Raw genomic sequence first — 63,188 nt, forward strand, 5'->3', positions numbered from 1 at the left:
TTATCTTTTGAGAAATAAATACAATTAAAATGAAAGTAGTGCTGAAAATGAATAAAAATAAGATAAAAAGAAAAAAAAGAAAAAAATATGATATTATTTTAAAGAAAGATATTTAAGTCAATATACTATTTAAAATAAATTAAATAAGCATTTTAACTCATAATACAGACTAAAGACACTATATTGAACATTTTTAGCAATTCAAATACTTAATTAAAAAAAAAATAGTTTAGACAACAAAATAGAAAAAATAAAAAAGTTAAAATCTAAATTTGTACTTTTTTTATTTAATAATCTATATTATTTAGAGCGTGTCAGGTAGGACCCTTGCGGGTGGTAAAGTACTCTGCATATGTAAAACTCGAACTCAAAATCTTAATTAAAGTACGGACATTTCCATTTTTTGGAAAAAAAAAAAGAAAAACTTTCTTCTCCTTTCTTGCATTGCAGTGCACATACTGCTTGCACATCTATGTATATCTCTACTACTACTTTATGTGTGTGAATTCCTTGTTGAACTAATATGATTTATTATTCTTGAACAATCAATAATACCTCTTTCCTTTTAACCTTTTGTCATCTATATACTATAATCCGCCATACAAACGTGTCGCTTCTTCAGCAGTTATTGGTCTTTGTCCTCTTATCCCCTTCTTATCAAGTTCAGGAAAAATTTGTGTTTTTATTACCTTCGCCCTATTAGATTCAGGAAAAATAACAGGCCGCTCTATTCCTTGAGAGGAAACTTGCTTTAGCTTTTTCTTGCTTATTTAACCATCAACATGGCTCTCATCATGCATGCTCTTGAAGTGAATGTTCAAATTTGGATCTTCGCACATATGGAGCAATTGACCCGATTTTATAATTTCATCGCAAATATCACAAGTTTGCTTGGATCATCCATAGGAGAAGAGATAGATGTGAGGAGGAAACTAAGTTGGTCATTTTTCATTATACTAGTTCCTTGTAATATGCAATTGACATGAACATCGTAACTGTAACCACTGCATTCAGAGCATTTATTGCTATAATCAATAGGAAGTGCAATTGTCCTAGGTTTTGAACTTCCTTTGCTGGTTCCATTTTGTAGCGACAATACACCTCTTTCTCTTTGAAAACTATGTGGTTGTTTCAAAACAAATTTCAATACTAACATGTTTTAAGTAACTTTAGCCAAATTAATTATTTATATTGAAAGTTTAACATAATTTTTAATATAATACGAAGCCTTTGGTGAATGTTTTAAAATTCCTTGAATAAAATATTCATTGACAAAAAAAAAAAAAAAACAAAACTAATGCAACTTAGAAGAATTCTATTAATCAAAAGCAAATCTATATACTATTGAATTGGAATTACTGACTTTAAAATTCTTTTGTCCAAACAATGCAATACTGAAACAGAGATTCCTAATCTTAATAGCCAAAGCAAAGGGTAAGCATCTTGGACTCTCGTTAGATCCAAGGCAAATCTTGTTTTCTTTATTCTTGAACAAAAATTATGTAAACAAAAATAAAATGCACCAAATTTACTCTTTTCTTTTTATTATTTTTAAATCAAATAAGGAAGATTCAAGCCTTCCATCTGCGCCCATCATCATCGTGGAAACACAGAGAAATAAAGAATATGTAGTACCATGAATTTAGAAGGTCTTGCTGGTTAAAAACTGATTTACTGTCAATCCAACCATCAATGTTTTTCCTGGATAGTCATATAAGAGAATCAAACACCCGACTGGCTTCAAGTTTGCCATACACCATTAGATACTGAAGACACATGAAACAGTCTCTATGTAAGCAATAAATTTGTCCGCAAAAGATCACATCATGGATATCAGCCATAGAGGCAAACTGAGTGATGAGCTTCAGAGCTTCCTCATAAGAAGAAAGAGCCGCTGATCAAGCTCAAAGTGAGACACATGAGAAGGATCCCCTCTTAGCAGCATCAGCAGCCCACCATATGAAACTAACATCTCCCTGAAACCAAAAATATAAAGCAATCAAAATGTCACTTAAGTCTCATCTCAAGAAATATGTTTGTTAAATAAAAGAATGGTTTCATATAACCATCTTATGCACTGGTGGGATATTGATTTCTATTATAAGCTTGATGAGCCAAATGAGAGGATAAATATGTGACAGTCAAGATCTCAGAAGTGACTGCTTTTGCAAGAATGCGAAAGCAAGATTTCCAGAGTTTGGATACGCACGCTTTAACTGCTTTTCCTGAACCTTCCTCTGAGATCTTGTATAACTTCCCATTCATAATGTATTCATATTTGTCTGCAAGGGTTTTCCTTGCTCCCTGCATCAAGGGTAAAATTCATTAGCTATGAAATATAAATGCTCCAACAGCTTGAAAGTTCACTTGACAGGAACATCCAGAACTTTGAACCAAAAGCCCATAGTTGGAGGCAAAGCTATGGTGTGATAGTGTTGTGTTATTTACAATTATCTCTATCTTTGTTATCATCTCTACACTGCGTGTGCGCACGTGTGTATGCATATGCTTCAAAAACAAAACACAAAAGAATGTTCTATGCTACCAGATAATATCTAAGTTAAAAGACTAACATGCAGTTGTCCAGTTGTCACTTCTGAATGTGTGTTAATCCTCACCGGCATCAACTAAGTCCTTTCTTACGACCTAATACATGTTCAGGTGCCTGTAACCTAGCTGCACATATGGCATTGCAAAATGGACATATAGTCCTTGTACCTTCAAGTCTTTCCTTCCGAATTTGCACATGTAGAATCACATAATTCTAACAAATGAAACTGCTGAACATATGAATTAACACACCATAAAACATTATGCATAGGACACACAAACTTAGAAGGTACAACACTTTGTATCACACGCACAAACATAAAAACCACTGAAGAGTGGATGCACTCGGCCAATGTTAGACTAACCAGTCAAGAGAAAGAGTAAACAATCTCTCACGAACTAGTAATCTACTAATTTTTGACAAAGTTTAGTGTAGAACTAGGTGCATGAAAAGGAGAGAAGCATGCAGACCATTCATTGAGGTGAAAACTTGAACAAAATAACATAAAATGTATGGTCTGGTAGTAGAAAACAATGGTTAACAAGATGCATCTATAATTGATGAACCAAAATATGCATTCCAAAATATTATCAATGATGCGGTTAAACACAACAGAGGAACATGATTTACCTGTGTATAATAGCCAGTGTCAGGAGTTCCATCCAAATTTAGGGTGTGAGCCAATGCCATGGTGAATTTATCACCAACTGCCATAGGGTATATTTCTGTGTTCACATCTAGGTGCATGAACATATCACAGTTCTGGCTGTGTGCTTCAATGCGGGACACTAGATGAAAACATAAACAATGAATAATTAGCAAACATTTAATTTGCAATGTCTGCATAAAGCAATTAAGGATAGTTCAGAAAAAACAAGTTAAGAACTACTATACATGCATACAGATTTAAAGGATGAGTATTAAACAGGTGTAACAGTTCCCCCCTTTTTCGTCTAACCATTAAGGAAATGTGCAATAACCATGGTAAACTATTTTGCCAAGTAATGACAATAATAAATAATATGTAGTCTTATACTATGAAGGTCAGATACTCAACATAGTAATATACCATACCATAAGGATAAACAAACTTATCTACAAGATTCATATATCCATTAAAAAAAAATTATACACAAATTTCCTACTGTTAAAAAGTTCAACTCTACCAATATCCCATAGAACTTAGGATTTCATGATCTTCAATTAAGGTCGCAATTAATAAAAAGATTGTAACATTTTCTGCAAAGAACTTGCAAATTAAATCCAGTTAAAAGAATCATTAGAAATGAAAACTAAACTATTAAACATAGTAGAGAGCCACCTAAGATTAACATAATTAGCCTAAGGATTCAATTTTACTTAGAGGTCTGCCATCCTGCTTTTTCATTAGTTTCTCATTGGCTGCAATAATGTGATGGACCAAGCTCTTTTTATTCTCTGATTATTGTAGATCGAAAAGTTGATATGCACGTGTTAATTTATTATTAATCAAAAGTTAAACTGGCACAATAACCTTAGCCCATTAGTTTTCATTTTGAGCAAGGAAAACAAGTAGTACACTTAAGTTGGGCATGCTACAGAAAATTTCCCGGGTGATGAATCGTAGAAACAGCAAGAAAAGGTTTGACTGACAAAACAAAAGGACAAATGATCTAGTGTAAGCCCGGGAAAGTTTGAGGAAGAGATGCTCCCTTTACTAGGAAAGTCTACAATGCAAGAGCTTAATTGAATTAAACTGTATTTAGTCAATTCTCACGTTCAGAAAGCATATCATTGCTAGAATTCAATTCTTTCAACTTAGGAAATAGAAGGTAGTTTAAAAGAAATGAAATCATGCCAAAACTGACATGATTCTGCACGAATTTAATTGTGTAGGCAATGCCTAAAAAAAGGGGGATATACAAAGAAAAATTAAGAAAAGCATACCTTTATCAAACTTTTTACCATCTGGATCAAGTTTATCAACCACAAAAATATCCTCGAAGAGAACTATATTCGACATTGTCACTGCAAAGATTGCATTAAGAAGCAGCAAATAAACACCCCCATGTATGAAAAGAGAAAAATCAATAAGGGCTAAACTGAACTAGTTAATTGAATTACTACAAAACAAAAGACACCAATGGAAATACATGAATCCGCTACAAACAGACATCATATTTCAAAGAATAAAAAAACAGTATACTTTCACAATGCTCAAACACAAATGACTAACGGGCAATTCAAGTAGACTAAAACCCAGATGGTAAAATTCCATTATAGGCACTGGGTTTTCTGTTTTCTGTTTCATAAACCAGTATAGCTCAAACCTTCACTCAACTGACCACCACTATACGGTAAACATCTACTCCTGAGGAAGGAGTGGAAAGTAATTAAAATAAAATAAAATAGGGGGAAATATATGTTTCCGTTCTTCAAGATTCCTCCCTTTTCTCAGAAAACAAACATGGGAGTAAATAAAAATAAAGTTCATCAAAGAACATGCAAACAGATAACATATATAGACACCCACAAGCAAATGGAAAGATTGAAGCCTCAACTGCAAACCAAATATTCTAACCTCGAGTGTTTATTTTTTTCTCTTTCCAAGTTGGGAGAGAGAGGAACTTACAGGAAGCTGAAGGAGGAAGACGAGAGAGAGAGATTCGGGTCTAGATTTTTATGTCTATATAGTACAAAACCCCAACTCCAACCAGCGCACTTTAAGAATAATAAAATAAAGACAACAGATATAAATGAGCCCCTAAATTCTCAGATAAAATGAAATGAAATCCTAAAATTTCAAAATACTTCAACTGCACCTCTAAATCATCGGATATCTCCATCTGTTTCACCGCTTTCTAATATTTTAACTAAAAATGATGTGTTGATTTTAAGGAATTAGGGGAGCACATTTTAAGGAAGTTTGAACAGAGAAAGAAAAAAAAAACCCTAAAGAATATATGTAGGATGACTAACCTCCGAGTGCAAAGAAGAAGAGTGTAGAATTGGAAATTAATGAATCAGTCTTAGATTTAAATTTAAATTAGATTAACAATAGAAAGCTGCAAGGTTGAAGAAGACGGAAAGGTTATATCATTTGTGCTTTTTTTCTTAGGTAAATAACAAATAATCCTATGTTTTTGCACTAATATCCTGTTTTTTTCATTATTTTGCTATTGTGTCCTTCTATTTTCAATTTGTTATATATACTAGATACTCCCTCTTGCAAAAAGAAAAATCAACAAATCGATAGATTAATCTAAACAAATTAAAAGTTTTATTTGGTTTTTAAACTTTTGATGCAATCAAATTTATCTAAATTAAATTTTTAAATAAATTAGAATAAAATATTTAACTAATATACTTTGAAAATTATTTAATACCATATCAAAGTCACCTTAGTTTTTTGATCGAATTAGGATTGGAATAGACTTGTTTGTAATTTTTTGTCAACTTATTCTTTATATTTTAAAAAATAATTAAAAAGTAAATAATTTTTATCTTAAAATTTTATTTAAGTTTAAGTAAATTTTGTACAAACTAATCTTAAGTATTATGACCAAAATTTAGAAAAGAAATAGTTTTTAAGGCTTAAGAGCCCTAAAATATGAAAGAGGCATTTTCTCCGGGATAGATATGGGTAATATTCCTTTTAAGTTTGGATTAGTTTGTATAAATAATTTTTAAATTTTAATAAAATTTCAAATGAAAATATTTATATATTTTTTAAATAATTGAAATAAGTTAAGCCAAAAATTTAAAGTAAATGTATTTTAATATGGTAAAGAAAATATATATGGTGACTTTGGTATTTTATTAAAAAAAATTCAAAGTATATCAAATATATTTTGTACCAATTTAATAAAAAATAATGTTTTAGATAATTTTGATTGTATAGAAAGTTTAGGGACCAAACAATACTCTTAGTTCTTTAAATTAGTCCATTAGTCAGTTGATCTCTTACAAAAATAGACGATTTAGTACAACGAATTGCAAATTGAGGGATAGAAATTAGAATAGAATAATATTAAAAAGAAAATAGGTACTAGTATATGCCAAAATATAAGATGGTGTTTGTTATTTATTCTCTTTATTTAATTAAAAAATATATTTAATTTAAATGTATGTCTATTATATACTGAACAAATAAATAATTGATGCATTTTTATTAATTTTAATTAATCATCTAATGTTAAAGTATTACATATATATTACTTTTTTATTTTATTATTATATATGCACTTAATATGGTAATAATGACCTTTTCTTCTAATAATATTTAGTTTTCACTTCTATTAAGTTTATATAGTTTTTGCTACATAGTTTTAAGTTATTTATTTATTTATTTATTTTGTAGTTATTTGATATATGTATGTTATTTTAATAAAAATATTTAAATGGATTGGTGGTAAAAACAACCAATGTCCATGGGATGAGCTTACCCTTTTTATTTGATAAGAAAAATAACTATTAAATATCGACTTGAGTAGTTTATACTTTGATCTAGATATATAATTGGATTTAAGTAATAAATATTCAAATCATACATTAAATGTTAAAATTAAATATTTTATAAATGGCGTAAATCTATTCCATTATAATAAATAGATACTCATAAAAGTTTATTCTAGTATCGTCCTAATCTGTATCATTTCTTATATTATTAATAAAAGAAAATTTTAGATAAATTCAGTTTATCACCTCATCTATAAATAAAATTAATTATAATATAATAATATAATATTATTTATTAGTTGTTACATCTAGATTGATTAATTTTAATCATAGCTAGTAAATGATAATAAATAAATCAACTAATACTAATAAATATTGTCACATATTATAATATAATTAATTTTATCTACAAATAATGGAATAAATTAAACCTACTTAAAAAAATCTTCTACTATACAATAAAATAATTACAGACTTTTTTTATATTTATTTCATTATACATTTTCATCTTTCATGTATGATTTCACCCATCTAATTTATATAGTTCATATATATTTTATTATTTAATATATATATAGAAAGAGTTCATAAATAATTTATTGTTGATATATATATTGAAAATTATAAATTATAATTATATATAAATATTATAATTATTTTGTATTCAATAATTATATATCTTATGGTATCTAAGAAATTTATGTTATGAAATAAAAAAATATTTTTATATGAACCCGTATAAAATAAACTATTATATAATGTTGTACTATTTATAAAATAGTATGTTACATTATTTTCTCACATCTATTATAAAAGTAAAATTATTAGTTTTTCTCTTTGTAAATTAATATAAATATGATTGCAATTGAATAAATTTAAAATTATCATTTTTTTCAATTAACTTTATATATTAAAGGCAAAAAATTGGCGCAACTGAGCGGAGCCTAACAAGATCTGTTTTGAAAATGAAGGGCCAGCCTCAAAACGGCGCCAAAGAAGAAGAAAACGACCCCTCTGAGTCCTAGGAACCTGTTTAGCGGGAGTCTGTAAGCATCCATCTCGTACACTTGGGTTCTTGCAAAACTCACCGTCTCCTCTTCCAATAGTTGGTAAACATAATACCAATTCTTTAACTGCAGTTGCAATTTCAAGGTATCAGCTGTGTTAGGAGAGCTCAAGCGGCGTCGTTACTATAACAGGTCCAACTATGTGTATAGCTTTTGGCCTTTAGTTTCTCTGTATGCTTAATCTAACCTGTAATTGATAATCTCTTGCTTATGGATTTTGTCCTCAGGAACCCAAAACAACGTGAAGCAATTTCGGTTCTTTTCACCGTTTGCTGTTCGTTTCCTGTTGTTTCTGTCCATTGCCACAGAAATTAGTGATGTTAGGTCAAGGAAGTTTAGCATTTAACAACAGGAACATGTTAGTTTAAGGACTTCACTGCTCTACTTCGGATGGTTGAAAATAATCTTATTGATATAACATTACAAATGCTAATCATCTTTAAGCACCCATCACAAATGTAAATTTTCAAATTTACCACCCTTTAACCCTTACCACATAAAACTATTATATACCACATCACAAAACTTTGCAAAGAGAGAAGAAGTACAAATTAAGATTTTTTATTTTATCTTTTTTGGCACCAAGTCTTCATTGTACTAGTATATCTTGTAAGCACAACTGGTGTGCAAGGGCATATTTGCATACTTTTTGTGTTTCTATGTGGACTCAGGGTGGTATCTAATAGACAAACAACATATATATATATATATATATTTCCCCTGAAACCTAGGTACTCAAAATATTGTAATTTCTCCTAGTTGCCACTCGAGCATTAGCTTTTGCTTCTCCAATTGATTGCTGTTGCATTATTTGCTCTTACTTTCCTATTAAGGAAATTACATGTGGGCTTCCTCCATTAGAGGACAAAGACAAGTCACCCAATTTACATTCGGAAATTTAATATTTTGATAGTGGCACACTAACGAAAGAAAAGACTGAGTTCTTCTTATGCTTTGACTGGTTATAAACAAAGCAAGGACAAGTGAAACTCACTGTTTGAAACTTCTTGAAGTAGCTTTATCTTATAATGATAGTTCACACTTGCACAGCTAGAAACGAGGGCTGTTTTTTAATTTTGATATTATTTGTGTTAGGTCGCATATGGGACTATTTGACTATCTCTGGTCCATTAACAATCTATCCAGGTGCCCTCTTTCAGAGTATCTAACTGGAGATATGCAGATGTACTTTGTAAAAGCAATATGTTTGAGTAACCTTGCAGGTTAGTGACTGATGTGTATACTGACTGCTGTCTCATGAGTATAGATTCTATCAAGGAGCCCTTTTTTCAGAGTGTCTAACGGGAGATATGCAGATGCAAATCATGAATGCAATATGTTTGAGTAGCCCTTTCAGGTTAGTGACTCTGATTTGACCATTAACTGCTTTTTCGTCAGTACTAGAATCTGTCTTATTGCAAATTTCAACAGAGAAAGCATGAAGATAGACTTCTCGTGTAGCTTCTATAATGGCTTCCATTGATATAAAGGATTCATCTTGCATCTGCTGTAAGAACTGGTGCATGCACTTCTCACTTAAATGCAGAATAAGCATTTACATCAGAGAAATTTGAACTTTTGTCGCATCAATAGGCCTTAACCTTTGTTCATGCTTGACACCTTAATTAGATATCAAAAGACTCATGTTACCTTCCCCTCCAAACCTGCTGTTTCTCCAAAAATAATGCTGATGCATTTTATCACAAGTATTAGTCAGTGAAGCCAATGGATTTAGAATTTTCTTTGGAGGTTATTGCTACTGTAATTCACCAATGATATCTTTGTGCAATTATAATCTGGAATTATGTCCCCTCCTCTGGTCTTCATCTGACCCTGGACATGGTACTGCTTAAGTGCTCATCTCTCTCTCTCCCTCTCCCTTTCTCTTCTGTTTGTTTATCATTCAAATGTTGTCCTCTCTGCTGCAACATAGTAAAAAGTTTTATTTTTTTTACCAGAATAATATATGGATCATGCATATTTTAATATTAATACATGCCAGCCAGTAAATGTCGACAGGAAATATTTGAAGATTTAATTAGTCCTGTTGATTTAAATTCTTTGCCTTCTTTTCCCTTCAAAATTAGGAATTATTTGGTTGATCACTTTAAGTTTATGGGGAAGTATTGCTTAAGTCAATAAAAGGAATGGATATGACTTGAGCAGGTCATGAATTTAGGCAGAATGGTGATTTTCTTTTCCCTTCTTAAACTGATAATAATTCATGTAAATTGGATAGTGGAAAGAAGCAAGTCTGATTTGACACGTGTCTTTCTCACCTCTATATGCAGATTGTTTTAGGTGATTAAAGTGAGTGGATGGCATTCAAATTCTCTGGAATCACTTGTTTCAACTCTAGGTCCTTCTCAAATGGCAATACTTTTGTAGTATACCATTCTTACAATTGCTGAAATTTATGATATCACGTGTAATAAAAATGCTATAAACACTCTTTAGCAGATGAATGTGATTTTCAAATGAAGTTTGTAACACCACCCCTTTGTTTCATTGGCATGTGAGAGAGGATAATCAGACGTTCAATTTTGCACTGTTGATTATTAATTTATCCTACAAAACACCACAAAATTCTACTATACAATATATACTTGAATTTTTAGTTTGTGAACACTATTTGTTAGCAGAAATTTCTTCTCTGTCAAAGCATATTCTGTGTCGGTTTATGTTTTCAGGATGTGTCCCTGTTCAATGAACATCAGTACTAATTAACCTTATGACATAGTTCTTTAGTGCATAAAACCTTAATATTGCAGTATTAAATGTAGCAATTGATGTCAAGGTCTTACTGTCTCATAATGCAATCATGAGTTTGTTACTGAATTGTGGATATAACTACTTAATGTTCCCCACTTCTTTGGTCTTGAAGGTTGTATAAGATAGATACGTTTTGAAGCCTATCACTGTATTCTACTTGCTTTTGTTGCCTCTCTTGTATAATTACTCTTTTATGATATGTATATTTTATTCCTCATCAGCTCTTTTTTTTTATTTACCATTATTTTCACAGAAGTGCTTTTTCTTCTTCTTTGTCCAATTCTCAGCTAGTTGATCCTACCTACGTTCCTACTTTTGATTTTGTTTGTTTGCTTCTTGATTCCTAGTATCGTTTGGTTGATACTAAGATTTTCTCTTTTCCTGGTGAAACTCATTTTATTGTTCAATGGGGTGAACGTCTTGAGGTAACGGTAGACAAAGGGTGATGAATGGGGTAGAGAAAGGCTACAACAGTATAGGGCAAGAATATGTTTCTTATTTGGATCAGTGACAACAAAATTGGAGGACAATACAGCTTTCTCTTCTCTCATTCTTGATATATGTAGATATGTGTATATAAGAAACTTGACAGGTTGTTTGTTACTTCTTATTCCCTTTCTACCCTCTTATTGGCATCCAACCTTTAAAAGAGAAGTACCTGTGTACTCTTTCCTAATTATTCTCTCTTCTTCATTTTCTTCACTCTAATTTAACATAGCCTGTATTATGCTTTAACGATAAAACAACCTCCTTCATTTGAAACAGAAAAGTGCAGAACAGATTTACTTTCATATGGTTGTCACAGGTATCTTGTACCAGGGTGTTCATACAATATGTCCAAATTGATTTAGACTTTTGTTTCTTTTAGGCCCATATCAAAATGTTTTCTTTATGATCTATTACTTTGTTTATTACTTTCTCGCATTCCAGTGCACATATTGTTTGCGCATCTATGTATATCTCTATTAGTATTATTTTAGTATTTTCTTTTACTTAATTTTGTTTTTCCTTACACTTCCAAATTCTTCTCTTTCTCTTTTCATTTCAGCATCACATGCCTCCTGATCTTAATTTTGGCTGATAAGGTAAGCATAAATTTAAAGATTGGAGAAGAAAATGCGCAAATGATCTTATGGCTAACTACTGAAGACATAAATAGACCAAAAGGAATGTATTTGCTTAAACTGTATGATTGATGATAGCAAGTGGCATTAAGCTAATTAAACATCTAGTATATCAAGAGATTTTATAGCTTTCCAGTCCCTTTAAATCACCAACTACCATGTATACAGTGAAAATAGTTCTTATGCATCATTAATTGTTTATATGGCTCTTCAGTTTATGTTTAGTATCATTCATTTTTGACTCATGTGCATCAATATAATTGTGAAGAACTGTGGTCATTTGGATAAATCCTTCGTCTATACGCCGACATTAAATAATGATTTCTGTCTTTGTGGAATGAACTGTTGCTTGGATTTTGACAACTCAAGCTTTTGATATACTAATGAAAGTAATTGTGTCATCATGTCAGTGGCCTACACAGAAATTGTTGTTGCACTTGCGTCATGTTCAAGTTTTTTGGTGCTTTTATTCAATGTGGTCGTCTTAGAGAGGGCTCTTATATGAATATAGGCTCCGTCATCAAATGTAAACATGACCAAATGTTGCAATCAACTTGGGCTTCCGAGTTTATTGCGTCAATCAACACTTGAGCCGAAAGAAATGGTTCAGTGCATTTGTTCTTCGTGTTATTGATATATTTTCCTACTTGAAAATGTTTTCTTCAGTTACACGTTTAGTGTCATAGTGGGTTCTCTTTAGTGGGGCTATATGTTATTGATAACTACCTCTTGATGATTGCTATTGCTTTTTTTTTTTCCCTAAAACATCCCCTTCAAATACACTGTTTTGATGGTTAGTTTATTTTCAAAATGGTTAATGACACCTTATTAGGTTAGAATTGTTTCTTCAGTTCATAGTGGGAGCAATACATTGTTTGAGAAGTACCTTATTGTGATGCAGGCATGTGTTTATTTTGCAAAAATCAACTTCAAGTGCACCTTTTTGATGGATAGTTCGAAGCTCAAATATTTGTTGGAACTGTCAGATAAGATAAGTTCTCTGTTCATAGAAACATAAAGTTAAATTCTTTGATCCCTGAAGCATACATCAAAATGCTTTTGGTTTTTGTTAGAGGAATTAAAGGTGCTGTATTACATCATGGTTAGTATAAAAATTCATTTGAAGGAATGTATATATGCCAACAGTTTGACATTTGCATCCCTTTTTTTACCTAATACCCACAAGTTCAAAAAGTGTGTTGTACTCAAAGAAGCATTTTCCATTCTATTTCTTATTTTCCACAACTAAATTTCCTTTTCAAAGAACTATATTTTATGCTTGTGAAAAAGTCAAGATAATGGTGAGAGATATTCATGATTTCTGTAAGATAGGAAATGAAAATAATGGAAATTAAAATATACACTAGAAGGAACATTAGTAATGGGATGTTTGTAATACTTATTTTGGGCAGGTAGGTGTACTCTTCTTGTGTTAAGCTAAAGAAACTAAGGGAAACCTTTTCAGATGGTTCTGAAGCTAGCTTTCAGCAGTTATACAGTTGAGAAGTTTAGTTAACTTGTGGCCCCAGAAACCATAATTCTCAAATTAGGTGACTAGGTTTCATATCATTCCATATCAAACAAGAGGAATATCTAATGATTTCGTCCAAACCTCGAGTAGAAAGGACTGTTTTTGGAGGGATCGTTAATAGCTATGCTAAATAACTTATCCTTTGTGTTTGCTGCTATAGGTAGGTGGAATACCATAGTGCATACTTTCCACCAATTAGATGTTAGCAAAAAAATTCTCACCATTATCTACGCCAATTAGTTTAAGTTGAACTCCCTTGCTTGGAATGATTACTAAAATTACCGGTCTTGTTCAGACGATGAAATGGGGAGAAGATTTAAATAGAAATAGAAGTTTTACCATTTTAGTTATTGGTATGTTGAGAAAACTTGTATTATTGGTATTCTATGGTAGTTATCTTTTTGGTTAAGAGACTGATGCAAGAAGAAATGCTAGATCCATAAGTTTTCGTTAACATGTAAGAGCGCAAAAGAACTCGTAATTCCCTCATATCAGCACTAACTCTTGGTGACTCTGAGAACCTCTGATGGCTGCAGGAGTAGGTAAAACAGGTGAACAGTCGAGAAACAGATTCTTGCAAGAACCGGTACGTATTTTATCTATATATATATAAAACAAATTGGTGGTGCCATGAATGTAGACAAGAAGAAGAAGACTCCACCAGTTTGCTGCTACAGTACTGAAGAGATAATTTATTTGAGGCAAAGATTGCCACTGTGAATATTGGAACTTAAGTTTGTGAAGGTCCAGAATATAGAAATGGTTGTTCAGAGTTGAAGAAAACGGCAGAGGTAGCAGCAATGACAGTTACCAATCAGTTGGGAAATGGTTTTGGTTAGAGACATATGGTGGGTGTAAGATGGGAGATGGCTTTCCTCACTGTTTTAATAAGCAATTTCTCCTACTTGGAGAATGGTAGGCCAACGGTCAAAAGAGGACACACCATCTCTGCTTATATTTATATTATTACAGAATACCAAAAAAAAAACAACTTCTTTAAGGATGAGGCTCCAATATTTATATTTCATTAGGGATGATAATATTTTAAAAATATATACTTATTTAATTTAAATAATCAATTAATTAATAAAAATGTAGTTTAATTAACTGAAATCAATAATAAAGTTGAAAAAAATATATAAACTTAAATTTATTAAGTGACATTTCTCTATGTGAATATAATTATTATAAAATATGTAATTCGATTCATTTTTTAAATAATTATATTATTATATTATGGAGAATGTCTTTTTAGTTCCATCATATCCATTAACAGAAAGACTCCCTTTACATTTAAATTAACTCTAGAGAGTATGATATAATTGTATACATGCAATTATTCTGAATTTAGTGTTCCTATTAGCTTTAAGATCCTCTTGTGGCATCATTTTATCTGCAATTTCTTTCTTTTCAAATTTATAGCTCCCAAGTTTAATTGTTTATTGAATAATTTTGATAAATCATACTTTTAAATACATTTTTCTATGCTTTTGCAAATAAAAATCTATGTTTTTTTTAATATGTATGAAATTTAAATTTTTTAATGAATATGTATCTTTCTAATCAATAAATATTAATTATAGATAAATTTTTTGTTATTATTTTAAATATAAGTGTCTATTATATTGCAGTAATGAAACTAAAAATGAATAGTTATAGAATATAAGATTTATCATTAAAAAATTTAGAAAATAATTACTAAATTCAAATGTAGCATCTAAAAGTCTTGAATGAAATAGATTATTCTTGTTTTTAGACTGTTTAAATTTTGAATATGAATTTTCATTTTTTATTTAAAATTTAAAAACCTAAGAATATATAGAAACTACTTTTGTCAATAAATAAAAATTGTATGTCTGTTTATATTCAGAAATAATTTCTTCCAATAGCTAATTTTTATGATTAGGAACGTTTTCATGCTGTAATAATTATTTAAAATGGAATGGGTATTGATCTCTTTGCTTTAGAATTAGGCAGAGATTAGGAAGATTATCTATCAATCCCAATTTATATTTTCCTCTGGTGTTTTTTTTTTTTTTTTTTAATTTAAATAGAAATTAGCAAACCTAATACCTAAGCTTAATAAAAAAAAGTTTATTTTATTTAAAACAAGTGCACTTTTACTTAATTTCTCTTCTATAATCTTATACGACAGAGGAGAATCCTCCATTATAAAATTACAAAATTGATATTTAAATATTTATAAAATTTTTATTTAATCAAGTGTCTAAATCGACTAATTTATATATAATATGGTGTCTCTAATGAGGAATGATTTCAATATCATTTTATTAGTTATATCTTTCCTCTTTTTTCTCTCTTTCTCTAAAAGAGTTTTAATCTTCTTTCTATTTTTTATTAAGAAAAAATTTATACAATAAAAAAGATATTGGATTTATCTTTAGAAAAATTTAGTATCTCGCTTTTCTTGTTTATTATTTTAATATGAAAAAGATATATTTCATTCTTATTTTTTTTAGATGAATAAAAAAAAATAGTATTTAATCCTTTTCAATTTTTATTTGATGAATAATAGAATTCAATTTTGTTATTTTTTATTTTCTGGAAAATAAATAAAACTTTGAAAACATGTTGCTGAGAAAGAAAAAGAAAGAATAAGAAAAAGGAAAGAGAATGTAGAATTATTTATAAAAAGAGTATTTGAGATAATTTATTATTCAAAATAGGCCAATGGGATAGAAATATTATATTAGATTTTTTAGTCAAATCAGTCACTTATTTTACTAGCTAGATTAAAATTAATACTCACAAATGTATTAGTATAGTTGTAAAATACCTCGAAGTCGATAAAAAATTTATGACAAATTTATTATAAAAGTTAATATTTAAATAAATAATGTAAGAATATAAATCTAAAACACTCTAATCCAGCTTTTTACAAAAATAATTTACAAATAAAATAATCAAATAATAATAATAAATATAAAATATAATTTTTTTTAAAAAAATTATATAATAAAAATGGTATTTAGTCTCGTTAACTATTTTTGATTACTCTTGTTAATAAAATACGAATAAAATAATAAATAAAATAGGCGATGTTTGTTTTTTCTTGTACTTAAACTAATAAAATAATTAAATTTTTTAATTAACATAGGTTAAAACACATATGATGTTTTGATATAGTAAAGTAAATGATATTTCATAATAATCATGAAATTCATTTAATATAATGGTCAAATAATAACTATAACTAAAATTAATAAAGACATGTTTGCAAGAAATTTAATTATCAAATAAAAAGGCTTAACAAGGTTCATAAAAAATACAAAAATTAAACTAAATATTTATAAAAATCTAGCCTAAAATCTCTAATTCCATGATTATGGTGATTAGATAATTAAGCATTGAGAAAATAATGAAAAACAAAAATTTCTTCAAAATTCAGAATAATTTCAAGGCATGAAGATCTTCAATTCAAAAGAGCTTCTTGATCTTAAAAAAGAAAAGCTTAAGAACAATAATGAATAATTTCCTAAAATCTGTGTATAAAAATCCACAAGAAAAACTGTGGAAAATAAAAAGAGAATAATGAATAAATTTAAATTTTTTTGACATGTGTGCTTAATTTTTAATATATAAAATTTTTATTTTGATATTTATTTATTTTGATATATTAGATTCAAGCTTACATGTAATTTAATGCTTTATCTATTAATTTATTAATTTTTATAAATTACATTTCTAATTAAACACTACTCTAATTCTAAAAAATAGTATATTAATTATATTTTAATATTATATTTACCAATTAATAATTATCTAATTAGATAATGATGCTAATTCTATTATAAGAAATAATATATTAATTATATTTTAATATTATATTAATTAATAAAGTAGTCTCACAATTAAATAATAATTTTAATTTTAGAAAATAACATTTTAAATAATATTTTTAATATCATATTTAATAATAAATTAATTTTTATTTATATAATAAATCTCTAATTCTAAAAAATAATAATATAAATTATATTAACTTATTGATTTATATAATATTAAAATTAATAAATAAATAATTTTACATTACTACATTAATAAAATTTTAAAATTTTAAAAAAACTAAACATATTTAAAAATAGTTAGTTTGCTATTATTTTTTAAAATCTTATAAATTAATATTAAATGTTAAAAATCTTATTAAATTGTATCTATCAATTTAATTTTATAATTAAAATAATTATAATAGTCCTACAACATAAATGAATAGTTTCATATAATTTGATTCAATCACAGGTCATGCAACCCACCGCAATTTGCAACCCCAAAACTCATTTCTAATGACTTTGCATTAAGGAAAGGTATTTAAAGCCTAATTAATGAGATACAAAATAAATTCGCCTCCAAGTTATATTAATATTGTTAAGATTTCAGTTTTACAAGTTAGAATCAAATATAATTAAATCCAAAGCTAAATGTGATTTGGATGAATATTATTTGATTATATATTTCAAGAGTTAATTAATCCAATTGATTTAAGATTAATTCTTGCTTACACTAAGCGTATATAATTATGAAAAAGACACACATATATAAATATTTTATATTTTAATATATATGATTTATATATTAAAAATTATTTAAAATTAATAAATATATATTAATTATTAATTGATTTAGTGTATGAATAGAGAAACAGATAATCAAACTCAAACTGGTAATTTATAGATTGTTGAGGATAAGAAATGACTGGGAAAAGAATATTATTTTTTGGATGAATATTTTATATTTTAATCTAAGACCATTTTATTGTGTCACTTTCATGTTGTATGAACATGAGAGGCGAGTACATACACCAGTTTGCCAACATTAAAATTACATTAACATCCAAATTAATTAATTAATTATAATCAATTTTCATATCTATAACTCATGCATTAATTGAGTATTATCAATTCTAATGGTTTGATGGATTACATATATACACACACATGTCATATATGAAACATTATAATGCAAATTTCCATTAATTATCCAACATTTTTCTTTTGTTTCATTTCTTGTTATTGCACTGAAGGCAACAAAATTAGTAGCTGCTGCCCACTGCATGTGTGTGTATATATATACGTACAAATTTGACCCAGCTAGCATTCATGTTGGGACAATTCAATAATACCCACAAACAACTTCTTACTTCTTTTGTAACGTCTAAACCAGAACACATATTTAACACCTGAATTTTGGTCATTTAATCATTCTAATATCTTAATTTTTAATTTAATCTATCAAACATTTAAATTCTATTTTTGTAATCTCGTAAAGACCTTTAATTTTCAATTTAATCTAATATACATCTGAACTTTATTTTCTAATAATATTTAAACACTTATGAGTATTACACATTGACGTATTAACTGAAATCATATTTCAAAAAATGTTTAAATATTATAAAAGAAAAACTAAAGTGTCTATTAAGTCATATTAAAAATTAAAATATTAAAATATTAAATAGACAAAATTCAAATACCTAAACTTGCATTTAAACTTTTTAAAATTTTTGTCGTCGTCACTTTTTAGTAATTATTGAATTTCACTAGAATTTGAATTCATAAGTTCAACTTTATAATTATCAAGACAACTGCAATACTAAACCCAAATTCATGGGTAACACTTTCAAACAATGTTCCACATTTTTCTTTAGCAGCACAGTCGGACCATCTGACGTGTTATATAATTATTGTATTAAATATCCATCTCATGTTAATTCACATCATTTCAAAATAATTTCTACATGAAAAAAATAAAATAATATATGAGTGAAAGAGATTGAACCTTAGCATAATTTAATTGATTTTCTGTAAAACGGATTCCAACCCCACGTCTAATAATGTCACTCCTACAATTTGACTCGATACTCTTGCATAGTATCAAACTTATAGATGGTCTAATGGCTAGATATTTGGCTAATACCCACTAATTCAATTTAATACAACACTTCTAAAACCCCCTTTTTTTTAATAAGAAAAACTAAAAGTATGGAATTAATTTAATTAATCAAGAACATGTTATTTTTAAATTTTTACGGGCGGTAAATCACTAATTTAGATATATAGTACTATAATAGATTGATGTAGAGGATTAAAGGGAGGGGGTTGCTGAGTTTGGTCGCCAAGTTTTAATAACAAAGTAGGCATGAAAGTACAAGAGATTGATATACCATCCGAAACAATTTGGAGTTCAGATTAGCTTTCTTTAGTTTGATAAAAATGTGTTTCTATTTGTAACAGCATGATCATGTCTAAACAAAACAAACTTTGAGAAGAAGACCACATGTTTGACTCAATAGAATCACTTCAAATTAAAATGATGGATGGATGGATGGATGGCTGATCAGTCTCCACGTGCACTTCTTCTTTCTTTTCCTGTAATAATTTTAATTCCTTTCTTACAACTAACTGTTAGTTAGGTCCGAAAGGTGATCAAAACCTAAAACCTCGACCCAGAAATTTAAAAATAAAAATAATAATTTTTTTTACCTTAGTCTTTGCAAGTTTACCAAACTCTTCTCCAATACTGTATTTTTGACATATTTGTCATTTCCAAATTACTGAATGTAACATACTTTGAAACTATAATTGTTACAATCCAACCCTTTATACATAACTAACTAATTATATTTGGATAAAATGTTGTCTTTACTAATCAGCTTTTCAGTTTATTAGTTAATGCCACCGGATCATATGATTAACATATGAATCTTTCATAAGGAAATCTAATATAAAGATTTATAAAATGAGAATGACTTGGATAATTTTACTTATATTTTACATTTAAATAATAAAGATAACATAAATCTTAAGTTTTATAACTATTCTATACGTATTATTCATTCAGTCATTTATTTATGTGATATACTGAAAGTGGTTAAATAAAATGTAAAATAAAATAATAAGTTAATTTATAATTTAATGATCAAATATATGAGTTTCTTTCGAGCTGAAAATCCTCAAACTAAATCAGAAATGCTGGAAAGTTTCATATTTTTGTCAAATTTACACGAGTGAAAACCATTTTATTTTATTTTGTATATGATATCATATTTAGTTTAAATAAATAAAAAGAGAGAGAATGGGAAGGTGGGTTATAAGTAGAGGTTGTAGGTTAGAAACTTGGGAAGAAGACGTTGAAAGCAGAACGGAATTCACCCCACCAAGCAACCTCTCTGTCTCTCTCTCTCTCTCTGTGCGTCTTTATTTTCTTTCATTAATTATCAAATTACATATGTAATATACTAGAGAGAGAGAGAGAGAGAGAGAGAGAGAGAGAGAGAGATTACTTATAAGGGTTTGTTAGCCTTGACGTTTGCATCAATCCCTCATCCTTTCCTCTCTACTCTCTAACGGAAAACACCTCTCCATCTTCTCTTCTTCTTCTTCTTCTTCTTCTTCTTCTTCACCGGATATTATTATTATTTTCTTTTCTCTTTGCCCACCACACACTCTTCTTTGTACCTACTTGAGCAAGAACCCCTCTCCTAGTTCCTTATATATTCCTTTCTATATCTACCTATTCAGAGCTTTTCTACCTAGTTTTTATTTCTTCTTCCTCTACGTCTTCTTCTTCTTTAATTTATTCCCAAGGACAGAAGAAGAAAGCAATAGTCTTCTTGAGCTATAGCTAGCTAGGGTTTTCCGTACTTCTTTTTATTCGTTGGATATTATTGGATTCTTTCTGTCTTTCTTTGTATAATAACAAGATCAAGATATGTGTACCAGAGGCCATTGGAGACCAGCTGAAGATGAAAAGCTTAAAGAATTGGTCGAACGTTACGGTCCTCATAACTGGAACGCCATAGCTGAAAAGCTTCAAGGAAGATCAGGTGATTTATTTTTTTGACCTAACTTTTTTTTTCTAAAGAAAAAGAGAATATTTTATCAAAATACTTAATTTAATTTCCAAGAACTAGCAAAGATGGCAGCTACATGAATTAACCAGCTGTAACTAGAAGTATTAGAATCAAAACATAATGGAAAACCCAAAAAGAAAAAGAAATAATAATAATAATAATAATAGGTAATAGTAATTTCCTGATTTATTTCCCGTGAATTTTCATTTCTCTAGCCATTTGTTAATCATCATGAACATCAATATACAAAGGGTTGGGTTTAAGGAATATATGTAGTTATTCATGTGAAAAAGAAATGTAAAAGATGTATAGCTTATAGTATACAAAAAGAAACAAATTTAAGGGAAGTTATATTTATGACTGTGACTAATAACAAACATAAAAAACAAAAATGTTATGAATCAGGGAAGAGCTGTCGGTTGAGATGGTTTAATCAGCTGGATCCAAGAATCAATCGGACACCTTTTACAGAAGAGGAAGAAGAAAGACTTCTTGCTTCTCATCGAATCCATGGCAATAGATGGGCAGTTATTGCAAGGCTTTTTCCTGGGCGAACAGACAATGCTGTCAAGAATCACTGGCATGTTATTATGGCAAGAAAATGCAGAGAAAGATCACGACTTCAAGCTAAAAGAGCTGCTCAATGTTTAGTAAACGAGCAGAAACAGTACTCTTCCTCCTCATCGAAGCATGATCCTGTCTTGATGAACTGTGATGCTATCAATCTTTCTTCCTTCGTCGATAGATACTGCGAAAGATACTATAATCAGTATCCTTTCCCTCACAACTATCGACCCTTTTGCCAAGGCAGTGAGAATCCAAGTCAATATGCAGGTATACATTCAGTTTCTTTGATGATATTCTCCAATTTAAGTGCATGTTTAGTCGAATAATGTAATGATACATAACTGAAGGACTCAACTTTGTTCACTGTTATATTGAGTTTCTATTTCATTATATGCTGTACTGAACCATTCTTTTCTTTGTTTTTCTTTTTTCTTACAGCCAACATATATTATAAATAATTACATACACTGTGTGTATCACCATGTATGTGGCATTAGTTTATCTGGAACTGACTTTGGCTACTCTCACCAATCACCAATCACCAACCATTGTATGAGTTACGTATTTTGAATATTTTATATTTAAATAATAGAAAAGTGAGCATGTTTTAAATCGTATAACTATTTCATATGCAATATGCTTATTCAATTATTGGATGTAATGCATTCGAAATAATCAAAATCCAAAAATGAATACTCTACACTTGATGGATGTATGTAGTATTCAACTATTGAGTTATGCGATAATTTATGCTGTAATTTGTGCTTCAATAATTTCCTATGCAATAAAATATGGCAGGTAAAAAACAGCCGGTCGAGTTTTATGATTTTCTCCAAGTAAACACTGACTCTAGCAAAAGTGAAGTGATAGACAATGCAAGGAGAGATGATGAGGAAGTGGATCAAGAACAGAAGAGAAAGGCTGGTTTGGCATTCATTGATTTTTTATCTGTTGGGAACTCCTCGTCGACCTAGTGGCATCATAAATGGTGAATTGGTGATTCATGATCAAATGATAACATTTTCCTTCTTCTTCAGATAAAGAATTGACCTTAGATATATTACACACTGTAAGCATAACCGATCGATATTGCTATATATATATATATATATATATACTACAATTGCATTGACAATGTATATACATATGTATATATATATATATACATATTTAATTAAGATTCAGAGACATATACGTACATGTATAGATATATGTATGTAACATGTAGGTTTGTTAACATGAACAGCCATTCAGAACATGTATCCAAAGAAAAAGCAGAAGCTTTATCCAAGATTTTTATGTAAAAAGAAAAACCCATTAATTCTAGCCTCTTTATATTTTGTTTATTAAAATCCATATATAGATGAAGAATGATCTGTGCACCATCTTAATGTTTTCTCTGTATTAATTCTATAATTACATCTGTTTAATTATCTTTACAGAAATACTTCTAATATAATAAGCATTATATCTATTGTTAATCTTATATTTATTTTCACTTTTGCAATATATATATATATATATATATATAAAAGATGCAAGTATATATAAGTTGTCTGTCGTTATTTATTTTCTTTTTGTTTGACACTAACAGTTGATGTTAATTTCCATATATCAGCCATGAAAAATGAATTAAAATTTAAGCCCATTTTAAGATTAATAACCATATATTTATATATTGTTCCGTTCTGTCCGACTAAATGTAAATTTATGCTAAAAAAGCTAAGCTAGTATACAACCTTAAATTTTTTATTATTTATAATATGCATTTTTTTTATCTATTATTTTTCTTTTTACTATAAAAGTAATTAATTCTCGTTAATATTAATGAATAGTGAATAAAAAGACTCAAATTGAAACCTTTTCAATTCTCACAAATTTAAATACTAACCAAACCGCTCACATATTAACTTCTATACAATTGTTCTCTCATTACTCTTAAATGCTTATATTGTCTTTCCACCGCAAAAGAGCTTAAAGTTTCTATACAGAAATATGCCCATCAGATGAAAGTTTTCCAAGAGTCTATAGGAACCCTGTTTTACTATTCTATTTCCACAGGCAAGACTACTGGTAAGTAGTTTCAAAGAAATTAAAGCAGCATTTGGCATAGGCATCATGCCTTGGCAAGGCTTTCGTCATACATATGGTCGGGTTTCTTTTTACATGTTACCACGGACCGCAGCAAAGATGACTACGTTTAGTTTCATTTTTAGTCATAAAATTTTAATTTATTTCATTTCAATTATAATTTAGTCATTTTGCCAATAGAAAATTGACATGTCATATTTCTTAATTTTAATTACTTTTATCTTATTGATTGCTTTTGCGATGTATCAATCATTTATTTACAAAGTGACTAAATTAAAATAAAATTAGAATTAAATTTCTGAAATAATATAAACTAAGATTTTGTAACTAAAATGAAAGTAAGTGTAAAATTTAATGACAGTTTATATTATTATCCCAAAAGCTTCAAAAATATTAAAATCCGATAATTATATGAACTTGATTTTAAGCAATTAGAAATGTCAATGTGGTAGCTGAGGACTTTTTATGTGATTAATCAAACCTCGTTTTTATATGTTTAAATGATGTTAATTAATTAATTATTTATTTATTTATGCGAAGGGCTGCTGGAATGCAAATTTTCAACAATGTAATGAGAAGATAATTCTAAAATAATGACGTGATTGAGATAATGAAGCATGATCTTGACAGGACTCATAACCACCCATTCTCATATGTTTCCACTTTAATTCTCCATCAACAACGGTTCACAATTTATTATTGTTATTATTATTATTATTATTTATCATTTATTTGATTAATAATTGTATTTTATTGTCTTTCTAGATTTTCATATAAGAACAATCCATGAATTGAGTTTTTAGTATAATTCATATGGGAAAACTTAATTTCTTAGTATGAATGATAACTAATGTCACCACATGAATTCATTTTTCTTTTTATATATCCATGGATATGTACTTTTAGTTCCACAAGGCAAAACAAGATCACTAATCATATTTAAACATGTGTTTGACATATGGCTTATGTATATATGTTGCATGTGGGTACTTAATATAGTGTTGTAAAATAAAATTTAGGGTTTGTTAGATTGAATTTAAAATTAAATATGTTTAAAAGGTTATAAAAGTAGAATTTAAGTATTTGTCGAATTAAAATCGAAAATTAAAATGTTAGAACAATTAAATAATCAAAATTTAGGGTTTTTTATCAACTGTTTTGTATCTTTTTTACTTCAAATAGTTGAAAAAGAGAAGATAGAGAGGCCAAGATTCTAGCAATTGATAATTGTTTTGAGCATAAACAACTGATATTTAAAAAATTTCAAAATGAGACTTTCACATTCCTTTCAATAGTTTTATATTTAAATGCATACATTGATATTTGTGGGTAAAACCTAACTATAAATATATTAGCCTATTTTATTTTAGATTTGTCTAATTATAAGTATCATATAAAAATAAAAATTATTGATGCCACCGCAAGTGAAAAATAGCAATCGGTCCAAGTTTCTTAGTAGGGATTCAAAGGATTAGTGTTTGTAGGTTGTAAAAGCATTTGTTTGTCCTGGGCGTCTTAGGGGGGTATTTGTAGGTATTGTGTTTTGTTTTTTTCATGCATGCTTGGTAGTGGTCTGAAGAATGGGGAGAAACGTGGATTCCGGTTCTCTTCGGGTGGTGCTTGTACGGTTGACGAGTTATCAAATCGCCTAATCCGTATTTAAAATGGGCGAGTTACTAGCTATTAAATAATAGTGAGTCGGAGACTCGCTTACAATCGTCCTTTAAATAAATCTCCACCATTTATAACTAAAAGTTTTTTTAAAATAGTAATGCAGCCCGTTAACTATACTCTCTAAAAAACCTAAAATTGATTTAGAAAACATCAATAATCAATCAACAATTAGCTATTAGCTGTCACGACCCCACCCGAGGGCCCGTGACCGGCACTAGGGAATGGGTAGGCGTAAGGCCACCGAATCCCGTAGTAAGTCTGTCACTCACAACTCAAATAAATCTCATCTCAACTTTTACTATTATTAACGCCATAATTTACAATAACATTAAATTTTACACAATTAAATCGGTCTGCCAGAACAACTAGACGAGACCCGAAACTCAGAAAATTTACAACTGATACATCTACTATTACTACTGCGGAGAATCTAAGATTTACCAATTTACATACCAAATCAAATACATCACCCGATGATGAAGGAGTTTCATGAATAAGAGTCGGGAAGACTAAGAGTGAGCTAAAATCATATATCTAAAACAGTTTCAAACATCTCAATATCACATTCATTTAATTTTAAAATAATTAATAAATCACGCGAACCATACGTGTCATGTTAAAACATATGTGTCATGCCATGCTTAAACAAAAATTATTCCACACGCAACGGGACAGAGTACTTCAGTAGAACCCTAATCCCAACTCAACATCTCGATCAATTTCAAAACTCACGTCTCGACCAAGCTCAACTCTAATATCTCAACTCTAATATCTCAACTCTCTCATTCCAACAGGACTAGGGCCCAGAGAGCAAAGCTCGATCAGGGACCTTATCTCCAGGCTGGTCACTTATATCTCAACTCTCTCATTCCAACAGGACTGGCGCCCAGAGAGCAAAGCTCGATCAGGGACCTTACCTCCAGCCTGGTCACTTACATCTCAACTCTCTCATTCCAACAGGACTGGCGCCCAGAGAGCAAAGCTCGATCAGGGACCTTACCTCTAGCCTGGTCACTTATATCTCAACTCTCTCATTCCCATAGGACTGGCGCCCAGAGAGCAAAGGTCGATCAGGGACCTTATCTCCAGCCTGGTCACTTACATCTCAGCCTTAGCCTTTCGGCTCTCTTATCCAATAAGACTAGCGCCCAGAGAGCAAGCTCGATCAGGGACCTTACCTCCAGTTTGGTCACTTAAATTTCCAAATAAGTCGGCGCCCAAAGAGTAAAGCTCGATCAGGGACCTTTACTCCGGCAACCACACTCTACTAAGCCTAGAGAGCGATGCTCGACCAGGGCAGATCCTAATCTTTCTTTCTTAAAACTTTACCTATTTGTCCCTTCTCTATCTCATCTCTCTCAGACTTATACTGGAACACTCATCCAACTCCTATGTTCTACTGCCGTCCCATCCCGAGTCATAATGCATTATTAAAATTGGTGATAAAGGAAAAACATATTTAAATAGTAATTAAAAGCATCATGCAAATAATAATAATAATTAACTGAAAAATTGAAATTGCAAATAAATAATCACACTAGCAAATCAAATTTTATGCATGACACGTGCATAAGCGATATATGACTTTAACTCACAGGATTGGGCGACCTCCTAGCTCTGCTCCGGTGCCTCGATTGGAGCGAGCCGAACAAACGGACAATCTAGTCACGGAAAATAATTTATCAAAATGCTGAAACAATCGAGCATTAATCCTAGGTCTAGACTCCTAGGACTGACTGTCTAAGAATCTCGACTTGAGAGAATTTTACCAAAAATCCGGCAGAATCTCCCCTACAACACGGACATTACCCCCCGTAAAAATGGGTCCAGGACCTGCCAGAAAAACACTTTAAATATCCAACAATTTAAACAACGGGAGTCGGATCCCCAAACTTCACTATTTTCCCGACTCCGCCACACAATATAAAACACGAGGCAGGCAAACTGACAAACAATTATTTTTGACTCACAAATATTAAATACTCAACACAAAACAATAAGCACAATTCTAAATCAAAGGATTTCCAAGATCAACGGGCCAAAGAAAATTACCGAGACGCTCGATCGCTCGATCCGAACACACCATCGGACTCACAATGACGCGCTGATGACGATCCCTGCTTTCGATTTCCGATCTGACACACAATCGTCTGGAGATATTTGCGGACGATCTCGGCCGTTGATTTGCAAACGAAGCCCGATCACCACGAAACTGGTGCCATTGCGAAGCTTGAGCTGAGGAGAGTCGGGATATGTCCTCTGATCGTCTATCCTCCGCCGGAGCTCGCCGGAAAACATGGTTGCCACCACTTCGCGGGAACTCCCTCCTCCGGTCACCAAAACCGACGCCGCCACCGACAAAAGGAAGCTCTTTCCAAGGGGAGTCGATCGCCACCAAGATCGGCCGGAAACGCCGGCGGAACGACGCTCGGATGCCACTGCCTCTCCTCGCTGATTCTGCGCTGCCGACGCCATCGACTACCGCCACCATCTCCATCGCGCTGGCCGCACCACCAACTTCGCTGAGGCCCAAAGTGATGCGAACATCTACCGCCACGGACGACAGCCTCCTCTTCATCCCGACTTCTTCTCTCTCCCCTACACTCTCTTCTTTCCTTTCTTCTATATCGACAATTGACCCCTGAACTTTTTCTTATTATAATTTGGTCCCTCAACTTTCTTAATTACTTACAATTCCATCCAGAAAAATTCCAATTTAACCCCTAAACTTTTCTTTAGCCTTTCAATTAAACCCTTAACTAATTAATTTGGGCCAAATCCGAATTATTAAAAATACATAATTATATAAATACCCCTGACCGACATATTTATTTATGAAAATACCAAACTCACAAATTTCCATTAAAATCCCATAAAAATAAAATTATACTTTCAATCCTTATTCCAAAATAAATTTTCAATTTAGTCCTAACACAAAAATTAATTTAAATAATAAATTTCCAACTTAAAATTTAATACCACTAATCAATTAAAATACCAATTTTCCCAAAATTATTTTATAAAAACATCATTTACAATTTCTTCCAAATTTTTTCAATATATATAATTTTATTTATACATATATCTATACATATACATTGGGGAAAAATTAGAATAACCAAAAATATATTCTACCCTTCAAATAATTACTTAATTAATTCTTAAAATTTCAACTAATTTGGTATAGAAAAATAATTCATTTAATTGACTAATATTAAAATTTTCATTAAATCATTTCAAATTAAACCAAATAAAAATAAAATAAAATAAATTAAATAAATAAATGTTCATTATTAAATATATAAAAATTCCGGGTATTACATTAGCCATCAATTATTTGTAACGGTTATCATTTTCTATTTACTGATAGAACCAATCTAAACCTTATTATTTGAAAGAATTACTATTGCCACTTATATTCCACTATAATTATTATTATTATCTTTCTATGCTTTCCTAAAAGTGAGAAATAGATTGTCAAGATTGGATTCCGCTAGCCATTGATTATATAAAGGAGATGATAATAATGGAAAGTGCAAGTTTATCAAATACAATTGATGATGACTAGTAAATTTGAGATCCATCTTCAAGCAAACTATGATAGATTTATTCCAATGATAAAGAATATATACAATTGAACTTTCTTTGAGATAAAATCGAAATGAGTAGGAAAATCTAGTCCTGCATTTGATGACAGCAATGGCAATTTTATCAATAAACCAAACAAGAGAGGAAAATTTGAGAACCCAAAGTATATTAGAATTGAGAGATACTATCGCAAAGAGTTCTCGACTCTTTTCTCTGCCCCCTTAGTATATTGTGTCCCTTTTATTGGGGTTTTCAGGTGGAGTTGCCATCGATGACTTTGGCCATTAGTGGCCTATCCTAAGGCCTTTTACTTTCTTTTGCTTGATACTGTGTTATACTATTTAAACTAGTTTTGTTAGCCTTGTATATTGTTGTTAATTATAAAATCCATTGTGGTGATTAGTAATCAACTAAGATCAGTTTCAGCAATCCGTTTTTTTTTTTTTATAATTTAAATAATTTATGTTCATTAAACATAAATTAAATGCTCACTATTTTATGTTTATTAAATATGTACTAAATGTTTATTGTTTAAATGTTAAATGCTCATTGTTTGCTAATTCTATTTTGTAAAATATAAATTTGTACGATGATGTAAATATTTGTAATGTAATTTTAATTTGATTTTTTTTGTTTACTAACTATAAGAACGATTTACGTTGTATCTATGTAATATATATCCGTTTGGAACAATTAATAAATATGGTGTTTATTAATGATGAATATCTTAACAAACTAATAAATATTATGTATATGGATGATGAATGCTTATATCAATAAAAAAAATACTTCAATAGCATCATAAAAATAGTGAATCTAGCTTTTATAAAGAATTAATATCATTTTCATCTGAAAATAATATTTTATAGTGATATGGGAAATATATAAAAAGTTAATTATAACGATTGAATTAACAAGAGTAAATTAATAAACATACAAATCATAAATGATGAACATCATTTACTAACACAATGAACCTCGAAAAATTGACGAAATAGAAAATGAACGTTATTATAATAAATAATGAACATTATGCCTATGAATTAGACTTGTTCATGGGCCTGGTTACCCGCCCGGCCCGCACTCCCCGAGCCGGGCTTGGACAACAATTTTTATGTACAAGCCCGGCCCAGCCCGAACCCGAAAAAAGCGCGTAGTCCTCAGGCCGGGCTTGAGATTTATAATAAAAACTCAAGCCTAGTCCGACCCGATGTCTAGTTTAGTTAGAAAAAAAGAAATGTCATACCTAGCACTCAAACCTGTGACCTTCAACTTATAATTGAGTGTTATAAACCACTTAACTACCTATTATTTTTGTTTATAATTTTATTGTTATTAATAATATCAAACCCTAATTATTTTTCTTTTTCTCCTTCTTCACTTGCCCAATGTCTACCACTCGCACCACCTCTATTTCTTTTTCTCTTTATTGCACTCTCTCTCTAATTATTTTTTTCTCTCTCTAAACATTCGAAAAAAGAGTGTGGAAATCTAGGGTTTCTCTCTCTAATCAGCTCATACAGTGCAAACCCTTATCTGAGCAAGAGGTTTTTCTTTTTTAACCTCTTTCTTTTGGTTACTTTTAAGAATATTTGTATTGAAATTGGATTTAAATTTTGAATATTTATATTGAATTGTCGGTCGGGCCGGGTCAGGCCCGACCTCTTTTTACAGGTTTAACAATTAACAGGGTCAGGCCGGGCTTTTCAAAAAATTTCGAGCTCGGGCTTGGGCTCAAAGATATTAAAAAATCCTCGGGCCTGGACGAGCTCAGGCTTGTCCAAAATTAAGTCAGGCTCGGCCCGAGCCCGCCCAGCCCCGGCCCATGAACAGGTCTACTATGAATGATGGATATTGATGTTCATCGTAAAAATGTAACACTTTTGGTTATGGAATTATCAATTACATATTCATGAAATTCTTAATTTGTCAAATGTGTAAAACATTAGTTTCATTCACTAATAATATAATTTTTTTTTGTATATGAAGATGATAGGTTCATATTATATATAGTTATTTAGGATGTTTTAGAGCTTTAATGATATATTTTATATATATAATATGGTGGAAATATATACTTTTATCTCACTTTAGCTTAATTATCCAATTTCAGGTAATATTAGCCAAGAGGGGGAATTGTGGAGCAAAATACTAAAAAAAGAAGCCTAATAAGATGTGTTGTTGTTAAAACTCAAGATTAAGACACGTTGACTGACTATTTGCAAAGCCTAGCCAAAATTTATATGGCCCAGAAACAATTTAGTCATTTTGTATAATTATTATAATTTATATTAAAAGTTATTATGAGAGAATATTTGGTGGAGATCGGAGTTTTTATAGTCTTATCTATTATATAGATTATCTTGGATATATTTAATTTTAGGAAGACTTATCTTGATGGAGGACTCTTTTATATATATCTTTACGAATCTAGATTTAAAAGAGGAGAATGAGAGGTCTCTCCTATCTTCTTTATGCTGTATCTACATCTACATCTGTCAATTATTCCTCTCTCCACAACTCTCTACAGTTCATCTTTCACAAACATTTAATTTTAGTTTTTCATTTTTCTTTTAAGATTTAATGAGTTTTTCAAGAAATGAAGAGTGAGGACCAATAATCTTCATACCTTAAAGAATTTTTGATTTCGATGGAGCTTTTATTTTCTGTTTTGTTTTTATATCTTTTTTTTTAATTTATATTTTTTATTTAATTACAATGATCTTGGGTTAAATATGTCATGCTAGTTTTCATAAGTATTTAGTTTAGCCTTTTTACTTATATATGAACCTTGTTATCTATTTATTTAATGAGTATTTTATTTACATTTAAATATTTATTAGTTCGAGTTATTATTGTTAGTTGACTATTATATTAATTTAATAATATAATAATTTTTATAAAAATATTTAAATTGAACATATTAGAAACATCATTTTATTTCAATTTCTGTTAGTTAAAAAAACTTTAGTTGCATCATTAGTTTGAATAATTTTTTAAAAAAATATCACCATCTCATTTATTAAATCTATGCTTAAGGTAACCTAAGAGCGCATAGACGAGATGAAAATAGTCTTTTCTGCCTTAACCTGAGATTTCGAGTTCGAGTCCTAGATATACAACTCTATTAAAACTCTTAAAGGATTGTCTTACCATTACTAAGAGTCCTAACCGGCATATGCTCTAAATGTATACCAAAAAGAAATATATGCTTAAGGTTATAATAAGAGAATTACTAAATAATTGGCTATCGTAAATACTACTTTTATCATATAGTTTTCTTAAATCACCTCATTTGTATATTTAATTTATAAATATCATATTCTCTCAAAATATTAATTTAGAGTTTATATTTATTTTTAGTATTTTTGTATTGATAAATAATTTTTATAATAAGCGATATCATAGTTTATTGAGGGATCGATCGAGATAAATTTACCGAGAGATCGATCTCAAAGTAAATTTACTGCTTTATTATAAAAACAGTTCGTACACTTATGAATACTAATTTTGACACATCGGAAAACTTTTAAAAAATTATATTAATTTGAATAAATAATTTATTTTATCATTTGTCTAAAATATATCAATTTTTAATTCCTTCGAAGTATTAACTAATTGAAAAATAAATGGGTTAACAATTATTTTAATTTTTAAATTTTATTTATTTATATATAAATTTATATATAATAAATTTCAAAATATAAAAACTCCTTGACATGTTTATTATATTTTTGACTCATAAAATATCTTTTTAATTTATTGAGATATTTTAATTCATTGAGAAACCAACAAACCATTGAGCTCAACTTCAAATATTTAATGTACTTATTTTTGCAGCATAAAATTTTAATTTGTATATAAAAAAGAAAATCTGAATAGATATTAACACTTTTTTAATTTTATTTACAAACTCAATTTATATTATTATTTATAATAAAAAATAATTACAATACTCATTCACCGAACAGGTTAACAATTAGTTCTCATAAATATATAAAATTTACTCTACATGTAATTTTTTTAATAAAATTATAATTTTTATAATTCATTTATACATAATGACCACGGTATAACCTCCTAATGAACCGCGAACCGCCGGTTTAAGACTTTGAAAGTCTACTGGTAACCAAGTATAAAAGTGGAAAGGCAATAGCCAATTTGGCATTGTTTAATTTTCACATGATTTTTTTTAACCATTTTCAAAATACAACTTTTAAAAAGTGCTTTCTCCCGATGCAAATTCCAAAATGTCCAAATAATTTCCAAGTATAAAAACTGATTCATTTAACAGCATTCAATAAAAATAGCCACCTAGTGGCGTGCTAAATCCAAATCTAACATGTTCAAAACAACGATAAAGGTACAATAAGGTTCAAATCTAACACAAAAATCTTCAAATGCCCAGCAAGCACTCTCCATCAGAGTCTACTTGATCTTCTTCTTGGGCCTCAACTGCAAAGACGGATCACAGAGAGTTTAACTTTTCAGGAGAAGAGAAGGGAAATGAGTAAAAAGCTGAATACATTTAGCCATGTAAGAGTACTAGACAACAAAAACTATTATAGCAATTATTCAGTTTGACAAGGCAAGCACCTGGTTGCTGTGGCCACATTTCTTCTTCCTGCAGTTAACAGCCCTTGGATGCAGACGAGCATAACACCTACAAAACCAAAATAAAAACATATGTTTAATTCATAGTACACCCTAATTTATAAATTACAAAATGACCTCAAATGCAATACATATGGACCATATGTATATATCAAGTAACCAATTTTCCCAATGAAAATCAGTAGAAGAATAAACAACAATAGGTGGCCAACCTAATCATAAAATGATCTCACAAATATACAAAAAGAAAAGCAAAAGATTTAAAGAAGGAACAAGCACACGTATGCAATCCCAGTTATAAAGAATTTGATGGTAGACCCAGTTTATTCTTATGACAAAGATTTCAAGAAAAAAATATAAGACCACCGCCCCAAAAGCACATAATTGTTCCAAAACTAAAACTAATATAAGCAAATTCTGAGCTGTAGTGTATAGAAGCAAAATTTCTTGAATTTAAAAGAAACATAAACTGAACTTGTAATAGAACTAAGAAACTAGCAGAACAATATTTAAGAATTGGAATTAGGTTTCATTCAGTAGACATCTCATCAGGAATAACAAGGTGCAAAAAGATGGAGACAATTCCGTGAGTGAAAGGTGATTCGTAATTAGTCCATCAGCATGCACTAGTACTGCCAATATATATACACACACACAAACACACCCTTCCCATAAGGATTACCAGGTTAAAGGAGTTACATTGGAATTGGAAAATCATCAAAGCATAAGTAAATCAACAATCTTTAAAATAAAAACATCTTCCGAAGAAATATTTTGCCAAAATGTACCACCCATGAAAATCAACTGAATGTAAAGTAAATCACAGCTGACAAAGTAGAGAAGTGGAAATTGATATTGGGAACTCGTATGACTTCTGATGCACATTTAAGAAAGAGCAAAGAAGCTAAGTAAGTCCCCTTACAACTTATTAAAAAGGGCACATCGCGACTCCAACAGCAAGTTCACAATACTGGAGCTACTTACAGATACATTTCGATTCTTATGTCTTATGAAAACAGGAACAAAAAAAGTTGCAGAAACATCCGAACAAAGAGAAATCGTGACTGAACAGTAACCGTTAAAAGAAAATGAACAAAAGGAAAAGAACATACTTGCGGCAAATCATCTTGTCTTGGTTGTATTTGCGAGCCAAAGCCATAAGAGATGGCTCTATAATCCCTCCTCTAAGCCTTAGCACCAAATGGAGAGTAGATTCTGCGCAGTTACAGCAGAAACGAATAGAATCATTTCCAAATTGTTAAAAATTAACGACAGGGCAAAATTGGAAGAGAGAGAGAGAGAGAGAGAGAGAGAGAGAGAGAGAGAGAGAAACCTTTCTGGATATTGTAATCAGCCAAAGTTCTACCATCTTCAAGTTGCTTTCCAGCGAAGATCAAGCGCTGCTGGTCAGGTGGAATGCCTTCTTTGTCCTGGATCTTGGCCTTGACATTGTCGATGGTATCACTGCTCTCAACCTCGAGAGTTATTGTCTTCCCAGTTAGGGTTTTCACGAATATCTGCATCTTGCTCGCTCCGTTTGCTTCCTCGAATGAAATGAGAGCTTCGTGTTTGTGGTATCGCAATGCTTATATACTCCAGCTTCTAGGATGCTAGGTTTTTTCTAAAAGATATTCATGGGCCTACTAAGAAACCCTAGAGCCCAAAACCACTCATGATTATTATTTTAGGAAGTAATAATTTAATTTTGAAACATACAAAATATTATATTAACTTTTTTAAAAAAAAATAAGTTTATTTCATTAATAAAAATTAATAAATATATTTTGATACAAAAAATAAAATAAATATCAAATATTAAAAAATACATGTAAAAAAATTTTACTCTTAAAATTGTAGTAAATTATAATTTTACGGAAAGAATGCTCCATGCACTAAGCCACATTTCGACTTTATAAATGTCAGTTAACGAACCTGATTGTTTGATTATCAAATTTAATCTTTTTTTTCTCTTTATCACTTTCATAGAGAGAGAATTCAACATTTTCGTAATTGATGACCATAAAATTCTTATAGAATGAAAACTCTCAAAACCCAATAATAAAGGACCATTAATTTATTAAAATTAATTAATAATAATAATAACCGTTGTTGGTCTAAAAAAACCAACGGCGAGCTAAAGATAAAACTTTGATGAAAAATAAGAAAGAAAAAAAATTGGAAAGGCGGCTCAATTTATTTATTTTTTGTTATTAATGCTATATGCGAGATATTATATTAACTTGAAATGTTGTGATTACTAAAGTATATATATGTATATCGAATTCTTTTTGGTTGTAACTGAGATAATTATTTTATTAAATATTTTTCAAATATCATATAATAACATATATAAAAGTGTCAAGGAGGAAGGATAAATAAATTTATTAAAAAGAATTTATTGATTATTTAATTATTTAAATTAACTGAGATGATAAATAAAATTAATAATATATCAATTATTTATCTAATTTAGAAATCCAACTCTATTAAGATTTCTCAATGTTAGTTATAAAGTGGAATTTTAAAAAGAAAAAAACTAAATTTAAGAAAAAAAGAAAAAATTGTTAAGAAAAAAGTGGGGTTAGGAATAATAATAATTTATTTTCGATGTGTAAGAAGCAACAATTGAAAATAAAGTATCAAGAGTATTTGACACTTTTAATAGATTAGAAATATTTTGTATAATAAAAATAAAAATTTAACTATTTAAATAAAATTAAATAATTAGCTTCAACTATAATTTTCTATATGAATATGAGATCTTTTTTATAATAAAAATAGAGGTGTATCTATTTAAATAAAATTAAATAATTAATTTCAACTATAATTTCTTATGGAAATATGAAATCTAATTATTAAAATTAATTATAAAATATAGATTATTTTATAACTAATTTTGAGTAGAATAGAACCCATTACTTTAAGTTAAATATATATATTAACTTATTAGAAAAGAAAGTACTAATAATATTATTAGATTTAAATAAATTAGATAATTATTAACCACTAAAAAGTTAATATGAAATTATTAATATATTATAATTTTATAATCAATCCTATAATGTAGTTTATACATAATTAAAAAAAAAAATATTTATCTCTTGATGATTCCATTAAAGTGTTGATTAGCATTAAATCACAAATACAATTCACAAAGAGTTATATTTAATATTCACAACCCAAATATTAAAAATCTAAAATTATTTTAAAAATTCAGAAAGAGCATTTTTTTTTTTAATGTATAGATTCAATATTGGTAATAAAAGTTGCTTCCACAAAGTTAACTTCCTATTAATTGCCTTGTGTAACTTCTCTAGTAGTTACCAACACTAAATAATTAACAATAATTATTATTATTATATTAATATAATTAATATATATTAATTAAATTAAATGGGTTAGGGTCAACTCATCATAGGTGACCTGACCCAAATTTTAACATCTCCCACTCGCACATGACGAGTAGACCTCATCACAAATCTTTCTAAATTTTAAACAATATAAAAACTTTCATACCTGTAAATGGGTTGTGTGACCTAGCGAGTAGACCTGCATTTGATAGCATATTACTATGCATCTATTAAGAATAACATAATAGCTTCAATGCTATATTCAAAATAATTAAATAATTAATTTGTGATTCTCGCAATACCTAGAATTTATCTCATGAAGATTTTATATTATCTCTTAATCCCTTAAAGAGCATGTTTTATATATATCAATATTTTATATATTCATAATCGAGTCATTCTTCTATTAAGCGACAAGATTGGTTAGTCAACGAATATACTAAACAAAGTCTCTTTTTTTCATTCGAGATTTGTAATTCATATTCAGCTGCTTTTCTAGATAGGTTCCATAGGTTGAATCATCCATAACCATAAATAACATGCTAAGCTAGCAAAACACTAAGTATAAAATATAAATGTCAGTAAAAAGTATAAGAGTACACATGTGAGAATATTTATTATCTTTAAGGTCTTACGCAGTGGAAATACAAGGATTATCTTTCCATTACCTTTTTGGTCGAATAAACACACATATTATGAATCACATATTACAATATTTCTATTTGCATGATGATTAAAAAAACACTATACATATTTAAGTCCAGTTTCTACTCAGTGCCTAACCTGAATTCTCTAAGTTCTTACTTTTATCAGGTTAATACTGAGAATTTAAATATAGCTTGCACAAGTTATTTTGGATGTGGACAATCCAAATCGAATGTATTCATAGATACCATCTCATCTCATTTTCTTTTGAGGCGGCAATCCTAACATAATGCACATGAATAAAAAAGATAAAAATACTATAGAAAAAGGATTTTGTCATTATATTGCACGTGAGTAGAAAAGCTAATATCTTTAATTTTGCTTTAAATTTAAAATTAAACTAGACCAAATTAATTTCAAATAGGTTTGAAACAATTTAGGTTCTAATCAAGAAATAATTTCATACGATATGGTTTTTCTAAAGATTGAATTCATAAAAAATAATGTTTGGCAATGTTTAAGGTTAAAAACTTATTCTTTAATTTGATGTCTTTATATTTTATTGATAGATTGTTTTTTTAATCAAAATAGTATCACGTATTTCTATTTTTAGCAATATAATGCTAAAATCAACTTGTATAATTCATTTTTAAAAAAATTATTCTACATGAATATAACATGAAGTATTATTAAAGTGAAATATGTTATATGATTTTATATTTGAGTACATTGTGGAATCAATAGATATATTAAAAGAATTAAAATTAATTTTGTAAATTTGATTGAAATTTAAAAGAAGTAAATGCTTTAATAATTTACAGTATTTAGTTTACTTCCAAATTGTTTAATAAATAATTTTTATTCAAAACAATCTAATATCAATATTTATTAATATAGAAGTTAATAATAGCTGTTGCTTTGGTACTAAATTGCTAAAATAGCAAAAAACAAAATATATTTTTTCCATGGTTAATATTATATTCCTCAAGTGTCAAAGCATTAAATTACAACCATAGAATAATTATTTGCCCTTCATTTTTTTTTTAATTCGCAGTGGTCTAAGACTAAATAAAAGTGAAATATGAACTGCTATTAAGCAACTCCAAAATTATAATTTTAATTAATTGTTTACTCGTGCATTGCACAAATGTTATTATTATTTTGATTATAAAATTAAATTCATAAATAAAATTTAATAAAATTTTAAGTATTTAATATTTATTATGATATTATAAAAATAATAGCAGATTAAATTTTTAAATATCTTTTTAACTTTAATTATTATTTTAAGATTCTATGAGTGCAATAATATAAAAACTATTTTAAAGATATTTATGAATTGATCTTAGTATTATATAAATTAATATTATTAATATAATTAATATTACTATTTTTAGGATTAAGGATTATTATATATTAAAAACTCATTTATTAGTGAATATAAATATTTAAAATATTATTTTATAAAATTAAAATTATTATTTAATAAAATAATAATTTATTAGTCAATATGATATTAAAATATAATTAATATGCTATTTTTTATGATAGAATTAGAATCATAATCTAATTAGAAAGTTAATTTATTAGTTAATATAATATTAAAATATAATTAATATTTTATCTGTTTGAATTAGAATTAGTATTTAATTAGGAATATAATTCATTAATTCAATAAATTAACAGAAAAACTATAAAAACTTAAATTCTATATGTCAAAAATAAGCACACATATCGGAAACAAAAATTTTATTTGTAAATATATAAGCACACATGTCAAATAAATTTTAGGTCTCAAAAATTTATACATTTACTAGTCGTTTACTCGTGCATTGCATAGCCGTAATTATTATTTCAATTATAAAAAAATTGAATTTATAGATATAATTTAATAAATATTTAATATTTAATATTAATTTATAATATTTTAAAAATAATAACGAACTAACTATTTTTAAATATTCTTAATTTCTTAAGATTGTATTAGTACAATAATCTAAAAATTATTTTAAAAATATATATTAATTAAAATATTATATAAATTAATACTATCAATATAATTGGTATGTATATTTTTTAGAACTATAAATTATTATAAAATTAAAAATTAATTTATTAGTGAATATAATATTTAAAAATATTATTTTCTATAATTAGAATCATTATCTAATTAGAAAATTAAGTTATTAATTAAAATAATATTAAAATATAACTAATATGTTATTTTGTAGAATAATCATTACCTAATTAGAAAACTAATCTCTTATTAATATGTTATTTCTTAGGATTAGAATCAGTGTTTAATTAGAAATAGAATTTATTAATTAATAAATTAATAGAAAAATCGTAAAATTACACATAAACTTGAATCTCATATGTCAAAATAAATACACATGTCAAAATAAAAATTCTATAAACCAAAAATGAGAAACACATGTCAAAAAAATTTTAAATCTTAGAATTAATATATATATATATATATATATCTTAGGAAGAGAAGGTTGTCTGCATATAAGAGATACTATTTTTTTTGCAATAAATCTGAAACCAATCAGGTGTTTTAGAGTGAGGTTGGAAAAGATCTTGACGAGTGTAAATTTATTCTCCAATCTGAAGGGTCTTTGAATGGTACAAGTGGAATAAGCTGAGTTTTTGTGGTCTTTGTGTTTTTTGAAGTGCTTGAATTTTGCAGAACCAGTTACCTCAATGATAGATTGGTAATAAGACTGATGCTTTGTTTTATTTCAGGGTTTAAAATACCATCCTGGAGGGAAAATTTTTGAAACCAATTTTGAGGGGCTTTTTGTAGAGAATCCTTCCTCAACAGTCAAAATGCTTTGCAAATTTTGTTTTTCTATGTATTCATTAGTTTTGAAAAGTTTTGTTTAAGACAAAACTATTTCTTGTGAATTTGGCTTTGAAATGCTTTGAGAGTTGTGAGATAGGTTTTGTGAGAAAATCATTATATCAGGTTTTGAAACAGGGATAGAGAGTATACCTTTACCCTTGTTTGATGAAGAAGATGACTTTGGAGAAATTTTTGGCTGGACTTCAGCCACAGGTTTTTTCTTTGAATATTCTTCGACCATCTTTAAGAACTCGGGAGGTTGCTGTGCAAGCCATTCCTGTATTTGAAATTATTTTTGGACTGGGTCTTCCTCTTGTAAGTTATATTTCTTTGTTTAAAGCTTTCATTTTAAAGCTTGAGGTTTCAAAATTTGTATATTTGTTTATTAATAAAAATTTATTATTTTCCTTCTATATTGTTATGCATATAACAAGTGTATGCTCTGTGCTTGCCTCGTCTGAGGATCCTGCACATCAAAAACTTGTTATCATCTCTCCCTTTGGTAATAGAGCCAATAGGGTTCTTGAGAATAGAAGGTTGTCTGCATATAAGAGATTTTAGAATTATTTTAAACTGCATCATATCCTTGTTGAACAAACTTATTCATTTATGCACAGTAGTAAGACCCATTTTGATTTAAGGGCAGTAAAACTGGTGGCTAGGTTCATGTTTATTTAGAAAGTTACTTTGATTTATTTTAAAATGAATTTAGAACCTCTTTTCTATAAAAAAAAAACTGTATCATATCCTTGTTGAACAAACTTATTCATTGATGCACAGTAGTATATAGAAGGAAAATAACAAATTCTTATTAATAAACAAATATACAAACTTTGAAACCTCAAGCTTTAAAATGAAAGTTTTAAACAAAGAAATATAACTTACAAGAGTAGTAGAATACAAGAGGAATGATTCTCTCTCTCTCTCTCTCCTTTTCTCATTATCACTCTCTTTTCACTATATTTCTAATGGTAGAACTTGAAGGATACAAGAGTTTCTTGTGATTTTTGAGTCTGCCTTCTTCTTTGATAGCTCCTCTATTTATAGAGGTCTTCAGCCTTTGGCCTCAATAATTCTTTCTTTGGATGCTTTTGGTAATAGAGTGAGGAGCTCCATAATTCTTCTGAAAAGGAGCAGAAATTGTTTGCCATGCTTCACTATTATGGAGTCTTCGTCAATTTCTTTAAAAAAGTAATGGTGCAGAGTCTTTTGTCTTTTTTTCTCTTTTGAAAAGACTTTTTTTTTAAAATGGGTTTTTGGCCCATTGCCGAAAATTAACATGGGCTGCCATTTCTGGTTTTCAACCCAAGGGCTTTACAAGAATATTATTTGATGGGCTTAAATATCCCAAAACAGTCATCTTCATTCGAGTCACCATCTAAGTCAATTACTGCTGAGCTGGTGCTGGAAAAGGAGGATGAAGCTTTAGATTTTCCTTTTGAAGAGGCGGTTTCTGACAACTGTTTGATTAGTTGTAGAAAGTCTTCTTCTTTTTGAGCTGTGGCTAGTTTTGAAAGAATAAAAGACTTCTGTGCCAGGAAGATAGTTTGTTCTTTGGATGCTGGTAAGAAGCTATTTTTTGTAAGAAAACTATGTACCATCTTTGGAGAAAGTTTTTCTTGGTGGTTGAATTTGTCCCACCATTTAACTTTGAACCTGCGGGTAAGAATGATTTCTCCATCTGCTACTTGGTTGAAATGGAAATACCACACACATACCCAAAGGAGAAAGAAGTTTGAATAAAATAAAAGTAAGGGGGGAAATTGTCTTTCTATTTTGTTTGGTTTGTAGTGAGCTTTGAATAGGTTAAACAAAGGGAGTACTTCCGATATTATGGTTTCTGGAATGTTACCATAATAATTCCACCATTGTTTAAACCAATATGGGATTTTGGAAGTCTGGATTGTGCTTGCGTCAAAGTAGAAAAGCCAAGTATGGCTCTATCCTTCATTTTGTAAGAGGAAGGTATTAAACCAGACTTGCTGGTAATCCCAGTAGTTAAAGGTTGTATTGAGGCTTGAGGAGTAGGTGTTTTGGAGGAAGGTTGGAAAAAATCTTGACAAGTGTAAATCCATTCCCCAATCTGAAGGGTGAAGAATTATTTGAATGGTACAAGTAGAATAAGCTGGGTCTTTGTGGTCTTTATGTTTTTTGAAGTGCTTGAATTTTGTGGAACCAGTTACCTCAAGGATAGAGTGGTAATAAGACCGAGGCTTTGTTTTATTCCAAGGTTTAAAATACCATCCTGGAGGAAAAACTTTTGAAACCAATTTTGAGGGGCTTTCTATACAGAATCCTTCCTCAACAGTCAAAATGCTTTGAAAATTTTGTTTTTCTATGTATTCATTAGTTTTGAAAAGTTTTGTTTGAAAACTATTTCTTGTGAATTTGGCTTTGAAATGCTTTGAGAGTTATGAGATAGGTTTTGTGAGAAAATCACTTTCTCAGGTTTTGAAACGGGAATAGAGAGTATACCTTTATCCTTGTTTGATGAAGAAGATGACTTTGGAGAAATTTCTGGCTGGACTTCAGCCACAAGTTTTTTCTTTGAATATTCTTCGATCATCTTTAAAAATTCAAGAGGTTGCTGTGCAAGCCATTCATGTATTTAAAATTATTTTTGGACTGGGCCTTCCTCGCTTTTATTTATTTCTTCCTGGATGATCTCAGTCCAGGTTCTGATTGGCTTTGAAGAGGATGGAATAATCTCCTTTTTAGGGCTTTGAATAGCTTTTGCTGTTTGCTTTTTTTCTTTATCTTTTGCTCTCGTTTTTTGTGATATTGTCACTCCAATTTGTAAGGTGCTGCTTCGATTTCGTTTTCTCCATAAGGAATGGTTATCTTTCTAAGAAGAGGATGTTCATACTGAATGATTTGGTTTTCTCCGACCTTCCATTCTGGAGCTTTTTTCTAGAGTAGTAGAATACAAGAGCAAGGGTTCTCTTTTTTTTTTTTCTTACTATCACTCTCTTCTTACTATATATACATACATACATACATACATATATATATATATACATACATACATACATACATACATATATATACATACATACATACATACATACATACATACATACATACATACATATATATATATATATATATATATCAAAGTTTCCTCTCTTCAAAACTGATTTTACTATCAAAACTAAAGAAAAAGATATTCAAATTTCAAAGCCTTTTGAAGAAATTTATCTTTTGAAAATCCAAAGACCCTTTAGAAGCATAAAGAAAAAGACTATAAGTACATTCATATAGGCCTTGTCCAGGTAGGAATAAAGCCTCTTACCAGAGAAGGTTTAGATACTTCCATCTTAGCAGTCCTTAGAGATGCTAGATTTATAAATTTCTATGATTCTTTATGAGGTACTGTTGAGTCAAGCCTTAATAAAGGACCAATTTCTTTCAATTGTTTTCCAAACATCACAATTTTTTTAAATGATAAAAATATTTTAAAGAGCATTGTTCTTCAAATAAAGATACATAATTACAAAATACTTGAAGGATCTATTCTGATAGCATTGATTTTCAAAATACATTACAAAGCTATGATTTCTGCTTTTGGTTCGAAACACAAGCTCCACTCACCAAAAGGAGAAACCTTATTCCTCCAAACAGATCTTTCCAAATCCAACGCAACTATTCCAAAAATCATTCAATGGAAGGATATCACTCTTCCAGAAGAATGGATCCTTGAAGGTGCAACTCAACCTGAATCACCAAAGCAAACAGAGCCAAATACAAATCTCAGAAACATAACCCAGTTTCTAGATGGAAAAGTAAAGCTTACATTCAACAGGAAATCAACCTCTTCTAGATTTTCTGATGATGACTCTTCAACATCGACCATAGATATTGGAAGACTATCAAAAATACCTTCTATTATTTATGCCCTTTACAAAGAACCAACTCCATCACAAACACAACCAAGATTTTCAACATCTGATATACCAAGCTCAAACACTATATTACAGAATGTTGATTACCAAAGCAATATTCCTAGACCCGTTTACAATGAATCAAAGAAAGATGATGATATAGAGACCGTCTCTACCCTTTCTTCACCATCACCATCTGCAATAACTCAAAATCTAGAAGCAGAAATCAACATGATTTCAAAAGATTTTCAAATCAATAAAAAGCTTTTACATGAAGATTTTTATTCAAAGAAAAACCATTCCAAAATTTTTTATTTTTTAAACATTTTTACAAGAAAAGGACAGTATCCAAGAAAGATACTATCAATTTTGCATATCATTTCTCGAATACCTATCTTAACACAATAAGGAAGAAGCTTGTTAGGATAGAAAGCCAAATTCAAAAACCTCCTACAGTCTTCACCTTTCCAATTCCCAACACTGATCATTCAAAAGAGATAAGTAAAATAGAAAAGCTCAAAAATCCAGTCTTCAAACCCTACCAGATCTCAAAGCCTAGTCAAGACCAATTTCAGAAGCAAACTGAGTTTGCTAGAGCAGTCAGGGAATAGCTTAGCAAATTAGCTACTTCCGAGTCCTCCAAAAACCTAGTACTTGATACTCCTCAAAGCAGTAGAAATATCAGTGCTATAGATCAAGCCCAACGCGATGAATCTAATGATTCAGAGCTTGAAAGTGTCACTGAAAAACCTTCCAACATCAACAGATTGGGATGACAAGCCCCTAGATTGACTTGGCATACTTCTAGGAATACTGCCCTAAATCTAAGGATAGAAAATAGAAATAATATCCTCACCCAATCTAGATTCAATGCCTTTTCCGTCTATGAATGGAATATAGATGGAATGTCAGCATACAACATTCTTGGTCTCTTACAACAGATGACCATGGCAGCCAATGTCTACAAAACCTGAAGTGGTACCTCCGATAGAGCCATTGTTGAGCTCCTTATAGCTGCATTTTCTGGCCAGCTTAAAGGATGGTAGGATTACCATCTCACACAAGCACAGCATCTCCAAATCCTAGGTGACATCCAAACCACCATAGAAGGGACCCCCATCTTAAATGAGCTAGGAATCCTATTGAGGATGCTTTGTCAACCTTAATCTTGACGATTTCCCTACATTTCATAGGAGACCTTTCTCTTCTAAAAGATAAGAATGCTGAGCTTCTCAGAAATCTAACCTATAAAAAGCTTAGCAACTTCCAAGCTTATAAAAACACTTTCCTGACCAGAGTCATGCTTAGGGAAGATTCAAACCAACCTTTCTAGAAAGAAAAATTCTTAGCTGGTTTACCTAAGATACTAGGTGAAAGGGTTAGGAATACCATAAGAGAAGCCCATAATGGCCAGATCCCTTATGATTTCTACACTTATAGTGAATTAGTTAGCCTTACCCAGAAAGAAGGATTGAAGATTTGCCATGACCTTAAACTCCAAAGACAACTCAAATGGGAAGTGAAGAAACCCAGAAAGAAGGATTGAAGATTTGCCATGACCTTAAACTCCAAAGACAACTCAAATGGGAAATGAAGAAGACTAGGCAAGAACTAGGTAGTTTTTGTAACCAGTTTGAGTATAATCCCATAGAACCTTCCCCTACCTGTAAAGGAAAATGCAAAGAAGATTTCTTTAAATCTTTTAAGAAAAAACATTTTTTCAAAAATAGGAAAGCACCCAAAAACAAAGAGAATTTCTACAAAAGGCCATCCTCTTCTAAATTTCCAAAACAAAATTTCAGAAAAGATTTTAGCAAAATTACTTGCTACAAATGTGGGAAAAAGGGTAACACTTCAAAGTATTATAAGTTTTCTAAAAAACTTCATGAGCTCCAAATAGAAGAAGAAATTTTGAGCAAAATTTCAGCTCTTCTTGTTGATTCCTTTGAATCAGAATTTTTGAATAGTGAGGAAGAGTTTCAAATTGATGAAATTAAAACCTCATCCGATTATTTTGAATAAGAATCTGATGATATTCTAAAGAATATTAATATGCTCACTAGGAAACAAGAAGCTCTTCTTGAAGCCGTCAAGCATATTAATGACCCTCAAATCCAAAAACAAGTTTTGAAAGAAATTCTAAAAATTGAAACCCTCATCCCTTCCTCTAGTAAGAATACCTATGATCTTACTATGATCTTGGAAAAAGGGAAAAAGTTAAAGAACCCTCTCCCTACTGTCCAAGAACTTCAAAAAATAAATCAAAGCCATTAAAACAGAATTCAAAGATTTGAAAGAAAAACAACAAAATGATTATGTTTTGCTCCAAAGCTTGATTCTTAAACAAAATGGTGATTCTGATTCTAAAGAAGAAAATGATTTTCAAAATCTTGAGGTTTTTGAAAATATTCCAGAACACTTCATTAATGTTTTAAAAGAAATAACCTCAAGAAAATATTTGATTCAAATAAAACTCATTTTCCCTGGTGATTTCCAAATAGAAACTATAGCTTTATTTGATACAGGAGCAGACCTCAACTGTATCAATTATGAGCTGGTTCCTAAAAGGTATCATCAAGAAACAAAAGAAATGCTCATCTCTGCCAATAGTTCAAAGATCATAATTGCGGGGAAAACTGAAGCTGCAATTCTAAACAACAATATTGCTTTAAAAAATATTTTTATTCTTATAAAGGATTTTCAGCAAACTGTTATTTTGGGAACTCCTTTTATCAATTTAATTACTTCTTTCAAAGTAACTACTGCTGGTATCATTTTTAAAGCTAAAGATTCAAAGATTGTTTTTTCTTTTATAGAAAAACCCAAGAAGAGAAATCTCAATCTTATAAAAGCTCACTCAATTTATAATTTTGAGGTAAATGCTTTGATTAAAGGAAAACAAACCCAGCTTTTTCACCTAAAATAAGATATGGGTTTAAAAAGAATCCAAAGCCAATTGCAAAATGAGTTTATCCAAAGAAAAATTTCTGATTTGCAAAAAAAGATTGAAAAAGAAGTTTGTTCTGATCTTCCTAATGCTTTTTGGAAAAGAAAACAGCATATGGTGGATTTACTATATGAAAAAGATTTTTATGACAAACAAATCCCCACAAAAGCCAGACCCATCCAAATGAATGAAACCTGAGAAAGTCATTGTAGAGTATAAATAAAAGATTTAGAGCAAAAGAGTATAATTACCAAATTCAGATCCCCCTGGTCGCGTGCAACCTTCTATGTCAACAAAAATAGTGAGATAGAAAGAGGAACACCTAGGTTGGTGATTAACTACAAACCTTTGAATAAAGCTCTAAAGTGGATTAGATACCCCATTCCAAACAAAAAAGATCTTCTTCAAAAGCTTCATTCTGCTTTTATTTTTTCAAAGTCTGATATGAAATCAGGATTTTGGCAAATCCAGATTCATCCTAAAGACTGGTACAAAACTGCATTTACAGTTCTATTTGGCCAGTACGAATGGAATGTAATGCCTTTCGGATTAAATAATGCTCCTTTTGAATTTCAAAAAATTATGAATGACATTTTCAATCCTTATTCAAAGTTTTGCATTGTCTATATCGATGATGTGTTAATATTTTCAAATTCTCTAGAGCAAAATTTCAAATATTTGGAGACATTTTTCTATGTTGTTAAGAAAAATGGTCTAGTAGTTTCAAAGTCTAAGATATCTTTATTCCAAACGAAAATTAGACTTCTTGGACACTACATCTCCCAGGGAACTATCACCCCAATTGAAAGGTTTCTAGCTTTTACTTCAAAATTTCCAGACAAAATTTTGGAAAAAACTCAATTGTAAAGATTCCTTGGCAGTTTAAATTATGTAATGGATTTTTATCCAAATTTGAACTGTTTAGTAAAATCCCTCCATGATAGATTAAAGAAAAATCCCCCTGCATGGACTGATGAGCATACAAAGATTGTCCAAAGCATTAAAAAGCAAGTTTCTGAAATTCCATGTTTACACCTAGCTGATCCATCTGCATTCAAAATTGTTGAAACTGATGCATCAAATTTAGGATATGGTGGAATTCTTAAACAAGTTCAAAACAATAAAGAATGCATTGTCCAGTTTACTTCTGCACACTGGAATGATACACAAAAGAATTATTCAACTATCAAAAAAGAAATTCTTTCGATAGTTTTATGCATCTCAAAATTCTAAAGCGACCTTTTAAATCAAAAATTTCTTTTAAGGATTGATTGTAAATCCGCTAAAGAAGTATTACAAAATGTTGTTCAAAATATAGGTTCAAAAGAGATTTTTGCCAGATGGCAAGCCATTCTTTCTGTTTTTTATTTTGAAATCGAATACATAAGAGGAGATTCGAATTCAATTCCAGACTTTCTAACTAGAGAGTTCCTTTAAAAATAGGAATGACAATGCCAAGAAAATCGAGAGCAAAAGATAAAGAAGAAAAGCAAACAAAAGTTGTTCAAAGCCCGAAAAAAGGAGATTTTACCCTCCTCTTCAATGCCTATCAAAACCTGGACTGAAATCATCCAAGAATAAATGAAAGAAGACCCAGCCCAAAAGTAATTCCATATTCAGGAGTGGCTTGCACAGCAAACTCCTGAATTTTTAAAGATGGTCGAAGAATATTAAAAGCAAGTAGTAGAACTTTACCCCGAAGTCTCTCCAAAAATATCCTCCTCTTCCAACAAAGGTAAATGTATACTTTCTATTCCTTTTTCAAAACCTGAGATAGCAATTTTTCCTCAAAACCTATCTCAGAGCTCTCAAAGTATTTCAAAGCCTAACTCATAAAAAATAGTTTTGTCCCAAATAAAACTTTTCAAAACCAATGAGTATGTAGAAATGCAAAATTTCCAAAGCATTTTAACAATTGAGGAAGGATTTTGTACAGAAAGCCCCTCAAAACTAGTTTCAAAATTTTTCCCTCCGGGATGGTACTTTAAACCCTGGAATATATCAAAACCTTAATCCTACTACGAGTCTATCTTTAAGGTAACTGGTTCTGCAAAATTCAAATACTTCAAAAAGCATAAAGACCACAAAGACCCTGCATATTCCACTTGCACCATTCAAAGAATCCTCCACCTTTCAGATTGGGGAATGGATTTCTATTCACCAAGATCTTTTCCAACTTCCCTCCAAAGCACCTACCCATCAAGCCTAAATACTTCTTTCAACTATTGGGATTACCAACAAGCTTGGTTTAATACTTTTCTTTTATAAAACGAAGGATAAAGCCATTCTTGGCTTTTCTACTTCGACACGAGCACATTCCAAACTTCAAAAATTCCATATTGGTTCAAACAATGGTGAAATTTTTATGGCAATGTTCCAGAGACCATAATTCCTGAAGTTCTACCTTTGTTTAATCTATTCAAAGCTCACAATAAACCAAACAAAATAGAAAGACGTTTTCCTCATTTACTTCTATTATATTTTATTCCAACTTCTTTCTCCCCCGGGTATGTGTATGGTATTTCCATTTCAACTAATCAGCAGATGGAGAAATCATCCTTGCCCGAAGATTCAAAGTTAAATGGTGGGATAAATTTAACCACCAAGAAAAATTATCTCTAAAGATGGTACAATATTTTCTTTCAAAGAATAGCTTCTTGCCACCTCCAAAAGAACATACCACTTTCTTGGCACATAAGTCTTTCATTATTCCAAAGCTAGCGGCGGCTCAAACAGAAGAAGATTTCTTACAATTGATCAAACAGTTGTCAGAAACCGCCTCTTCAAAAGAAAAATCTAAAGCTTCATCTTCCTCTTCTAGCACCAGCTCAGCAGCAATTGATATAGATGATGAGTCGAACGAAGATGACTGTTTTGAGATATTTAAGCCCATCAAATAATATCTTTGTAAAGCCCTTGGGTTGAAAACCAGAAATGGCAGCCCAAAATAATTATGCATGAGCCAAATGCCCTCTCACCCGAAAGACTCGGGTTCGATTCCCGGCAACGGAACCAAGGAATGATGAGGACCTACAAACTAATCATCAATTGGCCAAGGATGACATGAACCATAAAGTCGAGGATCTATTAACCATGTACGAAGGTCCAATCACACGTGCTAGAACTAAAAAGATGAAAGAGGCCTTAATCTCCTTCATAGATCAGATTTGGTGTAAACAAAATATGCATGACTTGAACAAGTCAATTTCATGGAAGCAAGAAGACTTAAAGCTGTTCAACATACTTCAAGCAAGCCAAAGTCCATGTTGATGAATAAAAGCCCAATGGAATAAGTTTGGAGGTTAAAAGTTCAATGGGCCAAGAATATTTTTGTTTTGTTAAAATTAGGTTTTAATCTTATTAAGTATGCATAACAAAGGATAAAGGATAAGGAAACATAAGCTTTAATGGTTAAAAAAATGTGCTCCTTTATTAAGGCAAAATAGTGGGCTGTTTTTTAGGAGTTATGGAGTTGTCATTTAATGTAGGAGTTACACATGTGTTAGCTAATGACCTTCTTTGTTCTCAGCCTTTACCTATATAAAGAAGGCTTGAATCCTTTGTAAAGACACCATTGATATATACAAAATTATTTTGAGCACTTGTGAGTGTTTTATTTTTAGTTCTTGTATGAACTATAGAACTTATCAAGCTATTCTGCTTGTGGCGTTCAAAATCCAAAATCTTTATTTTTTTCATTCTTTACTTATCAAACTTTCTTGTTTGTGGTGTGTTGAGAAAATCAAAATGTTGTTCTAACTATTTTATCACCATTCAATTGATAAAGTGATTGGAATAGTTAATTTGACTTCAATCTTGAAAGATGTAGGGCTGTTTCAAACTATTGGAGGGTGTTAATTTGCAATCCATATGTATCATAGCTCTTTAGCTATTGGGGTGTATGGTTGCTAAATTGGTGAATTCCTATCATTTGGTATCAGAGCTTGCTTCAAGTTTGAGGTTTGCGTATCTTTAATTTGCTGTTGATTTATCTTTCCATTACTTTAGAAGAAAAAAAAAGTTAATATTTCTTTTTCCTTCAATTTCGACTCTTGCCATTCATTCACTATATTTGGCACTGTTTCAAGTACAAAAAAAAGAGTATAAAGAAACAAAATTAGCATATCCTGTTTTTTTTTTGTTTTTTTAGACCAGCCCATTTTCACTCCATTGAATTGCTACAATCTGAATTGTTTGGTTTGAGTACCTTAGTTTATCTAAGAACCAAAGAACAAAACAAGAGAGTTAGGTGAGACCAGTATTATGAAAAGCCATTTAAAGTGTGAAACACGAGTGGAGAGAAATCATTGATTGAGTGAAACACGTGAGGGAGTCTGTGAGGCTGTTTTACCATTTTTATTGCAGATTTTCATTAAAAGAATGTCTAACAAAGATAAAAAAACTAGTTCTTCGTCAAATGATCATGTCATCAAAGCAATGCAGCAACAATTTGAACGAATGTTTACCATGATGGGAGATGTTAGAGAACATCTAGAAAGACATGATATAACACTTGCCCAGTTACAAGATGGATCTCAACAAAAAAAAAGACAACCAGCCTTTGGCCATGATGCTTATGATGGCGGAGTGGAAACAGATAATGACCAAGCCACCGTTGTTGGTTTAGATGCTAATCTTAGAAGACAAAATAGGAGAGGGCGATTTGATAATGTGGATCAAAATATTGGCAGCATTAAAATGAAAATTCCTCCTTTTCAAGGAAAGAACAACCCAGATGCATATTTTGAGTGGGAAAGAAAGGTGGAGATGATCTTTGAATGCCATAACTATTCTGATGAGAAAAAGGTAAAACTTGCTACTGTTGAATTTTGTGATTATGCTATTGTTTGGTGAGATCAATTGTAAAGATAGGCGTCGAAATGGTAAGGGACCCGTGGAGACATGGTTGGAGATGAAACGAATAATGAGAAAGAGATTTGTCCCTAACCACTATTATAGGGATTTGCACTAGCGATTACAGACTTTGACACAAGGATTCATGAGCGTAGAAGAATATCACAAAGAGATGGAAATAGCTATGATAAGGGCTAATATCGATGAGGGTCGTGAGGCCACCATGGCTCATTTCTTAAATGGATTAAATAAGAACATAGCTGACCTTGTAGAATTACAACACTATGTGGAGATTGAAGACATGGTGAATATAACCATGAAAATTGAAAAGCACAAGTAAGTATGATTCTAAACCTTATTCGAATTCTTCTACTTCTTGGAATTCAAAATGGAGTACAAAGGATGATAGACCCATTGTTAAGCCTAAATTTGAAGAGTCTAAGAATGAAATAGGCAGCAAGGGTAAAGGTGAGAATCAAACTAGAGGAATTAAGTGCTTTAAGTGTCTAGGATTTGGTCATGTGGCACGTGACTGTCCTAACAAAAGGGTAATGTTAATGAGAGATGGGGATGTTGAGTCTGAAAGTGAAAATGAAAATGGAGATAAACTACCACCTTTAGAAGATGTTAGTGATGTTGAATATGCTAGGGGAGAGGCTTTGGTTGTGCAAAGTAAATGATGAGTTTGGCGAACAACGTAAAAATTTGTTTCATACTCATTGTTTAATTGCTAATAAGTTGTGTAATATGATTATTGATAGTGGAAGTTGTACTAATGTTGCTAGTACTTTGCTAGTGGAAAAACTGAAATTACCTACTATTAAACATCTAAAACCTTATAAATTGCAATGGTTGAATGATAGTGGTGTTGAAGGTCACTCAGCAAGTATTAGTTTTTTTTTCTATTGGTAGATATAAGGATGAGGTATGGTATGATGTTGTACCTATGTATGTTGGTCACATGTTGTTGGGAAGACCATGGCAATACGATAGGAAGGTGATCTATGATGGATTCAAGAACTGTTACTCTTTGACAATCAATGGGCAGAAGTTTCAACTTGGACCTTTACTACCAAAGACAATTTTTGAAGATCAAATGCGAATAAAACAGCAATAGGAAGAGTTCACATCTTCATTGAGCAAAACTTTAGGGAGGGAACCAGTAAGGGAGAGAAAAGAAAATGGAGAGCTAAGTCGAAAAAAAGAGAGCAATGGGAAACACAATGAGAGAGAAAACAAGTCAGATTTGAGTGAAGAAAATGAGTGTATATGCAAAAATGAGTGATGTAAAGGAAGCTTTGACAATGAGACAGCAAGCACTTGTACTCTTGTGCAAGGATATTTTGATTATTTCTAACGATGTAACCAAAAATTTGCCTAGTGTTGTTGTTGAACTTTTACAGGAAAATGAGGATCTATTTCCAAAAGATGTACATAATGGTTTGCCACCAATAAGAGGTATTAAACATCAAATTGACTTCATTCCAGGTGCAAGCATTCCAAATAGACCTGCATATAGATGCAATCTGAAGGCAACCAATGAGATCCAAAAGCAAGTGAGTGAGCTTATGGAGAAAGGGTGTGTTCGAGAAAGCATGATCCCATGTGTTGTTTCTGTATTACTAGTGCCTAAAAAGGATGAAACTTTAAGAATGTGCGTTGATTGTCATGCCATCAACAAAATCAAGTGTGATGCAAGTGGCATAAGTAACGGTGGACTTTTAATGCAAGAAAGCAAGCCAATTGCATTCTTTAGTGAGAAATTGAGTAGAGCAAGTTTAAACTAGCCTACATATGACAAGGAGTTCTATGCATTGGTAAGAGTCTTGCAAACATGGCAGCACTACCTCTGCTACAAGGAATTTATTATCCACACCGACCATGAGTCCCTGAAATATCTCAAAGGACAAAGGAAGTCTAAACTAATGCCAAGAGGGGATGGTCCTTTCCGAATCCTTCAAAGAATCAATGACAATGTATATAAGTTGGAGTTACCAAGTGATGAAGGAGCATATTCGAGGGCGAATCCTATTGAGGAAAGGGGGAATGATGAGGACCTACAAACTAATCAATTGGCCAAGGATGACATGAACCAGAAAGTCGAGGATCCATTAACCATGTACGAAGGTCCAATCACACGTGCTAGAACTAAAAAGATGAAAGATGCCTTAATCTCCTTCATAGATCATATTTGGTGTAAATAAAATATGCATGACTTGAACAAGCCAATTTCATGGAAGCAAGAAGACTTAAAGCTGTTCAACATACTTCAAGCAAGCCAAAGTCCATGTTGATGAATAAAAACCCAATGAAATAAGTTTGGAGGTTAAAAGTTCAATGGGCCAAGAATATTTTTGTTTTGTTAAAATTAGGTTTTAATCTTATTAAGTATGCATAACAAAGGATAAAGGATAAGGAAACATAAGCTTTAATGGTTAAAAAAAACGTGCTCCTTTATTAAGGCAAAATAGTGGGCTGTTTTTTAGGAGTTATGGAGTTGTCATTTAATGTAGGAGTTACACATGTGTTAGCTAATGACCTTCTTTGTTCTCAGCCTTTGCCTATATAAAGAAGGCTTGAATCCTTTGTAAAGACACCATTGATATATACAAAATTATTTTGAGCACTTGTGAGTGTTTTGTTTTTAGTTCTTGTATGAACTATAGAACTTATCAAGCTATTCTGCTTGTGGCGTTCAAAATTCAAAATCTTTGTTTTTTTCATTCTTTACTTATCAAACTTTCTTGTTTGTGGCGTGTTAAGAAAATCAAAGTGCTGTTCTAACTATTTTATCACCATTCAATTGATAAAGTGATTGGAATAGTTAATTTAACTTCAATCTTGAAAGATCTAGGGCTGTTTCAAACTATTGGAGGGTGTTAATTTGCAATCCATATGTATCATAGCTTTTTAGCTATTGGGGTGTATGGTTGCTAAATTGGTGAATTCCTATCAAAATCATCTTAAAAGAAAAGAAAAAAGACAAAAGACTCTGCACCGTTACTTTTAAAGATTCCTCACTGTTGAAGCGTGGCATTCAACTCCTGCAAAAGATGTGGAGCCCCTCACTCCATTATCAAAAGCATCCAAAAGACGTGGAGCCCCTCACTCCATTATGAAGAGCATCCAAAGTAACAATTATGGAGCCTCAAGGCTGAAGACCTCTATAAATAGAGGAGCTACCAAAGAAGTAGGCAGACTGAAGAATAACAAGAAACTCCTATATTCTTCAAGTCATACCATTAGAAATATAGTGAGAAAAGAGAGTGTAAGAGTGATAATGAGAAACCACCTTCCTCTTGTATTCAACTACTCTTGTAAGTTATATTTCTTTTGTTTAAAGCTTTCATTTTAAAGCTTTTATTTCAAAGTTTGTATATTTGTTCATCCATCAATAAGAAAGAATTTGTTATTATCTCTTATTTTCCATTTTCATTTTAAGATTTAACAAGTGTATGCTCTGTGCTTGCTTGAGTATTCTTTCGATATATATATATATATATATATATATATATATATATATATATATATATATATATATATAGATTATGACAAGGGTTAATATGTAAATATGACATGTGACTACTTGACCTAGAGAAGCCATTAAGTTGTTATATGATATTAGAGTATGATCCCCTTCAATAGATATATGATTCAAAGACAAATTTGATGAAAGTCGGTGGATATGTGACATGCTGATATAAGAAAAGAAAATAAAGTTTGAAAATAAATGTCGGCATAAGAACAACATTTTAGAGTATTTTAAGAATGGTAGCCTTTTAGTATACGAGAATGCATAATAATTTAAATCCTATATTAAAAAGGGACAAATAAATAATATATATGTAAAGAAATAGAACTAATTATGTGAGGTGATTTTTGGTAATTTGGTCATGGAATTAAAGGAACTCTAAAGCTAAACATGTTGAGTTCAAATAAATTTCAAAAAGAACGATCTCTGGAAAAACCTATAAATTCACAACAAAACAGTTGTATTTCAGAAAATATATTTTTATTGTTTACATTTTCTTTTAAATGATAATATAATTAAACACTGCAATTGAGGAACTTAAGATATATTTAGTTTACTAATTTAAAATTAGCTCATAATTGATAACTGCTAAATTATTTAATAATTACTTATTCTATTAACTATATTTTGAAGCTTTTAATCAATAGCTTATTTGATTTATTCTTTTATTTGAGCATATTATCCTTATTAAAGATAATAAAAAATATATTAGTTTATTCTAATATGAATTTTAAATAATTCTTCTTTTACAAATTCTAACAAATATATATCATTTAAAATAATTAATCACTGACTCATTTTGGTATTATACTTTAGTAATTAATAAGATTTAATTTTTAATATTTCTTTCTAAAATAGTATAGATTTCTTTAATAATATATAATTATAGTAATTATAATATTCTCAAAAAATGTCTTTCAATCTAAATAATTAATTTATTTAAGAATTCTTTTTCTTTGCTCGTTGTTCTTTATTAATAAGAGATTAAACAAAAAGTGAAATAGAAAATATTATTAGAACACATGATTCTAATATAAATTGAAACAAAAAATTAATTATTTATAATTTAACAGAAAATCATATAGAGTATATTATTAGAGATGCTCCAATAAAAATAATAATTTTTAACTATTCATTTTATTTAATAACTTAAAATTAAATAATATACTAATTTAATAATATTACTAGAATATAAGAGACTCTAGTTGTAAAAAATTTACTATATTTTCTAGAAAATTACTCTAGATAAATTAGAAAATAAAATTTAATGTCTAGTTGAGAAATCTTTCATAAAAAATTGGAGAAATTTTTTTAAATCCTCTACATTTACATTGTTAATAGAAAATTTATCTACATTTACCATGTTAATAGAAAATTATATTTATTAGTTCTATAAACTCATTTTAAAATACAAAGCAACAAAGCAAAGTGAAAAACATAGTATTTTCTACTTTTGCGTAGTTCTTTTTTTTTTTTTACAATTGTCTAGTTTAAACCTAAAAAAAATAAAATCATACTCATCTTATTTTTCTATTAGAAAAATAGAAAAGTGAAAAATTAAGAAATGAAGAATAAAATTTGAAAGTGAAAGCGGAAAATATTTTCCAAACTAAATAAATTTTATGTGTTTTTATCATGTTTAAATTATTTTTAAATTATATTTTGTTAAAAGATAAAAGATAAAAATAAGATTAATTTATGTTAAAAATAAAAATCTTATTATATTAATACAAATGAAGATTTAAATAAATTTAAGATTAGTAATAAACTTAAAATTCAAGATGTTGCCGTTTCAATCCATCTTGACAAAGTCCTGGGATGGGATGATTTCACGGGTCTTTTCTTGCAATGATATTGGGATGTAATAAAAAATGATTTATTTTCATCTATTATTCCAAATATCCCTTTATCTTTAAAAGTGCACATTGCTGAAATTTTTTAAATTGGAATTATTGATAATCTGGATAAATATCTTGGTTGCTTGTAATAGTAGATAAATTAAAGAAAAAAACCTTCGTACAGTTAATATAAAAAATATGGAAAAAACATTTGCATGGCAAGCTTCATTTTCATCACCAAATAGGATTGTTTTGAATCATCAGGATATAATTCTCTGGAGGCATCTATGCAAAATGGAACTTCCAAGCAAATTAAAGATTCTTATGTGGAAAACCTTTTCTTATGAACTTCCTGTAGGTTGGCTGCTTTTCAACCGGTTAGGGTATTCTCAAAGCTGTTGCCCAAAACCTTAGAGCATACTTTCTTTCATTGTTCGTTGGCGCAACAGGTATGAAGATTGTCTTATATGAGATTATCAACTTCGCTTGGTGGGACGATTTTTAATAATATGGGACAATATCATAGCAGACCTCTGCCATTAATGTAGATGAAGAAAAAGCAGGGAGTCCATCAGTATCGCATTGGTCCATGACTTCTGCCATTAATGTAGATGAAGGATATGTTAAAGTCAACTCTTTTGACGTTGCCTACAGATCAACTTTGAATAGAAGTAGTGTTGTTTTTCAAGCGAGTAATTTATAAGGTGAGATTCTAGGATCATGCTGCAAGATGGTCATCGAGCCTAATCAACCTTTTATTCTTGAAGCAAAGAGAAAGTATAGTCTAGCCTAGGCGTTTAGAATGGAATCGACTGATTTTCGAAGGTGATGCTTTACAAGTCATCCAAATTGCACGGCAATAAACTATTGTTCCAAACATGGTGCAAGCCATCTTTCTTGATATTGAAGAACTAGCTTCTGGATTTCATTCTACTTTCTTTACTTTCATTTCCGGCAGTGTAATAATATGGCTCATAACTTAGCTCAGTCTGTATCTACTACTTGATCCTTCATTATATATAATATTAGCTGACCGTTATTATTATTTCGATTATAAAAAAATTAATTTATAGTTACAATTTAATAAATTTTTAATATTAATATTAATTTATAATTTTTAAAAAATAATAGTAAATTATTATTTTTAGATAACTTTAATTTCTTTTTAAAATTTTATCAGTTCAATAATATACAAATTATTTTAAAAATATATATTAATTAATTATAATATTATATAAATTAATACTATCAATATAATTAATATTACTATTTTTATAATTAAAAATATTATTATAATAAAAAATTAATTAATTAGTAAATATAATATTTAAAAGAATTATTATTTAATTAAAAATTAATCTTTAAATTAATATAACATTAAAATATAATTAAATATTATTTTTAAATAATTATTATCTAATTATAAAATTAATTTATATATATATTTAAATTTTAAAAATTAAAATATATATAAATTATTTCGATTAAAAAATTAAATTATAATTTTAAATTATTGATTTAAGTATCTTGAACTTTTTTATTTTTACATAAATGTAAATAGTTAAATTTATAAAAATTTATAAAAAATTTAATATTAATAAAAAATATAAAAACTGACTTATATATTAGTATCCCAACCAGAAATTTAAACAAGTATCGGGTTTAATTCATTTTGACGTTATCGATGTAGACAGTGGCGCGGAGAATATATGCGTCGCCAATTATCCCATATATTTGTCCAAAATATATCGTCGCTATAACGAACAAATAACAAAAGCGACACATGAACATAAAATTTCAGGTTATGCCATGTATCCTGAAATGATATTATTACAGGAATGAACGGCAGATACAGTGGCAATGTGTACATATATAAATAGCAACCCTAGGATCATCACCACTACAACGATATTTATTTTTTCCTTAAGAAGAGAAACCTTAATTAACCACGCAAACTTAGATAAATAGAAGTGGCAACACCGAGCGCGTAAACACCAATCGCCGGCCCAACCAAATTGATCCCCGACCTAGTCACAGCTCCAATCCCGACAATTCCAGCGGCTCCAAGAGGTACTCTAGTCAAAACCGCCTTTCCAGCATTGCCCACAACAGCCTCCGTGTAAAGCACCACCGCCCACTCCTTAAACTGGGGCCACCCCAAGATCACCTCCTGCTCATGCTCGTCTTTCTTGTTGCTGAGCTGGACGACCCGAAGAGCGGAGTCTATTTGGGTCCGGGTTGGAGGAGACGGAACCCACTTGAGGATGAGATTGTTTTTGTGAGCGGTGGTGGTAATGGCGGTGTGGATTAGACTAGAGGCTGTTGGTAGTTGGTATGGTAAGACTCCTTGGAAAGCGTGTTGGGTTAGTGAGAGACACTGATTGTAGGCTGAGTCACAAGCTGAGTCGAACTCGCTCGAGTTGGCGACTCCAGCTTTCACTCGTTTAGACACCGATATCCCCATGTTCTTCCCTTCCGCTATTGTTTATTTTCTGTCTCACCTTTTCTTTATACCAAACAAAAAACTAAAAGAAACAAAACGACGCCGATTTGATCCTGCACTAAAACGAGGCCTTCTTTTTTCTCGTCAAACGACGACGTACAAGAGAACTTTTTATTTCAGACGTTAGGGATAGAAACGTCGACGTTGGCTCAAAACGACAACGTATGGAGCGTAGGCTTTGACCGGTAAAACGATTTATGTCGCCCATTTTTGTTTCTGTTTCTGGCGAAAATATAAGGAAAAAAAGAGAGAAAGAAATGGAGAGAAGAATATCTAAATGGATGATGATGATGATAGTAATGGTAGTACATGGAATTGGTATAGTGATATTCACGAGAGGTTTTCTGTTGACTCGAACAGAGCTTCCTTATTATAGTCAATGCTCTGATATATCTGAATCTCCTTGCTTTTATAATAATAACAATAAATCTTCTGATTCTCATTTTAGTATCGGTAATCCGAATCAGCAGCAGCAAAAGTGTTGGACTAAACCTGCTGTTGATCGTATTATTATTATTGTTCTGGATGCTCTCAGGTACTTACCATTTTTCTCTCTTTGTTATTTATTATTATTTTTAATTTACTTTTATGGTTCAATTTTCTTAGTCTATTTGGGTTTATTTCTGTTTCCAGGTTCGATTTTGTTGCTCCAAGCTCATTGTTTCCAGGTTACTTTACCAGCGCTAACTAATTCGTGTTCAATAATAGTTTAATGAAATGAATTCCTGCATAATCATGTCAGTTTTCTTTAAGTCATATTCTTTATGAACTCAAAAAATGATGGGGTTTAATTTACTAATTGGAATTTGATTTAGTCGATTCTAATGTTTGGAATGCTCTTAGCTACTAGAATTCAATTCTTTCAACTTAGAAAAATCAAGTCAATTTGAAAGAAATGAACTCAAATAAAGGTCTTGCACCTTTATTCCAGACAAAGCCTTCATCACTTTCAAAATGCTTTTTAAAATAAAAAATTATTGAGAATATCTGATTCTATCAACTATATGTCTTCCAGACATAAAAACCGACTGTAAATCAAATTCAATTTTTGCATTTATACTTCCCTTAACAAACTCATTATTGTTTGGTTCTCCTATTGCTATATTGAGATTGCATATGATACAGAGAAGAAGCCATGGATGGACAGACTGCCTATTTTACAGAAATTGGCAAAAGGGTCATCTGCCAAGATTTTCAAAGCTATTGCTGATCCTCCTACCACAAGTCTTCAACGTCTAAAGGTTTCCATATTTTGAACCTTTTCTATTCATGTAGTTATTTTCTGAGTTTTTGTTGACAAAAAGTGCTTCTTTTTTTTCATTTTTCAGGGCTTGACTACTGGTGGACTTCCAACTTTTATTGATGTCGGAAATAGCTTTGGTGCTCCTGCAATTGTTGAAGATAACATCATTTATCAGGTTTAGGTCTAGCTAACTTTTATCCTCACATCCTCAGAGTTTGGTTATAGAAATATTTTGGCTTTTTAACTTTTTTTCAGCTATATCATTCTCCTAATTGTACTTTAATTCTCATGAGATAATCCCACTTGCAGTTGGTTCTAAATGGGAAGCGCACACTGATGATGGGTGATGATACATGGGTTCAGTTATTTCCTCATCATTTCAATAAATCTTATCCTTACCCATCGTTTAATGTTAAAGATCTACACACAGTATGTCGTTTTATCATGTTCATCATTTTCACTTTTGAGCAGTTTTCTTTCTTTCCTTTTTTTTTTTCTGTCTCCTAATATATTAAATAATAGTTCTGGTAAAATTCTAATGTCCCAGGTAGACAATGGATGCATTGAACATTTATTTCCGTCCCTATATCAAGATGACTGGCATGTGCTCATTGCACATTTTCTTGGTGTGGTAAGATTGTGGTGTCTTGACATTTGTATATCTGGTGTTAGTAATATTTCTGTAGATGGATTTATGTGTTATGAGTAGATTTAGATAGGTTTTCATTGTTATGTGCTTTAGATCAATCTCTACATGCATTGCTTGTTTGCTTCTCAAGAACTAAATTATTATATTAATTTTTGATGGATTATTTCTGTTTTCTGATGGAGACCTACATTTTCTTGATTTGTTAATAAATTAATCAACCATAGCTGTGAGTTTCATGGTATGTGTCTGTGATTGTTACTCTCTTCACTTAGTTCTAGGATAAATGCTTTTCAGGTTCCCAAAAATTTGACCTAGTTGTTTAAGTTTAATACAAGAAACCATAACTGCCCTCTCCTTGTATAAGGAAATTGAGCCCGTTTGGTCTATGTGATACAGGATCATGCTGGGCATATATTTGGTGTTGATTCTACGCCAATGATAGAAAAGTTGGAGCAGTACAATCTCATGCTAGAGGTAATTCCTATTATTTAAAACTGAAATTGCTTCTACGTGTATTGTTCACCTTGCATTTCACTTTTCCGAATGTCAAGGAAGGAAATCCTAGTCCAGGTAATATAGTGTGGCATGTTACTGCATGATAAACTGCTCAGGCTTTTTGAAGTTGTAAAGTACCCAGTGTGACTTGTTTTAAGGTTACCTAGTGGGATATTTATATGTTGTGGTTTTCTCATGCCGGTTTAAGTTTCAAGAGGCTCAGCAATATTAACTGCAATAAAAATTTGCATTGAATCTCTACCTGTTAATTTCTTACATTTCTGTGTCTATTTCTGGTGTAACAATTTCTGCTCCTTTAGCAACATTTAAGTTACAGCATCCATTGCATTTTGGTTGCTGCAAAAGCAGGCATGCTGAATGTCATGATATCCAATCTGATTTTTTGTTGTTTGTTTTGTTTTTTAAATTACATTTTGCTTTCGTGTATAATGAAACTTCACAATTGACTCCTTTTTTTTTTTAAATAATTTTAAATGCAATACCTTTGCTTGTTGAA

At 30.1% G+C, this 63,188-nt stretch overlaps 6 protein-coding genes across 23 annotated transcripts in view; 3 read left to right on the forward strand and 3 right to left on the reverse strand.

Annotated features, from left to right (window-relative positions):
- Positions 1-1,618: 1,618 nt before the first annotated feature.
- LOC8263166 (DNA-directed RNA polymerases II, IV and V subunit 8B) lies at positions 1,619-5,663 on the reverse strand. 4 transcript variants are annotated; one of them, XM_002530262.4, is made up of 5 exons: positions 5,510-5,663; positions 4,478-4,558; positions 3,182-3,339; positions 2,210-2,304; positions 1,619-1,976 (listed from the first exon to the last, which is right to left on the reverse strand). In XM_002530262.4, the coding sequence occupies exons 2-5, from the start codon at positions 4,551-4,553 to the stop codon at positions 1,865-1,867; spliced, it is 441 nt and encodes a 146-aa protein (XP_002530308.1). In that variant the 5' UTR covers positions 4,554-4,558; positions 5,510-5,663; the 3' UTR covers positions 1,619-1,864. The 4 variants fall into 4 exon arrangements, with proteins under 4 accessions (XP_002530308.1, XP_048234576.1, XP_015581552.1 ...); XM_048378619.1 differs by lacking the exon at positions 5,510-5,663 and adding an exon at positions 5,353-5,471; XM_015726066.3 differs by lacking the exon at positions 5,510-5,663 and adding an exon at positions 5,163-5,320.
- Positions 5,664-7,892: 2,229 nt separating this feature from the next.
- Positions 7,893-14,482, forward strand: LOC107262143. 15 transcript variants are annotated; one of them, XR_007217127.1, is made up of 8 exons: positions 7,911-8,187; positions 8,283-8,413; positions 9,151-9,201; positions 9,323-9,412; positions 10,143-10,242; positions 10,347-10,414; positions 11,876-11,912; positions 12,853-14,482. XR_007217127.1 is itself a non-coding variant. In XM_048378576.1 (7 exons), the coding sequence occupies exons 3-7, from the start codon at positions 8,373-8,375 to the stop codon at positions 12,967-12,969; spliced, it is 375 nt and encodes a 124-aa protein (XP_048234533.1). In that variant the 5' UTR covers positions 7,893-8,034; positions 8,128-8,187; positions 8,283-8,372; the 3' UTR covers positions 12,970-14,482. The 15 variants fall into 15 exon arrangements, 5 of the variants coding, with proteins under 5 accessions (XP_048234533.1, XP_048234532.1, XP_048234534.1 ...); XR_007217128.1 differs by lacking the exon at positions 10,143-10,242 and having other exon boundaries at positions 7,893-8,034; positions 8,128-8,187; positions 8,283-8,329; positions 9,151-9,412; XM_048378576.1 differs by lacking the exons at positions 10,143-10,242; positions 10,347-10,414 and having other exon boundaries at positions 7,893-8,034; positions 8,128-8,187; positions 9,151-9,240.
- Positions 14,483-20,660: 6,178 nt separating this feature from the next.
- Positions 20,661-23,310, forward strand: LOC8263165 (transcription factor MYB54). The gene is made up of 3 exons (XM_048377678.1): positions 20,661-21,325; positions 21,758-22,186; positions 22,718-23,310. The coding sequence occupies exons 1-3, from the start codon at positions 21,211-21,213 to the stop codon at positions 22,891-22,893; spliced, it is 720 nt and encodes a 239-aa protein (XP_048233635.1). The 5' UTR covers positions 20,661-21,210; the 3' UTR covers positions 22,894-23,310.
- A 10,205-nt stretch (positions 23,311-33,515) lies between these two features.
- Positions 33,516-35,467, reverse strand: LOC8263164 (ubiquitin-60S ribosomal protein L40). The gene is made up of 4 exons (XM_002530260.4): positions 35,220-35,467; positions 34,999-35,101; positions 33,869-33,935; positions 33,516-33,727 (listed from the first exon to the last, which is right to left on the reverse strand). Exons 1-4 carry the CDS (start codon positions 35,407-35,409, stop codon positions 33,701-33,703), a joined length of 387 nt encoding a protein of 128 aa, XP_002530306.1. The 5' UTR covers positions 35,410-35,467; the 3' UTR covers positions 33,516-33,700.
- A 24,098-nt stretch (positions 35,468-59,565) lies between these two features.
- On the reverse strand, positions 59,566-60,245 carry LOC8263163. The gene has a single exon (XM_002530259.4). The coding sequence runs from the start codon at positions 60,243-60,245 to the stop codon at positions 59,724-59,726; it is 522 nt and encodes a 173-aa protein (XP_002530305.2). The 3' UTR covers positions 59,566-59,723.
- Positions 60,246-60,481: 236 nt separating this feature from the next.
- LOC8263162 (GPI ethanolamine phosphate transferase 3) overlaps positions 60,482-63,188 on the forward strand; it is an 8,624-nt gene continuing 5,917 nt past the window's right edge. Inside the window, exons 1-7 of the mRNA XM_015726075.3 lie at positions 60,482-60,819; positions 60,918-60,952; positions 61,410-61,525; positions 61,613-61,702; positions 61,837-61,956; positions 62,075-62,158; positions 62,573-62,650. Of these exons, the coding sequence (XP_015581561.2) occupies positions 60,482-60,819; positions 60,918-60,952; positions 61,410-61,525; positions 61,613-61,702; positions 61,837-61,956; positions 62,075-62,158; positions 62,573-62,650 (861 nt within the window). The remainder of the gene's footprint in view (positions 60,820-60,917; positions 60,953-61,409; positions 61,526-61,612; positions 61,703-61,836; positions 61,957-62,074; positions 62,159-62,572; positions 62,651-63,188) is intronic.

Source organism: Ricinus communis, chromosome 8 (assembly GCF_019578655.1).
Source record: "Ricinus communis isolate WT05 ecotype wild-type chromosome 8, ASM1957865v1, whole genome shotgun sequence".
In the NCBI taxonomy this organism is placed as follows: Eukaryota; Viridiplantae; Streptophyta; class Magnoliopsida; order Malpighiales; family Euphorbiaceae; genus Ricinus; species Ricinus communis.

Coding starts and splice junctions, on each gene's coding strand:
- LOC8263163 (XM_002530259.4), bottom strand. CDS start 60,245: ATGGGGATATCGGTGTCTAAACGAGTGAAAGCTGGAGTCGCCAACTCG.
- LOC8263164 (XM_002530260.4), bottom strand. CDS start 35,409: ATGCAGATATTCGTGAAAACCCTAACTGGGAAGACAATAACTCTCGAG. Junction 33,936..34,998: donor GACAAGATGATTTGCCGCAA/GTATGTTCTTTT, acceptor TTGGTTTTGTAG/GTGTTATGCTCGTCTGCATC. Junction 33,728..33,868: donor AATGTGGCCACAGCAACCAG/GTGCTTGCCTTG, acceptor CCGTCTTTGCAG/TTGAGGCCCAAGAAGAAGAT.
- LOC107262143 (XM_048378576.1), top strand. CDS start 8,373: ATGTTAGGTCAAGGAAGTTTAGCATTTAACAACAGGAACAT. Junction 8,414..9,150: donor GCATTTAACAACAGGAACAT/GTTAGTTTAAGG, acceptor TATTTGTGTTAG/GTCGCATATGGGACTATTTG. Junction 9,241..9,322: donor CTAACTGGAGATATGCAGAT/GTACTTTGTAAA, acceptor TCATGAGTATAG/ATTCTATCAAGGAGCCCTTT.
- LOC8263166 (XM_002530262.4), bottom strand. CDS start 4,553: ATGTCGAATATAGTTCTCTTCGAGGATATTTTTGTGGTTGATAAACTT. Junction 3,340..4,477: donor TGGTAAAAAGTTTGATAAAG/GTATGCTTTTCT, acceptor GTTTTCATCTAG/TGTCCCGCATTGAAGCACAC. Junction 2,305..3,181: donor ACACTGGCTATTATACACAG/GTAAATCATGTT, acceptor CCCTTGATGCAG/GGAGCAAGGAAAACCCTTGC.
- LOC8263165 (XM_048377678.1), top strand. CDS start 21,211: ATGTGTACCAGAGGCCATTGGAGACCAGCTGAAGATGAAAAGCTTAAA. Junction 21,326..21,757: donor AAAGCTTCAAGGAAGATCAG/GTGATTTATTTT, acceptor GTTATGAATCAG/GGAAGAGCTGTCGGTTGAGA. Junction 22,187..22,717: donor GAATCCAAGTCAATATGCAG/GTATACATTCAG, acceptor AAAATATGGCAG/GTAAAAAACAGCCGGTCGAG.